The sequence below is a fragment of the Salmo salar genome, chromosome ssa01 (genome assembly GCF_905237065.1).
Source record: "Salmo salar chromosome ssa01, Ssal_v3.1, whole genome shotgun sequence".
In the NCBI taxonomy this organism is placed as follows: domain Eukaryota; kingdom Metazoa; phylum Chordata; class Actinopteri; order Salmoniformes; family Salmonidae; genus Salmo; species Salmo salar.
Window position 1 is genome coordinate 150775492 of NC_059442.1, and position 62213 is coordinate 150837704.

General features: G+C 42.5%; 4 protein-coding genes across 4 annotated transcripts; 1 reads left to right on the top strand and 3 right to left on the bottom strand.

Annotated features, from left to right (window-relative positions):
• Nucleotides 1-16705: 16705 nt before the first annotated feature.
• LOC106568289 (alpha-2A adrenergic receptor-like) lies at nucleotides 16706-21173 on the bottom strand. Its single transcript, XM_014138486.2, has one exon. The coding sequence runs from the start codon at nucleotides 19777-19779 to the stop codon at nucleotides 18205-18207; it is 1575 nt and encodes a 524-aa protein (XP_013993961.1). The 5' UTR covers nucleotides 19780-21173; the 3' UTR covers nucleotides 16706-18204.
• Nucleotides 21174-23056: 1883 nt separating this feature from the next.
• LOC106568297 (zinc finger CCHC domain-containing protein 9) lies at nucleotides 23057-36300 on the top strand. Its single transcript, XM_014138509.2, has 5 exons — nucleotides 23057-23120; nucleotides 34830-35091; nucleotides 35177-35269; nucleotides 35387-35455; nucleotides 35665-36300. The coding sequence occupies exons 2-5, from the start codon at nucleotides 35088-35090 to the stop codon at nucleotides 35775-35777; spliced, it is 279 nt and encodes a 92-aa protein (XP_013993984.1). The 5' UTR covers nucleotides 23057-23120; nucleotides 34830-35087; the 3' UTR covers nucleotides 35778-36300.
• On the bottom strand, nucleotides 32228-34121 carry LOC106568255 (astacin-like metalloprotease toxin 1). Its single transcript, XM_014138427.1, has 5 exons — nucleotides 34024-34121; nucleotides 33724-33896; nucleotides 32796-32877; nucleotides 32395-32516; nucleotides 32228-32283 (listed from the first exon to the last, which is right to left on the bottom strand). Exons 1-5 carry the CDS (start codon nucleotides 34119-34121, stop codon nucleotides 32279-32281), a joined length of 480 nt encoding a protein of 159 aa, XP_013993902.1. The 3' UTR covers nucleotides 32228-32278.
• A 749-nt stretch (nucleotides 36301-37049) lies between the features above and the next one.
• Nucleotides 37050-47511, bottom strand: LOC106568307 (acetyl-coenzyme A thioesterase). Its single transcript, XM_014138529.2, has 12 exons — nucleotides 46951-47511; nucleotides 46217-46286; nucleotides 46081-46141; nucleotides 45717-45960; nucleotides 43281-43458; nucleotides 43073-43192; nucleotides 42703-42973; nucleotides 41866-41949; nucleotides 40001-40134; nucleotides 39793-39921; nucleotides 39551-39677; nucleotides 37050-37492 (listed from the first exon to the last, which is right to left on the bottom strand). Exons 1-12 carry the CDS (start codon nucleotides 47276-47278, stop codon nucleotides 37352-37354), a joined length of 1887 nt encoding a protein of 628 aa, XP_013994004.2. The 5' UTR covers nucleotides 47279-47511; the 3' UTR covers nucleotides 37050-37351.
• Between the last annotated feature and the right edge of the window lie 14702 nt (nucleotides 47512-62213).

Here is a 62213-nt window from a genome sequence, read left to right on the forward strand (position 1 = left end):
TATGTGTTACCTAGTGTACACTTGCATCCAGGAGCCAGAGTGGTTGAGATAAGCAGGCCTGCAGAGATTGTGCCCCCAGACCTTGCAGTGTTTGAAGAACAAGACATTGAGGTGCATGTTCATCTGTCAGCCCATGAAGAGGTAGACCCAACCAGTCTTATGTACAGTCAAGTCCAGTATCTTCCGGTCTCTGTGGATGTGGACTTTGAGCACTTAATGAACCAACAGAGGAGTTAGTTAAAACTTCTTATGGATCAGTGGGACCCACCTCGACAACTTCCGGTGAAATTGCAGAGCACCAAATTCAAATTAAATTACTATAAATATTTAACTTTCATGAAATCACATCAAAATAAAGCTTAACTTGTTGTTAATCCAGCCGCCGTGTCAGATTTCAAAAAGGCTTTACGGCGAAAGAAAACCATGCGATTATCTGAGGACAGCACTCAGCACACAAAACATTACATTACAAACAGTTAGCAGCCAAGTAGATTAGTCATGAAAGTCAGAAATAGCAATAAAATGAATCACTTACCTTTGATGATCTTTGTATGGTTACACTCACAAGACTCCCAGTTACACAATAAATGTTTGTTTTGTTCGATAAAGTCCCTCTTTATATCCAAAAACCTCAATTTTGTTGGCGCGTTTTGTTCAGAAGGACAGGAAATGGTCAGAGAGGGCGCTTCCTGTTTGGAATCTTCTCAGGTTTTGGCCTGCCAAATGAGTTATGTTATACTCACAGACACCATTCAAACAGTTTTAGAAACTTTAGGGTGTTTTCTATCCAAATCAAACAATTATATGCATATTCTAGTTACTGGGCAGGAGTAGTAACCAGATTAAATCGGGTACGTTTTTTTATCCGGCCGTGCAAATACTGCCCCCTATCCCCAACAGGTTAACCAGCTCTGGGGACATCCCAGGGTCCACTAACTCAATGTTGTCGTTCTCCCTCATTTTTCAGAATAAAAGCCTGAACAATGTCTAAAGACTATTCACAACTAGTGGAAGCCATAGGGAACGCAATCTGGGTCATAACCATTTATATGGTGGATAGGCTTTCAATGGAAAAACACCCATTTCAAAATAATGGCACTTCCTGGATGGATTTTCCTCAGGTTTTCGCCTGCCATATCAGTTCTGTTATACTCACAGACATTATTTTAACAGTTTTGGAAACTTTAGAGTGTTTTCTATCCAAATCTACCAATTATATGCATATCCTAGCTTCTGGGCCTGAGTAACAGGCAGTTTACTTTGGGCATGCTTTTCATCCAAAATTCCGAATGCTGCCCCCTATCCTAAAACAGTTAATTCAGTTGCTCTGTGACGTGTTCTCTAATACAGACAACAATTTTGGCTACACAGACCAGGTCAAGCATCGGATATAGACAGGGGATGTAGAGCCAATCATGCAGCACCACTGATGCATCTCCCCTCAGGTTTACCAGGCAATCATCAAGAAGACCCACAGCCCATGTGAGCATCACCTGCAGTGATCATTAAGAAGGATGGCAGTGTAATGGAGAGGCTGAGTCGAGAAGCAGGTGCAACGTTTAATAAAACAACAAACATGAAACGACACACCATAACAGTAGCATCTACACAAACACAGGAACAATACCGACTGAGGAAAGAACCAAAGGGAGTGACAGATATAGGGGAGGTAATCAGGAAGGTGATGGAGTCCAGGTGAGTATCATGTTGATGTGCAGGTGTGCGTAAGGATTGATGCCAGGTGTGCATAGTGATTAATCCCAGGACCGCTGGTTAGTATACCGGCGACGTTGAACGCCGGAGGGGAGGAGCGGGAGTAGACGTGACAGGCAGTCTAAGGTTTGCTGTGACAATCGTGGATTGAACAGTGTCACATGCAAGGATGTATCTAATCAAATTAAATCTTATTTGTCACATGCACCGAATACAACAGGTGTAGTAGACCTTACAGTGATATTCTTACTTACAAGCCATTAACCAACAATGACGTTTTAAGAATATACCTAAAAAAGTAAGAGATAAGAATAAGCGTTCCACTGGGATGCTGGCCCAGGTTGACTCCAATGCTCCCCACAGTTGTGTCAAGTTGGCTGAATGTCCTTTGGGTGGAGGACCGTTCTTGATACACACATGAAACTGTTGAGTGTGAGAAGAAAAAAACAGCAGCATTGCAGTTCTTAACACACGGCCCTGGCACCTACTATAATACCCAGGTCAAAGGCACTTCAAAATGTTGTTTTTCCCATTCACCCTCTGAATGGCACACATACACAATCCATGTCTCAATTGTCTCAAGACTTAAAAATACTACTTTAACCTGTCTCCTCCCCTTCATCTACACTGATTGAAGTGGATTTAACAAGTGACACCAATAAGGGACCATAGATTCCTGGATTCACCTGGGTTTACCTGGTCAATATATGTCATGGAAAGAGCAGGTGTACTTAATGTACTCAATGTATATGTTCTATTGATATTAATGGTGATCTACAAAGAGTATGATATTATTAGCCCTGCCCATGATATTAAATTAGTGGACTGGCAAGACTCACTGTCTCTCTCTGCTCTCTCTCTCTCTTTGCTCCCTCTCTCTCTCTTTGCGCTCTTTGCTCTCTCTCCCTCTTTGCTCTCTCTTTGCTCTCTCTCCCTCTGCTCTCTCTCTCTTTCTCTATTTGCTCTCTCTATGCTCTCTCCATTTGCTCTCTCTTCTCTCTCCCTTTGCTCTCTCTCTCTCTGACTACCAAGAGCCCAGTAAAATGGAATGCCCTGAAGATCTTCATGACATCAGCCATGGGTGATAGTAATCTTTATTCTGCTCCAAACCATAATAATAATATTATGAATCAGATTCTCATATATTGACATTTGAGATTACCTGGAATCACATGCCTCATAATTCCTACAATAAAGCCACTTTTGACTTTGCAGCTGGCCCATCTAGCATACATCGCTTAGTTCTGCCTCCAGGGCAGGATTCATGACAATACACATCAACCTGCACGTTTCACTATAAATCACAAAAAAACACCTAGCTGTACCCTGGCAATGATAGGATCTGGTTTTCTCTGAGTTGCTGGGGGACTGAAGTGCCAGAGCTGAGCTAGCAGACGTGGTAAAGAAACACAGATAAGATCACGATGATGGAATAAGAAATGGGTGTTTTAAACTTAGTAGTCTGAAGATTCTGCATTTTATGATGGTGGAGAGGGCATGATGCTCTTTCCAACAGAAACAACCCGTGGTTATGAAATAGGGTTAAAGGGTTGCTGATAATTTTCTTGTACCGCAGGAAATGCAGATAAGCTTTGTGATATGCATTAACAGGAAATGCAGATAAGCTTTGTGATATGCATTAACAGGAAATGCAGATAAGCTTTGTGATATGCATAAATTCACAGACATCCCGCTCTAACCCACGGTTCATTTAACAGTAATGCACTTTTCATGTAGTCTAATTTTGTCCAGCTAATAACCTAACCACCGATCAAGCAACATATGGACTAAATGTTCAAATTCTGTTTCTGCAGGATTATTTTGCAGCGACAATACGGCTGGCGTTAAAGCAATGCTAGTGTCAAACGCAATTTTGTCATGTAAAAACTGGTGCACTGGCATTTTCCAGCTTTAACGCCAGATTCTTCAATTTACCCGTCTTATATCCAGTGTTGAGAAAAGTATCCAATTGTCATAATTGAGTAAAAGTAAAGATACTTTAATAGAAAATGACTCAAGTAAAAATGAAAGTAACCCAGTAAAATACTACTTGAGTAATAGTTTAAAAGTATGTGGTTTTAAATATCCATAAGTATCAAATGTATTTGCTAAAATATACTTAATCATAAAAAGTCAAAGAAAATTATTTCAAATTCCTTATATGAAGCAAAGCAGATGGCACGATTTTCTTTTTTTTTTAATTTTCAGATTGCCAGGGGCACACTCAAACTAAGCATTTGTGTTTAGGGAGTCCACCAGATCAGAGGCAGTAAGGATGACTGGGGGTGTTTTCTTGATAAATGCGTGAATTTGACCATTTTCTTTTCCTGTTATGCATTCAAAATGAGGGAGTGTAAAGTACATTATTTTCTTAGGAAGTAAAAGTAAATGTCAAAAATATAAATAGTCAAGTAAAGTAAAGTACAGATACCCGAAAGTAGTTCTTTAAAGTATTTGTACTTAAGTACTTTACACCACTGCTTATATCAGCTCGCTTGCGCTCAGAGGGGAGGGGTGGAAATATCTGAGGCGTGTCCTTAAAAACGTGATCCAAAGTGCTAATTTCAGGCAGCGCTGATAGGGATATTTGAGACCGACCAAACGCAGTTGGTTATTAAGGCATGAATTTTGATAGTGGAAACGCAGCCTATCCAGCTGTGACACACACTGCCCATATGTGCATGCACTTTTAGAAAAAGGTGTCCAAAAGGGTTCTTCATCTGTCCCCATAGAATAACTATTTTTGGTTCCAGGTAGAAGAACCCTTTTGAGTTCCATGTAGAACCTTCTGTAATAAGGGTTCTACGTGGAAACCCAAAAAGGTTTTTACCTGGAACGAAAAGGGTTCTTCAAAGGGTTCTAGATATCACCTTTTTTTCTAAGAGTGTGGAACAAGATGTGCTTTTCGTGCCTTTATACTTCATATTTAGAAACATAAAACAGTAATGTTTTTCCCCATTTCACTTTATAAAAACCAAGCATAGTCTATCCTCCTCTCAATGAAGGCTGTATTCTTTTTGTATTGCCCAATGTAATCAAGTAGGCCAGTCAAGACCATTGATAAAGTGTTTGGCTCGTGAGACCACTTGGAAATAAATCTTACTCACCAAAGCTTTCAGTTGTAAAATCTAAGTTGGAGAGGAGCAAAACAGTGAGCTGACATTCCCTTTTTACCTACATATTGTAGGCAGGCCTACGTTATTTTAGCCATGCTTTGGACGTGCGTAAAACTCCCTCCATGGTGTAGGCTACATGTGTCCATGCCCATCATGAAACGAGAAATGGAAAGATGAGAACCTCGGCAAATGCAGGTGAACCTCATATTTAGAAGATATTTTCCTGTAACAATTGTTTATTTTTCATTTAATTTAATTAACACAAAACCCATTAGAATGATTAACTGTCCTGCTTGGTGAGAACATCTGTGGCGCGCATGCAATGCAACATCTGGAGAAGTGTGAATGCGATCTGTAAGATGGTTTGAATATGTATACCAAACATTCTATTTGGGAGCAGTATAAGGGTGAGAGGACATCCTCCCTTTCTCTTCATATTGGATCGTTTTGTTTACAATTTTATTAGAATTATTCACTCTTTTTAGGCCTTATCAATAATTAATTTAATCTTGCTTATTATTGACAACGTTTGGCATGTCCATGCTCAGCCATAATGCAATTTACAGTAGGCCTAGCCCCTATATCAGTGTGAATGCTATGTATTTACTGATTAAAAATATAAACACAACATACAACAATTTCAACGATTTCACTGGGTTACAGTTCATATAACAAAATCAGTCAATTGAAATAAATTAATTAGGCCCTAATCTATGGATTTCATATGACTGGGCAGGGGCACAGCCATGGGTGGGCCTGCGAGGGCATAGGGAGCCAGGCCCACCCACTGGAGAGCCAGGCCCTGCCAATTACAATGAGTTTTTCCCATCAAAAGGGCTTTATTACAGAAATAAATACTCCTCAGTTTTAGCAGCTGTCCGGGCAGCTGGTCTCAGACGATCCCGCAGGTAAAGAAGCTGGATGTGGAGGTCTTGGGCTGGCATGGTTACATGGGTCTGCGGCTGGCATGGTTGCACATGGTCTCTAAAACGACGAGACATCTGTGGCATTGTGTTGTGTGACAAAACTGCACAGTTTAGAGTGGCCTTTTATTGTCCCCAACACAAGGTGCACCTGTGTAATGATCATGCTGTTTAATCAGCTTCTTGATATGCTACACCTGTCAGGTGGATGGATTATCTTGGCAAAGGAGAAATCCTCACTAACAGGGATGTAAACAAATCTGTGCACAACGTTTTTAGAAATAAGATTTTTGTGTGTATGGAACATTTCTGGGATCTTTTTTTTCAGCTCATGAAACATGGGACCAACACTTTACATGTTTATATTTTTGTTGAGTATATATACACACTACATGACCAAAAGTATGTGGACACCTGTTCGTCAAACATCTTATTCCAAAATCATGGGCATTAATATGGAGTTGGTCCCCCCTTTGCTGCTATAACAGCGTTCACTCTTCTGGGAAGGCTTTCCACTAAATGTTTCCACTAAAAGATTCACTGGAACTAACGGGCCTAACCCGAACCATAAACAACATCCCCAGACCATTATTCCTCCTCCACTAAAACTTCCTACTTGGCACTATGCATTCGGGCAGGTAGTGTTCTCCTGGCATCCGCCAAACCCAGATTCGTCCGTCGGACTGCCAGATGGTGAAGCGTGATTCATAACTCCAGAGAACGATGCTCCAGAGTCCAATGGATTGCAAGCTTTACACCACTCCAGCCGATGCTTGGCATTGCACATGAGGATCTTAGGCTTGTGTGCGGCTGCTGACTTTGCTTCCAATAGTAAGTGTTGCAACGCGCTTCAGCACTCGGCGGTCCCGTTCTGTGAGCTTGTGTGGTCTACCACTTCACGGCTTAGCCATTGTTGCTCCTATATGTTTCCACTTCTCAATAATAGCACTTACAGTTGACCGTGGTAGCTCTAGCACGGCATACATTCCACAAACTGACTTGCTGGAAAGGTGGCATCCTATGACGGTGCCACATTGAAAGTCACTGAGCTCGCCAGTAAGGCCAGTTCACTGTCAATGTTTGTCTATGGAGATTGCATGGCTGTGTGCTCAATTTTATACACCTGTCAGCAACAGGTGTGGCTGAAATAGCCAATTCTACTAATTTGAAGAGGTGTCCACATACTTTTGTATATATAATTGTTATGACGTTGGCCTGTGGGTACCTTTCTCCCTTCCCCTCTCTCTCTGACTCTACTGAAGGACTCTTGAATAGCCTTTGTTAAACATAGAGAGTCTGGGAACATCAAACAAGTGGGGGGAAAGGAACCATATTTCGGTAATAGAACCAGTTGAAAATATGCCTTGGTACTTAATGTATATGATGTCAGTTCGGTTGTCATCTGAGACATTATGACTGATGACAGGACGACATAAACTGTATCTGGGAAAGTCTACACATTCTAGTTATCAGATTCACATGGAATTGTTGTGCAATTAAAATGTTTGAATATGAAACTATTTGTGAAAAGATTAAATGTAATTTTAGCTTCCAAATGAGAGAATTGGGTTTTCATAAGGTTAGAGCTCTGCTCAATCAGTGGCCCGCCCCTGTGAAGGGACATGGGTTATAAACTATGAAACACACCCTTCTCTCCCTCCACTATATAAGCCCTTGACGAAAATGTAACCTTCTGTTCCAAGTACGCGAGGCCTGCAGCCTCTGCGTTAAAAGGGTGAATAACTTTCTGTTCCGGGTACATTAGGGCGATAGTCCGATGTCAGAAGGATTCAGATAATAACTACAGAACTAAGCCAACCTCAGCGTGAGCTTTGGTTGCGAATGGTATGAACTTTGAACTCTTATTCACTACAGAAGTGATACCTCCTAGCCGTTGAGTTAGCAGCGGCCGCTGTAAACGTGGGCTAGGAAAGGATGGACGACGTATCCAGTCTAACACACAATGACGATACTACAACGTATACCATTTACCACCAGAGACATTCTTCCGAGGACAGCAAGATCTCTGTTGGGTAACACGGCCAGCATCTACGACCAACCTACCGAAGCGCAGCTCAGAGTAAATATTTATTGCATTTCCCTTTTCCAAATGGGCGGTAATTTTAGAATGCATAAGATACTGTATTTACGATAGCAGAGCTTCTCCCTTTGTTCCTCAGTCTCCCCGCTCTTTCACTCAAACCCAACCCCCTTTCCTTTGTGTAACCAGCCGTCATGTCGGCTCCGTCCACCAGGGACGTTTTCTGTATGACATAATTTGCATTCTGTGTATATGTAATTCTGTGTGATTAGTTAGGTATATAGTAAATAAATAATTAAACACAATTTTGTATTGCTGATTCAACTTGTTAGCCAGGGTTCGTGAAGATAACCAAGAATTTACAACTTTCAGATGAGACTGAAATAAGGTGACGATTAATATTGACTGCTATTGATGTAAAATATTACTAGGTCTTTCAGAGTTTATTCGGAAGATAACAGCTCTATAAACACTCTTTCGTGGTGCCCCGACTTTCTAGTTAATTACATTTACATGATTAGCTTAATCAGGTAATATTAATTACAGAGAAAGGATTTTATAGAATAGCATGTCATATCACTTAATCCGGCATAGCCAAAGACATGACATAATGTATTTCCACATTGAAACCATGCAATTACTAAGAACAACGTGGACTGCAAACAGTTTCAAGTGAACATATTTTGCAAAGATCTACATTTTGTTAATGTGTTTCTATAAGCTGTTTAACAAACTGTAATGAACTAACATTGGAATTGGAGTTGATTCCAAGGCAATACATAAAATACCGTAAATACACAACTTGAAGCAACAGCATATTCAGCCATGGGGCTCGTTCTGATTGGCCAGTGAAGGGGCAAAGCCTCGACACACCCACAGCTTGTTTATTCTTCACAGCAACTGTGCTAATAATTGTGCTTGTGAAAATAGCAACAACATTTCTGACACACCCCTGAACCTACAGCACTACCGCCAAGCACTTAGATTGACCATTGTGTTAGGTTTGTTCAAATAGATCCCCACATCTGTATGGAAGTAGCTCCACTCATGAAAAACTAAAGATAGTCGTGCAATCTATGAATGTTCCCAAAAATATAGTGGGTATTAAACAAGACTATTACATTATTGAGAACATATAAACACTGAGTATACAAAACTCTGAGAACACCTGTTATTTCCATGACATAGTGACCCGGTGAATCCATGTGAAGTCTATGATGTTACATTTGAAACAACGCTGATTCAACCAGTTTGTGCCCAGTGGGAGAGTTGCTGTCTCAGTAGTAAATGTAATCAAACATAAGTTATCAAAACTCACTAAACTCTTTGGATTAATCATTCTCAGCAGTTAGCAATCACAGGGTTCATCATTAATTAATTCACTGCACTGAAAACATATCGCTCATGTACACACTCACACGTTATGTTCTTCTATCCACGTGGGGACCTAACATTAATTTCCATTCAAAATCCTATTTTCCCTAACACCTAAACCTAAACCCTTACCATAACACTAATCTTAACCCATAACTCTAACCGTACTTGTAACCCTAAATCTAAAACCTAAGCTTAAAATAGCCTTTGTCCTCATGTTTTACTATCTTTGTGGGAACTTTTGGGGATTTTAGGTCCCCACAAGCAGTGGTGTAAAGTACTTAAGTAAAAATACATGAAAGTACTACTTAAGTAGTTTTTGGGAGTATCTGTACTTTACTATTTATATTTTTGGCAACTTTTACTTTACTACATTTCTAAAGAAAATAATGTACTTTCTACTCCAAACATTTCCCTTGACACTCAAAAGTACCCGTTACATTTTGACAGGAAAATGGTTCAATTCACACACGTATCAAGAGAACATCCCTGGACATCACTACTGCCTCTGATCTGGCAGACTCACGAAAAACAAATGCTTCGTTTGTAAATTATGTCTGAGTATTGGAGTGTGCCCCTGGCTATCCATAAATAAAATATAAACAAGAAAATTGTGCTGTCTGGTGTGCTTAATATAAGGGAGTTGAAATTATTTATACTTTTACTTTTGATACGTAAGTACATTTTAGCAATTCCATTTACTTTTGATACTTAAGTATATTTAAAACCAAATACTCAAGTTGTATTTTACTGGGTGACTTTCACTTTTACTTGATTCATTTTCTATTAAGGTATCTTTACTTTTACTCAAGTATGACAATTGAGTACTTTTTCCACCACTGCCCACAAAGATAGAAGAACGAACTCACACACACACACACACACACACACACACACACACACACACACCTGGTTCTGCTTAGGCCAGTCTTAGTGGGAGTCTGTATCTGGGAAGTGCAGTCTAAAGAGGGTCAGCCACCTCAGAGATACATTAACCTGTAATACTCAATACAGTACTTACACTGAGCTACAGTACTGAGCTACCTCCTGTTCACTCAATACTACTGTTGCGGACTACTTGGTCTCTAACCTTACCTCTAACCTGAACTCTAACCTGACCTCTAAACTGGCCCTGCACTAGATGCTATAGTGGTCCATCCAGTAGTGTACTTTAACCTCTGCAAAGAGGTCAGGACCTTTATGGCAGAGGTGATAATGTGTTTACCCTATAACCACAGGGTTGCTGGTTCAAGCCCAGGTACTCCTCTTCCCCTATACACTAACAATACCTGCCTGCCTTGTCAGTAGAGCAAAGGAGCACTTTATAAGAAGCTCTGGTAAAAAATGATGTTACACCAGCTACTTTAAGACCTGAGGTTGGGTAATATTATGTGGGTTTCCCATAGAATTGGCAAGTAAGTCTAAGAAAGGATATACCTGCATTGCTTTGAATTAGGATGTCTATTTAATTGCACAGACTGTTGCAAATACTGTAGATTGAGATCGATCTATGTTGGAATTCAGAGGTATTGATAATTTGATACTCTTCCTGCATACTTGCATGCTTGCACAGGCACACACGTGTGTATGTAGAGGGCAGTCCCAGGCTCCCAGACCTTGTTTGATCCCCCATTAGTTTCCACGGTAATGTGGAGTGACATTTAAGTGTGTCACAGCGGACCCCCAAGCAGCACTTCCCCTTGATAACCATGGTAACAGGGTTATTTGCTTTAATCAAAGAGAATTTATTTAGAAACCCTAGCAGACCTGAGCCTTATCGCCTACTCTGGAGAACACCTTCAAGGACTGGAGGACAACAGGAATGAACATATGCAAGCATGCACACACACAAAGATGTTCCATTTCTGTGTTTTGTGCTCAGAGACACCACACAACTTTTGCGTCAATCTATAGAGACAGGGAACTATCACAACACAATAGAAACTTGAAACTGCAACGAGAAGACAAACAGAAAACTGAACAATAGAAATAAACAGGAATGTATTATTCATGTTCAAACAAATAAAAACACAGTCCTCAAAGTGAGCAGCATCACTGGGTCTAGTGCTGTTCTTGAGTGGACCACAAAGTGATCGAGTCTTCATTTTGACCTCATACTCTAAATGCGGCCTTGGATTGGGTCCCGAGTGATCTAGTCTCAGAGGGAATTTCAGGAGTGCATGGGGATTGAACCAGCAACCCTGTGATTTAAAGGTCCTAACCTCTTAGCAGTATGGAGTCTTCCATCTAATAGTCTTAGATAACAGTAGGCTATACAGAACGTTGTTGACTCCCATGGCGTGCATTTGTTATAACATAGAAGTGTGCTTGGGGACTTGGAGTTGTGTGTTATAGGACATTAAAAGAGCTCCATACCACTGCTGTGTTTAGAACATGACAGCAGCTACAGTGAGGGAAAAAAGTATTTGATCCCCTGCTGATTTTGTACGTTTGCCCACTGACAAAGAAATTATCAGTCTATAATTTTAATGGTAGGTTTATTTGAGCAGTGAGACAGAATAACAACAAAAAAATCCAGAAAAACTCATGTCAAAATTTTTTGAAATTGATTTGCATTTTAATGAGGGAAATAAGTATTTGACCCCTCTGCAAAACATGACTTAGTACTTGGTGGCAAAACCCTTGTTGGCAATCACAGAGGTCAGACGTTTCTGGTAGTTGGCCACCAGGTTTGCACACATCTCAGGAGGGATTTTGTCCCGCTCCTCTTTGCAGATCTTCTCCAAGTCATTAAGGTTTCGAGGCTGACGTTTGGCAACTCGAACCTTCAGCTCCCTCCACAGATTTTCTGAGGGAAGGAGGTTCTCACCCAAGATTTGACGGTACATGGCCCCGCCCATCGTCCCTTTGATGCGGTGAAGTTGTCCTGTCCCCTTAGCAGGAAAAACACCTCCAAAGCATAATGTTTCCACCTCCATGTTTGACGATGGGGATGGTGTTCTTGGGGTCATTGGCAGCATTCCTCCTCCTCCAAACGAGTTGATGCCCAAAAACTCCATTTTGGTCTCATCTGACTACAACACTTTCACCCAGTTGTCCTCTGAATCATTCAGATGTTCATTGACAAACTTCAGACGAGCATGTATATGTGCTTTCTTGAGCAGGGGGACCTTGCGGGCGCTGCAGGATTTCAGTTCTTCACGGCGTAGTGTGTTACCAATTGTTTTCTTGGTGACTATGGTCCCAGCTGCCTTGAGATCAATGACAAGATCCTCCCGTGTAGTTCTGGGCTGATTCCTCACCGTTCTCATCATCATTGCAACTCCACGAGGTGAGATCTTGGATGGAGCCCCAGGCCGAGGGAGATTGACAGTTCTTTTGTGTTTCTTCCATTTGCGAATAAATCGCACCAAATGTTGTCACCTTCTCACCAAGCTGCTTGGCGATGGTCTTGTAGCCCATTCCAGCCTTGTGTAGGTCTACAATCTTGTCCCTGACATCCTTGGAGAGCTCTTTGGTCTTGGCCATGGTGGAGAGTTTTGAATCTGATTGATTGATTGCTTCTATGGACAGGTGTCTTTTATACAGGTAACAAGCTGAGATTAGGAGCAGTCCCTTTAAGAGTGTGCTCCTAATCTCAGCTCGTTACCTGTATAAAAGACACCTGGGAGCCAGAAATCTTTCTGATTGAGAGGGGGTCAAATACTTATTTCCCTCATTAAAATGCAAATCAATTTATAACATTTTTGACATGCGTTTTTCTGGATTTTTTTGTTGTTATTCTGTCTCTCACTGTTCAAATAAACCTACCATTAAAATTATAGACTGATCATTTCTTTGTCAGTGGGAAAACGTACAAAATCAGCAGGGGATCAAATACTTTTTTCCCTCACTGTATGTATTACGTAACCTGGTTAATAAATAATGAAAACCCCATCCTGTAAGATACACACTTTTTAACTGGCAAGGCGATCATGGGATTGTGTCCAAACAGACATACACGGGCATGCCCACATGCACACATACAGTGTATACATTTACACATACATGTAACATTGAGTAGATCTTTGGCTTGTCCTATTAATCTGGCATCCACAAGTAAATGCCAAAAAAAGGAAACATTTGAGTAAATGAGGGATATAAAGTATGGGTGTGGAATTAACATCCCATCATGCTTCGGTCCATGTATAAAAATGTGTACCCAGTTTCCAATTATTTTGGCTACCATTGCTAGACGAGATCTCAGTGACTTTGAAACAGGGGTGATTGTTGGGGCACGTTTGGCAGAAGATTCAGTGGTGTAGACTGCTTAACTTGCTGATGTTTCACTATATGCCATGGCCGTCTCAGTCAATGGATCTCAATCCAATTGAACACTTATGGGAGATTCTAGAGTGGCGCTTGTGACAGTGTATTCCACCACCATCAGGACGCAGACACCAAATTGCTCGTGGAAGAATGGTGTCGCATCCTTCCAATAGAGTTCCAGACAATTGTAGAATCTACAGAATGGCAAGGCTCTTTGAAGCTGCTCTGGCGGCTCGTGGTGGCCTAACGCCCTATTCAAATGCTGGTGTTTCATTTACAGTGCATTCGGAAAGTATTCAGACCCCTTGACTTTTTGGATTATTCTAAAATGGATTATATTGTTTTTTCCCTCATCAATCTACACGCAAGACCCCCTAATGACAAAGCAAAAACAGGTTTTTAGTAATTTTTGCAAATGTATGAAAACACAAAACTGAAATATCACATTTACATAAGTATTCAGACCTTTACTCAGTACTTTGTTGAAGCCCCTTTGGCAGGGATTACAGCCTCGCGTCTTCTTGGTTATGACGCTACAAGCTTGGCACACCTGTATTTGGGGAGTTTCTCCCATTCTTTTCTGCAGATCCTCTCAAGCTCTGTCAGGTTGGATGGGGAGCGTGGCTGCACAGCTATTTTCAAGTCTCTCCAGAGATGTTTGATCGGGTTCAAGTCTGGGCTCTGGCTGGGCCATTCAGAGATGTGTCCCAAAGCCACTCCTGCATTGTCCTAGCTGTGTGCATAGGGTGGTTGTCCTGTTGGAAGGTGAACCTTTGACCCAGTGTGAGGTCCTGAGTGCTCTGGAGCAGGTTTTCATCAAGGATCTCTCAGTACTTTGCTCCATTTGTCTTTCCCTCGATCCTGACTGGTCACCCAATCCCTGCCGCTGAAAAACATCCCCACAGCATGATGCTGCCACCACCATGCTTCACTTTAGAGATGGAGCTAGGTTTTCTCCAGACGTGAAGCTTGGCATTAAGGCCAAAGAGTTCAATCTTGGTTTCATCAGACAAGATAATCCTGTTTCCCATGATCTGAGAGTCCTTTAGGTATCTTTTGGCAAACTCCAAGTGGGTTGTCATGTGCCTTTTACTGAGGAGTGGCTTCCATCTGGCCACCCTACCATAAAGACCTGATTGGTGGAGGGCTGCAGAGATGGTTGTCCTTCTGGAAGGTTCTCCCGTCTCCACAGAGGGACTCTGGACCTCTGTCAGAGTGACCATCGGGTTCTTGGTCACCTCCCTGACCAAGGACCTTCTCCCCCGATTGCTCAGTTTGGCTGGGCGGCCAGCTTTAGGAAGAGTCTTAGTAATTCCAAACTTCTTCCATTTAAGAATTATGGAGGCCACTGTGTTCTTGCGGACCTTCAATATTGCAGAAATGTTTTGGTACCCTTCCCCAGATCTGTGCCTCGACACAATCCTGTTTCGGAGCTCTACGGACAATTCCTTCAACCTTTTGGCTTGTTCAATTGTTCAACCTTATATAGACAGGTGTGTGACTTTGCAAATTATGTCCAATCAATTTAATTTACCGCAGGTGGACTCTAATCAAGTTGTACAAACATCTCAAGGATGATCAATAGAAACAGGATGCACCTGAGCTCAATTTCAAGCCTCATAGCAAAGGGTCTGAATTATTATGTAAATAAGGTATTTCTGTTTTGAATTTTTTTATCAATTTGCAAAAATGTCAAAAAAACTGTTTTCACTTTTTCATTATGGGATATTGTGTGTAGATTGATGAGGAAAACATTTAATATAATCAATTTTAGAATAAGGCTGTAACGTAACAAAATGTGGCAAAAGTCAAGGGGTCTGAATACTTTCCGAATGCATTGTATTTTGGCAGTTACCTGTAGGTCACTCTTTTTGATTTTCCCATGAATAATAATTTGGTGGATGCTTATAATTGTCCATTTTCACACATGCACAAGGGTGAAATAATATGTGTGAATTGGAAATGTGTTTTTTGCATATCCCAACTGTCCCTGAGACACCATCAGAAAGTGGAGTCACGGCAACAGTCTGCCATTATCAACAGCAAACCTGGTGCAATTAGGGTTAAGTGCCTTGGTCATGGGCACGTCGACAGATTTTTCACCTAGTTGGCTCAGGGATTCGAACTAACAACCTTTTGGTTACTGGCCCAACGTTTTAACTGCTAGGCGACCTGCCGTCAGTCAACACAATGTTTTTTCTAAATATGGTATACTGTACACTGAGTGTACAAAACATTAGGAACACCTTCCTAATATTGAGTTGCACCCCCTTTTACCCTCAGAACAGCCTCAATTCGTTAGGGCATGGACTCTACAAGGTGTCGAAATCATTCCACAGGGATGCTGGCCCATGTTGATTCCAATGCTTCCCACAGTTATTTCAAGTTGGCTGGATGTCCTTTGATTGGTGGACCATTCTTGATGTACACGGGAAACTGCGTTGCAGTTCTTAGCACACTTAAAGCGGTGCGCCTGGAACCTACTATCATACCCTGTTCAAAGGCACTTAAAACTTTTGTCTTGTCCATTCATCCTCTGAATGGCACACATACACAATCCATGTCTCAAGGCTTAAACATCCTTCTTTAACCTGTCTCCTCCCCTTCATCTACACTGATTGAAGTGGATTTAACAATAAGGGATCATAGCTTTCACCTGGATTCACCTGGTCAGTCTATGTCATGGAAAGAGCAGGTGTTCCTAATGTTTTGTACACTCAGTGTACACTTTAGATTTAGAATGTATTCAATGTTTTTACATTACACCAGCCTAAATAAATACATATATAAATAAATAAATAAATATATTATTATGTATTTGTTGGTTCACACAGAATTGTGTATTAATAGGCATGTACTCTGTAAACCTTGCATGCAAGCGCATGGAGAGAGATAGAGAGAGAGGTCTTGTGAGTTCCTCATGCTGTCATCTTTGTCCCATATATATAAAAAAAACATTAGTGATTTCCTCTGTTCCAGTAAAACCATTAGGCCACTACACTTCACACACACCAGTGTTTCCCCTATATTCATTTAGCAGCGGCAAAATGAATGTAGATGTATGCCCCAGGAAGACCCCATCTGCCACACCCACCCCCTTCCTGCAGACTATATCTAACCCAATGAATTACATTACTGAGGCCTTGGTCACATCAACAACCCATTCCATACACATTTCATATTTAACTTTTCATGTGTTTATATTGATTTCATACTTATATAAAAACATAACTGTTAATTTCTGATACTCAAAACAACACACCCTTAGAGCTGGTTGGTTCCTTTAAAAAGACATCCTCCGTAGTGTATGAGTTTATGACAGAGGCCGGACAGCTGGACGAACTGCCTTCACACAGTACAAGTTCTAGAACACAGAGAACTCTGGGAACACATTCTACTGCACATGCTCCTGCCCACTTTGTATCATTGCAGTGGACAGTACCAGGTGATCATGGACACACTCTCCCCACACTGTGTCCTTGTAGTTCATAGTGGCCAGTCACAAGGCTACAGGTAATGGCTGTGGATAGCAGTTACCCAGCCAGCCAATGGAATCAACAGAGTGTAACCTTCCTTTCCTTCTACATTTACATTTTAGTCATTTAGCAGACGCTCTTAACCAGAGCCACTTACAGAGGAACAACAAGAGCAGTGTGATACTGTCATTTGAGCAACATGTCCTCATGACTGATGGCCCCGTTTTGTGCCAATCGCTAAACAAGCTGTAAAGGTGTTTGCTTTTTCTCAGACAGATTGCATCACCTTCCTCCTCTTCCACTGCCCCTCAATGTGTACATCAGAGCACGTTCATCTATTACAGAATTCCAAAGTTCAGCATTTTTCTTATCAAATCGAACAAAATGTTCAACAAAGGACAGACTCAAAAGTTTGTCTGTGGTTCCCTGTACAGGTAAACTAAAATCTGTCTTTGCATTACATCCAGTAAGTCCCCTTGGTGTCTCTACACAGTACCTACTCTAGAAGAACGTCCCCTTGGTGTCTCTACACAGTATCTACTCTAGAATTAACGTCTCCTTGTTGTCTCTACACAGTGGCTGTGTCAGAATACCGATACTTATGTCCTAAATAGTAGGTCATTTGACTACGCTATAAAAGAAAGTTTAATAGAATGCAACATTTCAAAAATTTAGTATACTTCAATTAAAATGCCATGATGTAATGTTCAAATGTAGGCTAAAGGTGGTTTACGGTCAGTCTATTGACTGTCTGTAGAAAATTGTCATAGCGACAGCATGAGCATTCTATTGTCGTCCAACATCAAACTTGTTGTTTGTCGTTATGAAAAAGTATATACAAAAAAAGAAAATCAGCAGCCCGGTGCACCATATAGCATACCTTCTCTATTTTATCACCAATAAACCCAGCAGTTTAAAAAGGAATTCACTAAATGTCAAGCTAGCAAGCAAGGTAACTAAAAGCAATTTTATAAACAATGTTTTGATTCCTTACTAGCTGGTTAGCCAGTTCAAATAATGACCAGAATATAGCTGACAATGTCTTAAAGGTGTAATATGCAGAAATTGCTTCTCCATTTCCTAGTTGCTAAGATTCAAATAGTTTGCCTAATTTCAGTTTCAGTGGCAAAACAAGCAATGTAGAGAATCATGTACCATCTGTATCCACTCTAGAAGAATGTCCACTTCGTGTCCTTACACAGCATCCCCTCTACAAGAACATCTACTTGATGTCCTTACACAGTATCCACTCTACATGAACATCCACTTGATGTCCTTACATAGTGTCCACACTAGAGGAACGTCCCCTTGGTGTCCCTACAGAGGATCTTCTTGAAGGCCTTCCTGAAGTCCTGGTTGAAGATGGTGTATATGACGGGATTCAGACAGGAGTTGCAGTAGCCGATCCAGAAGAAGAACGTGAAGAGGGGAGCAGGGACCAAGCAGGTCTCAGGACAGATGGCCTTCAGCGAGTAGGAGAAGAAGAAAGGGAACCAACAGATGACAAACACTCCGATCACCACGGCCAGGACAAACGTGAAGCGCTTTTCTCGGTTTACCATGGCCTTGCGCCGAGACATGGGAGTGGCCTGTGGCTTCACCGGCCTATCAGAGGCCAGCACTGTACCGGTGGGTGTGGCTACAGTATTTTTGAACTCGTGAGAGGTCAGATAAGAAAGAGGTGCTCCTCCAGACTTTGATCCTCCATTATTCTTCATTGTCCCTTTCCCTCCCCCTCTCCCTCCATTTACTCCCCCTCTTCCTCCCTTTCCTCTTCCCCTCGTCTCTGCCTCGGAGCCAGAGCTGAAGCTGTCATCATTGGTGGTGTCTCTGTGTTTCTCCTCCTGTCTCTCACACCGTTTGTGGGTCTCCTCATGTTGGCTATCTGGAGAGTGGAGTGTGAGGGAGAGAGCTACTGTGGGTGAGGTAGGCTGGGGTGAGGTGGGGACAGGATTTGGTAAAGACGTCTGGGGTTGACTCTTGGCCTGGGTCTCACTCTGGGGAGGAGGAGACGAGGGGGAGGAGACAGGGAGACTCTGAGGTACGGCGTCCGTAGATTGTCTGTCTGCTTTCCCTCCCTCCCCTTTGTGGTTCTGTGGTTGGCTGAGAGGCTTGGGTTGGGGGATGATGACAGGTCCCGGTGCGGGAGGTGTGGGGTTGCTAGGAGGGTTGCTAGACGTGTTACCAGGGATTTTGTTAGGGTTGGGTTTCTCCCCTGGCAGACATCTTGTGTGTTGCTTGGCAATCTGGTAGATCCTGATGTAGACCCCGATCATGATGAGACACGGGGCGAAGAACGATCCAATGGTGGAGTAGAGAATATACCAGCGCTCTTTGTTCAGCTCACACACCTTCACCCCTCCCTTGCTCTTATCCAGGGAGAGGAGAGGAGGGAAGGAGATGACGGCCGAGAGAAGCCAGATGACCACAATGGCCGCCTTGATGCGTGCTGGCGTCCGTTGGATGCCATAGGACACGGGCCGGGAGATGGACAGGTAGCGGTCCAATGAGATGGCACACAGGTGGGCAATGGAGGACGTGCAGAAGAAGACGTCCAATGCCAGGTAGATCTCACACCACAGTGAGCAGAACGCCCAGTAACCCTGCAGCTCATTGGCCAGCGAGAAGGGGATGACGAGGGTAGCGACTAGGATGTCGGCTGCGGCCAGGGAGACAAGGAAAAGGTTCTGTGGGCCATGGAGTGAGCGTGAGGTCAGCACTGCGATGATGACCAAGATGTTGCCGACGATGGTGAGGATCATCATGAGGGTGATTGCTATTGCGAACAATGCAGTGGCCTCTGGGGAATAGGGTGCTGTCTGGTTGTAGGGCGCTGACAGGCATGTAACTTTTGGGGCCGCAGCCATGGCGACGCCAGCAGGAGCACATAGATTGGAGAAAATTCAGAAACTCACGGGGACCATGAAGTATGTTTGGAGTGAGTGAAGGTGAAAAAATGTATATATAGGTTTCTGTTATCTGCTACCTTAATCCCTTGAGGAAGACTCGTTGTCCAGTGAGAGTGCAGCAAAGAGGGGGGCTCTAACGCAGAAACAGAGACATGGCTGATGGGCTCAAGAGGCATCCCCTTAGAACTTTACGCACGAGATGATTGAATTAAAATGAGAAAAGAGAAAAAGCTTGTGCTGCTTTGTCAAATACACTGACAAGTTGTCCAGTGTAAAACAGATAATTTTACTCCTCCAGTCACGCACTCTTTTTTCATGTCTCTTTTCAACATTCAGGCTAGTAAAAATCCACGAAATGGTTATTGGATATTCAATGAAAGAAAAATAAATAATCATCTCATCCAATCATTCAATTAAATTACTAAATCTTTTTTAACTCACACACACACCGCTGATGCTTGGATAGTTATTCTTCTGGGGGAAATTATTAATTGCTTCAACAAATGCTGAAAAAATGTGTTATTCAAACATAATCCTTCGAACAGTAGTAGTCATTCAGGCAATCCATAGACCGTGCTCGATGTAAATTAAATTCACTGAAGTAAAACGTCCATAACTATACCATGAAATCGGAACACCCCGAATCCCACCAGCGTAATGATGTCAGCCATGGCCCAGAGACGCACGGGATTAAATGCCTTTTAAAAAGTTTATATTCGTAGAGTAACCATATAACGCATTAGCGACGACTTCAGTTTAAAGACGTAAAAAGTAATCCAACAATCTGCGTTCCTCAGCTTCCATCTGTCCAAAACGAGACCCGCACTGAGCTGTCATCATCAACAGATAAGGGATGGGTACGAGAAGACTTAAGCCACAAACCTATTCCTTCATTTTTCTTTCGTGGTGTTTGATAGGATAGATGCTTTATACTTCATTTGAGTGCTGTCAAAGTCGTTAAACCAAAAAGGGTAATGTCAACACTTCACTGATTACATGGTGATAATGTCATAATTATTATCACCATGATACTGATTAATTCCTCTATTGTTTTTTCCAGTTTTTGATTGTGCGCAACTCGACTAGGTCCACTTTCTATCCAACCCTTCAATAATGGTTAAATAACGGCCATGTGTTGCACATCCCGTCTGTTGTTTAGATCTTGTTCTGTTTTGTAGCGATAGTAGCAGGTTACTTTTCCTTTGACAAAGACCCACTAGCTCGGCCTCCTGTCCGTCCGACCGAGCCCGGTTAACGGCCCGGGTCGGGTAAATAACAGCGCCTCGCTCTCAGCCCCGGTAGTGACATCACGCAGCGTAAGGCAGCGGACCCTCTGACCGTCACAGAGACATACTAACCCAGTACACTCCACACACTACACACACACACGCCTACGATGCTAATTCAACTCATTCAAACTCTATTCAAAGTGCATTTCCATAAACTCCAACAGACACAACACACTACTACAAGCCAGCATCCAAACACATCGTCAAAACCAGTGCAAGAGACCGCCTGTTGAGGTGAATAGACGTGATAGCTGGCTGGTGTAACGGGCAGACAGAACCATTCGTTGTTTACTGGACCAGGACATGAGCAATTGACAACAAAGAGAAGGCACACACAAGGTCTTGCGTAAGGATAGTTTATATAACAAAGAGCAATGATATAGTGTAGTGCCGGGGACCTCTGTAAGCATGAAGCACGAAGACAATGACCATGGCAAATTTCCCCTAAGGGACAAAATAATGAATATACTTCAAAGTAAAATCATTTTTAAATACACATAAATTATGGGCCTAAAATATAAATCCCGAAAACATCTCTCCCTAAATAAACTCAAACGTAACCTTCTATAACGTACCCTCAGGCACCTGTTTTTATGCTGGTGCTCCTCTGCCTCTTAGTGGCGCAGCAGGCTCCTGCAGCCTCGGAGACCGCGTGGAAGACGGGATTCCAGCGGGATCTCATATACTATACGTAACATAGTAAAAGTAAAACCAGGACAACCAACTTAGTATGATATGTTAAGTTTCGTATAGTTACATAAGACAGATGGTTATTTAAGGCAAAACGAACGTTGGGTGGTTGGTCGGTTGGGGTGGGCGGTATAACGCGAACGTCTAGCAACCTAAAGGTTGCGAGTTCCAATTTCGTCACGGACAACTTTGGCATTTTATCAACTTTTCAACTACACTGAACAAAAATATGAACGCAACATGCAACAATTTCAAGATTTTACCGAGTTACGGTTTATATCGCTTTTGTGGCGCGATGGGTAACGATGCTTCGTGGGTGTCAGTTGTTGATATGTGCAAGGGTCCCTGGTTCGAGCCCGGGTTGGGGCGAAGAGAGGGACGGAACCTACACTGTTACACATGGTCTGCGGTTTTGTGGTCGTTTGGGCGTACTGCCAAAATTCTTTAAAATGACATTGGAGGCGGCTTATGGTAGAGGAATTAACATTACATTCTCTGGCAACAGCTCTGCTGGACATTCCTGTAGTCAGCATACCATGCTCCCTCAACTTGAGACATCTGTGGAATTATGTTGTGACACAAAATTGCTCATTTTTTAGGTGCCTTTTTTATTGTTCCCCACACAAGGTGCACCTGTGTAATGATCATGCTGTTTTATCAGCTTCTTGATATTCCACACCTGTCAGGTGGATGGATTATCTTGGCAAAGGAAAATTGCTCACTAACAGGGATGTAAACAAATTTGTGCACAAAATGTGAGAAAATAAGCTTTTTGTTGAAATGGAAAATTCCTAAGATCTTTTATTTCAGCTCATGAAACATGGGACCAACACTTTACATGTTGCTTTTATATTTTTGTTCTCTATATATTCCAGCTCCCAGTCACTTTTCAGCCATTTACATGCATATCTGCCTACACTAACATTCTTGCACACTCACACTAACACCCACCGCATACACTCAAATACACACACCACAGGATGTTGGTGGCACCTTAATTGGGGAGGACGGGCTTGTGGTAATGGCTGGAGCGTTATAGGTGGAATGGTATCAAATGCATCAATCACATCCAATTTCAGTGGTTCCTCCTTTAAAAGTTGTGAGTTTACACGGCTGGACTTAGAGGTACCCAGTGTCACGGCTTCATTGCTCCAGACCACCACAAGGGGGAGTTAGAGCACTCATTATACATTTGGGTCCCAAGGTTTTTATATGACCAATCATATCAAGTGGTTCCAATGACGAATTTGACGTGAGACACCTTCACTGGTGACTTTCTTCAGCAAAGATGCCTGACAAAACATTATGGGGGCTGCAAATGTAAGTAGTTATAACTTCAAAACGAGTCAAGCAAAACATGTACAATTGAGAGGAATATGTTAGTTAATGTAGAGACAAACGATTGTGCATATGTAACAGTGTAGAGCCCCAACCTGGGCTCGAACCAGGGACCCTTGCACACATCAACAACTGACACCCCACGAAGCATCGTTACCCATCGCGCCACAAAAGCCGCGGCCCTTGCAACGCAAGGGGCAACCCTACTTCAAGTCTCAGAGCGAGTAACGTCACCGATTGAAACGTTATTAGTGCGCACCACCGCTAACTAACTAGCCATTTCACATCGGTTACACATATTTTGTCATAAAGTTAATTTACGAAAATCGCTATTTAGCAAGTTTTTTTCAGTCATATCCAATACCAGGTTTATCAAACTTCATTCTTTGAATGATGCCTTGTCTGCATGTATGTATTACAATTATACACTTCAACAGTGTTTACCACTCCTGCTCCTGGGACATCAATGATTACACATTGTAACTATGCAATAGACTAGAAACATGATTTAAGTAAAGGCTGATTTGTAATTCATATATACAGAATAAAAGCAGTACATCCTGCCAGCACGCCCACAAGCATGCTGAATGAGGCATGGAAGAGAGCGAGGAACGAGAAGAGAGTAACAATCCAGGCTATTTGCTCTGAGACTGGCATAATAATGTAATGAAACAAGCAGGGAGCAGGTTTCGTACCCTCAACATTCTAGCGGAAAGTCCAGCACACTACCGACTGTGCCCAAATATATTAATTGGGGTTGGGGCCGATTGTGACTGAAAACACTTTATCAATTGGAACCTAACATGTGGAAAGGGAAAAAAAGTTTAATTATTCGTTTTTTACAAGCATAGCAGGATGGGCTATTAGCTGAAGAAAAGACTATTCAACCTTTACTAAAGAATTGTCTAATAGCCGAGCTAGGTGTAAAAAAATAACCCTCCCCAACTTGAGCTACGTGTGAACCCCCTCCCAAACTTGCAACAAATCATTTGTACCCATCTTTCCACATCTACCTACACACAGTTAATGTTCTGAAAAAAAAAAAATATATATATATATATTTTTTTTAAATAAATAAATATCTCAGCAAAAAAGAAACGTCCTCTCACTGTCAACTGCGTTTATGTTCAGCATAATTAACGTGTAAATATGTGTATGAACATAAAATTCAACAACTGAGACTAACTGAACACGTTTCACAGACATGTGACTAACAGAAATTGAATAATGTGTCCCTGAACAAAGGGGGGGGGGTCAAAATCAAATGTAACAGTCAGTATCTGGTGTGGCCACCAGCTGCATTAAGTACTGCAGTGCATCTCCTATTCATGGATTGCACCAGATTTGGCAGTTATTGCTGTGAGATGTTACCCCACTCTTCCACCAAGGCACCTGCAAGTTCCCGGACATTTTTTTGGGTGGGGAACGGCCATAGCCCTTACTAGGAGGTCAACCGATTATGATTTTTCACCGCCGATACCGATTATTGGAGGACCGAAAAAGCCGATGCCGATTAATCGGCCAATTTGTTTTTGTTATTTGTAATAATGACAATTACAACAATACTGAATGAACACTAACTTAATACATCAATAAAATCAATTTAGCCTCAAATAAATAATGAAACGTGTTCAATTTGGTTTAAATAATGCAAAAACAAAGTGTTGGAGAAGAAAGTAAAAGTGCAATATGTGCCATGTAAGAAAGCTAATGTTTAAGTGCCTTGCTCAGAACATGAGAACATATGAAAGCTGGTGGTTCCTTTTAACATGAGTCTTCAATATTCCCAGGTAAGAAGTTTTAGGTTGACGTTATTATAGGAATTATAGGACTATTTCTCTCTATACGATTTGTATTTCATATACCTTTGACTATTGGATGTTCTTATAGGCACTTTAGTATTGCCAGTGTAACAGTATAGCTTCCGTCCCTCTCCTCGCTCCTACCTGTGCTCGAACCAGGAACACATCGACAACAGCCACCCTCAAAGCAGCGTTACCCATGCAGAGCAAGGGGAACAACTACTCCAAGTCTGAGCGAGTGACGTTTGAAACGCTATTAGCGCGCACCCCGCTAACTAGCTAGTCATTTCACATCGGTTACACCAGCCTAATCTTGGGAGTTGATAGGCTTGAAGTCATAAACAGCGCAATGCTTGAAGCACAGCGAAGAGCTGCTGGCAAAACGCACGAAAGTGCTGTTTGAATGAATGCTTACGAGCCTGCTGGTGCCTACCATCGCTCAGTCAGACTGCTCTATCAAATCATAGACTTAATTATAATATAATAAACACACAGAAATACGAGCCTTAGGTCATTAATATGGTCGAATCCGAAAAGTATCATCTCGAAAACAAACCATTTTCCCTTTCAGTGAAATACGGAACCGTTCCGTATTTTATCTAACGGCTGGCATCCCTAAGTCTAAATATTCCTGTTACATTGCACAACCTTCAATGTTATGTCATAATTACGTAAAATTCTGGCAAATTAGTTCGCAACGAGCCAGGCAGCCCAAACTGTTGCATATACCCTGACTCTGCGTGCAATGAACGCAAGAGAAGTGACACAATTTCACCTGGTTAATATTGCCTGCTAACCTGGATTTATTTTAGCTAAATATGCAGGTTTAAAAATATATACTTCTGTGTATTGATTTTAAGAAAGGCATTGATGTTTATGGTTAGGTACAGTCGTGCAACGATTGTGCTTTTTTCGCAAATGCGCTTTTGTTAAATCATCCCCCGTTTGGCGAAGTCGGCTGTCTTTGTTAGGAAGAAATAGTCTTCACAGTTCGCAACGAGCCAGGTGGCCCAAACTGCTGCATATACCCTGACTCTGTTGCAAGAGAAGTGACACATTTTCCCTAGTTAAAAGAAATTCATGTTAGCAGGCAATATTAACTAAATATGCAGGGTTAAAAATACATACTTGTGTATTGATTTTAAGAAAGCCATTGATGCTTACGGTTGGAGCAACGTGTACCTAAGCAATTATATGCAACGCAGGACAGGCTAGATAAACTAGTAATATCATCAACCATGTGTAGTTAACCAGTGATTATGATAGATTGAGTGTTTTTTATAAGATAAGTTTAATGCTAGCTAGCAACTTACCTTGGCTTCTTAATGCATTCGCGTAACAGGCAGGCTCCTCGTGGAGTGCAATGTAAAGCAGGTGGTTAGAGCGTTGGACTAGTTAACCGTAAGGCTGCAAGATTGAATCCCCGAGCTGACATGGTAAAAATCTGTAGTTCTGCCCCTGAACAAGGCAGTTAACCCACCGTTCCTAGGACGTCATTGAAAATAAGTTAAGAACAGACTTGCCTAGTTAAATAAAAGGTGTAAAAATTATTTATTCAAAAAAAAAATTCAAAAAGAAATAAATAATTCGGCCAAATCGGCATCCAAAAATACCGATTTCCGATTGTTATTAAAACTTGAAATCGGCCCTAATTAAAAATCGTCCATTCCGATTAATCGGTCGACCTCTAGCCCTTACCCTCCGATCCAACAGGTCCCAGACGTGCTCAATGGGATTGAGATCCGGGCTCTTTGCTGGCCATGACAGAACACTGACATTCCTGTCTTGCAGGAAATCACGCACAGAACGAGCAGTATGGCTGGTGGCATTGTCATGTTGGAGGGTCATGTCAGGATGAGCCTGCAGGAAGAGTACCAAATGAGGGAGGAGGATGTCTTCCCTGTAACGCACAGCATTGAGATTGCCTGCAATGACAACAAGCCCAGTTCGATGATGCTGTGACACACCGCCCCAGACCATGACAGACCCTCCACCTCCAAATCGATCCCGCTCCAGAGTACAGGCCTCGGTGTAACGCTCATTCCTTCGACGATAAACGCGAATCCGACCATCACCCCTGGTGAGACAAAACCTTAACTCGTCAGTGAAGAGCACTTTTTGCCAGTCCTGTCTGGTCCAGCGACGGTGGGTTTGTGCCCGTAGGCGACGTTGTTGCCGGTGATGTTACTTTTTAAACAAAGCGATTATTATTATTATTATTATTATTATTATTAATTTTGAATTATATTAAAGCCCCTTAGGATCTGTGAGAATATCTAATGGAACATGGCCCTTATATATTAGAGTCCTCCAATCCTCTAATTTTAATTGGCGGAGAATCACGTCATTGAACTTTTTTTTTCTTCTCAATATACTGTAGGCCTACCATAGGCGACATGAGTCTCACTAGTGTTGAGTAACGTGCTGTTAAAAGTGGCATAGGTTTATTTGTTTAAAGAGCATATTGAAGTCAGAAGCAAAAGCCTACAATTATTTTAGCATCGTGTCACGCTGCTCTGAGACAAGCATGGCAATCAAAGAGATTGTTATTTTCACTTGATCTCCGTTTGGGTATTGGTTAGACAAGAATTAGAAAATTAGGGTGCAGAAATCTTATGCTCTTAGTATAACATTTATTTAACTAGGCAAGTCATTTACGAACAAATTCTTAGTTACAAAGACAGCCTACTCCTTCCTCTTGTCCTTCGGGGATTCTTTAGCTAAATAGCCCAGTACTGTACTGTCGACCGTCACGTTGTACAGCGACATATTTTCCATTCCATCCTATTTATTTTTTTTATTTTTATTTCACCAGATAGGCAAGTTGAGAACAAGTTCTCATTTACAATTGCAACCTGGCCAAGATAAAGCAAAGCAGTTTGACACATGCAACAACAAAGTCACACATGGAGTAAAACAAACATACAGTCAATAATAATAAAATAAGTCTATATACACTGCTCAAAAAAATAAGGGGAACACTTAAACAACACAATGTAACTCCAAGTCAATCACACTTCTGTGAAATCAAACTGTCCACTTAGGAAGCAACACTGATTGACAATACATTTCACAAGCTGTTGTGCAAATGGAATAGACAACAGGTGGAAATTATAGGCAATTAGCAAGACACCCCCAATAAAAGGAGTGGTTCTGCAGGTGGTAACCACAGACCACTTCTCAGTTCCTATGCTTCCTGGCTGATGTTTTGGTCACTTTTGAATGCTGGCGGTGCTTTCACTCTAGTGGTAGCATGAGACGGAGTCTACAACCCACACAAGGGGCTCAGGTAGTGCAGCTCATCCAGGATGGCACATCAATGCGAGCTGTGGCAAGAAGGTTTGCTGTGTCTGTCAGCGTAGTGTCCAGAGCATGGAGGCGCTACCAGGAGACAGGCCAGTACATCAGGAGACGTGGAGGAGGCTGTAGGAGGGCAACAACCCAGCAGCAGGACCGCTACCTCCGCCTTTGTGCAAGGAGGAGCAGGAGGAGCACTGCCAGAGCCCTGCAAAATGACCTCCAGCAGGCCACAAATGTGCATGTGTCTGCTCAAACGGTCAGAAACAGACTCCATGAGGGTGGTATGAGGGCCCGACGTCCACAGGTGGGGGTTGTGCTTACAGCCCAACACCGTGCAGGACGTTTGGCATTTGCCAGAGAACACCAAGATTGGCAAATTCGCCACTGGCGCCCTGTGCTCTTCACAGATGAAAGCAGGTTCACACTGAGCACGTGACAGACGTGACAGTCTGGAGACGCCGTGGAGAACGTTCTGCTGCCTGCAACATCCTCCAGCATGACCAGTTTGGCGGTGCATCAGTCATGGTGTGGGGTGGCATTTCTTTGGGGGGCCGCACAGCCCTCCATGTGCTCGCCAGAGGTAGCCTGACTGCCATTAGGTACCGAGATGAGATCCTCAGACCCCTTGTGGGACCATATGCTGGTGCGGTTGGCCCTGGGTTCCTCCTAATGCAAGACAATGCTAGACCTCATGTGGATGGAGTGTGTCAGCAGTTCCTGCAAGAGGAAGGCATTCATGCTATGGACTGGCCCGCCCGTTCCCCAGACCTGAATCCAATTGAGCACATCTGGGTCATCATGACTCACTCCATCCACCAACGCCACGCTGCACCACAGACTGTCCAGGAGTTGGCGGATGCTTTAGTCCAGGTCTGGGAGGAGATCCCTCAGGAGACCATCCACCACCTCATCTGGAGCATGCCCAGGCATTGTAGGGAGGTCATACAGGCACGTGGAGGCCACACACACACGACTGAGCCTAATTTTGACTTGTTTCACTACCTCCAGTGCCATTAAAGTCCAGACCTCATGATAGAGGTCCAGGATTGCGCGCTTCATCTAATGAATGAGTTACCTTCTCTGGTTTCAGGTGTTTTAAACCAATCATTTTGTCTGTGACGTGGCCCCATCGAGGCAGTAGAACCTGAAGGGAATTGTGAACAAACTAAATGTGTATTATCATTGTTTATTGATAGATAAGCCATAAACTTGAAGACAACAGATTGAGTTGTTTCTTTGGGCCCCCATCCCCCCAAGAGACTGACTTGAGAATCACAGTATAGACCTACCTGTGGCAGAGAAAGTCACATTTGTATAATTGTTGATGGGGTTTGTAGAGTTGTCCACTGAAACACAGAAGAAGAAAAATATTACTAAGCGGAACAGTCCAATAACATAGTTTTGCAGTACGTCTGGCCTACATTAAATAAAAAAACAGGACAGAGCCCTAGCGTTCAGCCTATCACCTAACGAAATGACTGGTCCCCAATGCAGGCCTGCCTACCTGTGGCAGGGAAAGTAGAATTTGAAGTAGTAGAATTTGGGAAATTGACGATGGGAACACTGCCCACTGAAATACACAAGGGAAACATAATACACGTGACATAATAATAACATGGTCAACCAATTGGCATCTGCAGCGAGATTGGCCTGGCCTACAGTAGCTCAAATGGAAAACACTCAAAAGTAGGACGTCACAACAACAAAATTACTGGTCCTACCTTGGACAAACCAGATGAGAATCAGAAACCAAACCATGTTGCAACGATGATTGTCCCCCAGGATTTGGGAGAAAAGAACCAAAGAAATGGCACAAACAAATTCATGCACTCGCTCTCATTCCAGTCAAAGAGTGGGCGGGGCAGCAATCACAAAGTAACAGGTGCTGGTGTGGTCACTTGCTTTTAAGTTCTCAAACTCAACAATATATGGCGCTAAGCGTCTCTCGACTCATTTTCCTGCCATTTCGACCTAAGGAAGAAGAAGAAGAAGAAGAAGAATGTGCCTTGCTGTTAAACAGTAAACACGTGGCAGTGATATGCCGTGTGCTAGTCGGACTAGGAAACTCTGAAATGTCAGACATGCGAACTGCTTATAGTTATTTATACACCACGCAGTGCTGGAAAAAGTACTCAATAGTCATACTTGAGTCAAAGTAAAGATACCTTAATAGACTCAAGTAAAAGTAACCCAGTAAAATACTACTTGAGTAAAAGTCGAAAAGTATCTGGTTTTAAATGTACTTAAGTACAGTGGTGGGAAAATTACTCAATTGTCATACTTGAGTAAAAGTAAATGTTATACATCAAATTCCTTATAAGGCCGCACGTTTAAAAAAAATGTTTTATGGCCTGACAGGGTACACTCAGATCAGGGGCAGTATGACAACTTGTTATATTGAGGTTAAATTTAAAAAAAATATATTGATAGGCGCTTGAATCGGACCATAATGCTGTCCTGCATGAACATTCTAAATAACAAGTACTTTTTGGTTTCAGGGAAAATGTATGGGCGTAAAAAGTACATATTTTCTTTAGAAATGTAGTGGCGTAAAAGTAAAAATGGTCAAAAATATAAATAGTAAAGTACAGATACCCCCAAAAATTACTTCAGTAGTACTTTCAATTATTTTGACTTAAGTACTTTGCCATCTTTTGTGCACACATTTGTTGACATTGCTGTTAGTGAGGATTTCTCCTTTGCCAAGACAAACCATCCACCTGACAGGTGTGGCATATCAAGAAGCTGAAATAGCATGATCATTACACAGGTGCACCCTATGCCGGGGACAATAAAAAGCCACTAAAATGCACAGATGTCTCAAGTTGAGGGAGTGTGCAATTGGCATGCTGACTGCAGGAAGGCCCACCAGAGCGGTTGCTAGAGAATTTAATGTTCATGTCTCTACCATAAGCTGCCTCAAACATCGTTTTAGAGAAGTAGTAACCACGCTGGCTACTATTTCTGTCTAATAATGCCCCTTGCGGGGACAAACTAATTCTGATTGGCTGGGCCTGGCTGCAAGTGGTTGAGCCCTCCAAGGCCCACCCCATGGCTGCACCCTTGCACTGTCATGTGAATTCCATAGATTAGGGACTAATGAATTCATTTTAATTGACTAACTTCCTTATATGGACTGTAACGCAGTAAATTCTTAGAAGTTACGTTTATATTGGCCTCCCGGGTGGCGCAGAGGTCTAAAGCACTGCATCTCCGTGCAAGAGGCGTCACCACAGTCCCTGGTTTGAATCCAGGCTGCATCCCATTCGGCTGTGATTGGGAGTCCCATAGGGCGGCTCACAATTGGCCCAGGGTCATCCGGGTTTGGCTGTCATTGTAAATAAGAATTTGTTCTTAACTGACTTGCCTAGTTAAAAAAAACTAATATGTTTAGTCTTCCTTGCTAAAAGGTGAGCCACTTTCATGCTACCGGTTATCCTGAGTTGAGCTCACCAAAGTTAACTCGCCAACTCCTCAAACCTGTTTCATAGTACACCCTCCTAGAGGGCGACATTCAGATTTGGGTGAATCTATGAGCCCTGCTGTTTAAGTCCTGAGTTACAGCGTCATCGTTTTTAAATAATTTGTTGCCTAGCTAGTCGGCCAAGTTTAATTAAGGTATAAATCCCCATTAATTTAAGTCGTTTCTCCTGGTACACTAGATCTACTTCCTCTCTGATCCCACCTTGGGATGTATGATGAGCATAGCTGAGAAGGTCCATTCTAGAATGAAATAGAACACTGCAAGCAACATCACACTGACGGGATTCTTTTCAGTCTAGGTCATTTTATTTATTGCCAAGACAAGTGCAGTGGTATAGGCCTAATTCAAGGCAGCAAGAGCACACAGGAGAACTAAAACCACCGCCTGCAGCCAGACACACGTATAATACATCAGGAAGCTTTAAGGGACTTGTCCAACTTATTCATTGTTGTGAAGAGAAGTTAGGATGTCAGTGCCATTTGTGTTGGAATCAGTCGACAGCAGTGGTGTTGGAATCTTCTTCCATGGTGTAATAAATGCTAAACTGTGCATTGTTATTCTGGGAAAGACGGGACAGGAACATGGTTAGAATACAGTGTGATAACGACTGCATTTACAAAGGCAACCCAATTCTGATATTTTTCCTGTCTGTGTGCGCACACGTCTTTACCACATTGATAGAGTTTGTTAAGGCGTGCTATGTCCAGGGGGCTCAGGTGATTTCTCTGTCCAATCTGGACTCCACTCTTCTTGGAGTCAATAGTGGGGTTCCGGTTTGATGAGAAGTAGTACCTGCCGGGAGAAAGCCAACAATGGGGTATTTGAGGAAATGCTACTTTAACACAAGGACTGCATCACAATGTCACCCTATTCCCAATATAGTGCACCTAGTTTGACCAGAGCCCAGGTCAAAAGTAGTGACTTAAATAGGGAGCCATTTGGGACGCACAGAGAAATGTTACTGGAGCTGGATACTGTACAACTCATCTTTACTTATTGCTAGCAGTTTAAAAACAAGGCGAGTAAAATTAAGACTTCATTGGGAATAAGGAGGAGAGGAGTGTGACTGACATTCCGTAGTGCATTATGGAGTCGTAGTCATAGGGCAGGTCCTGAGTGTCTCCTTCCTTCACCTTAAAGTTATCTTCTTTTCCTGGAAGTTAAGAGTTACAAGAGGCAGATGTGACTGGTGGACACTGCTGGGTGTGATTGCGATATAGGGGAATGAAAGTGGAAATCGAGACAAGTTGTTGATGGAAACCATTAAGGTGAACCTCTAGCAGGAGGAAACTCTACACCATTCAAGGCATGACTATTGCATCTTACCTAATGAAACCCATAGCGGGTGGCCTTCAAGTTCAAGAGCTTACATGTTATCCCAGGATACCCATTACGGGTGGCAACTGTAGATGACAATGTAGTGTTATTCATGTAAGGGGAATTTAACGAACAAGGTGGCTGCGTTCACACCAGGGGAAATTCGCAGGAGTTAACGAATTCAGTTAAATTCCACATAATTGGAAATTAGTCTATGCTGATGGTTACAGAACTGGTGCTGTGAGATTAGGATATCAGGATTCAAGGTTGCTATGATATTAGGCTATCAGGACCTGCTTAGACAAAGCAATTTTAACAGTAGAGAACAGGGTTGCAATGTATGGGGAAATTAATGGCTGCAGTATTGCCGTTATAATGAGTACATGATATATGAACGCCTGTATTCTTATTTTAAGCTAATGTTGTTCTGTATATTTTTGTTATGTAGTGTGTCATGTTGTCTGGACCCCAGGAAGAGCAGCACCTAATAAAATACTACATGTCAATAGCTATTCTATACGGTCTTCACTCCAGACCACAAAAAGCTGAACCAGGTGTGCTAGTGTTGGGCTGGTACAAAAGCCTGCACACTGCAGCTCTTCATGGGACAAGTTGACCAGCCCTGCCCCTGGTCCACATGCAATGCCCGTGAGGTGGTTTAGCATGTGTTGGTGTGAGTTACCTGAGACCACGTTGTCCCACTGTATGGTGACGAATTGGTCACGGTCTGGCTGTGTGTGCTCGTGGTGCAGGCCCAGGGCATGCATCAGCTCATGACACAGGTTCCCCACGTTACAGCCTCTACCGAAGTACAGAGGCTGGGCCCCGCCCTGAAAACCTACATACGACGCACAGCTAGAGTTAAGGGAAGAAAGAAAGGTGAGAGGGGATATGACAGGAAGAGAGAAAAATAAAGGAGAGGTTGTGAGTTAACTAAACTGCTGGGAAGGAGAGAGTGTTAATGTGACCATTTTGGACTCACCCTGTCCCAGAGATGAACTCTATGTAGTTCATCTCATTGGTGTATTCGTGGAAGAGGATACACGTCTGGTCTGAAATCATCTTGAACGCTGCTAGCATAGTTTCCTTTCTGTCCACTGTGGGGATCAGAGACAATTTACCATTAGACGGTGCATATCATTCTCACTGTATTAGAAAACATCTAGTGTTACAGTGTTCATCTCTCCTACTGTATTCGACACTCACCCAGATCATCATTGATCTTGTAGGGGATAGAAGAGACGCCTTCATTCTCAGGCCAAAGTAACTTCACAGCACTGGAGTTGCTTACCAAGACAATAATCAAAAGTGGCCGAGTTACAGTTTTGATAAATCTACAGCAAGACCTGAAAATGGTTGTTTAGGAATGATCAACAACCAATTTGACAGCTTGAATAATTTGGAGGAGAATTAAGTGGGCAAGTGTTGCACAATCCAGGTGTGGAAATTAAGCAAACTATTAGAGTTTTAGCAACCAAGAAAGGTGGAGCGATTTCTGCATAGTGCAACTTTAAGAAAAATATAATAAGAAAAACATTATTATTTCTCAAAAGTAGTGCACTGGGCCTTTACTAGTGGACCGATATAGCCATCCGTAGCGTGGGCAAAAAAAAAATCTAATCAGCAGGTTCGAGTCCCAGTCGGGGCTACACCAATAATTCATTACATTGTACTATAGGACATAGTGACACACAGCCTCTCCCATATCTTCATTCCTTCTTTCTTATCTCTCTCTCACCCTCTGTCTGTCTCTCTGTCTCCCCCTCTCCATCTGTGTTTTAACTGTAGGAAGCCTGGCTACGGATTGGCTGACTGTCCGGAGGCGGACAGAGACAGGAGATGGGAAGGGACATCTGCTACCACTGTGGATCCACTGAACACGAGATCTAAAGCTGCCATGCTAAAATAGACCCAGCCCTGGATGTGTGCCTCAATAAGCTGTCGTACTATCGTATGAGAAGGAAAAAGAGAGAAGGGGGGGCTTAAGAAGGGAGAGATATAAGAGGGGGAGAGTGTGTATCCATCAGTGTGTTGTTTGTTGTACCTATGTGTGAGTGTGTGTGTCTGAGACGAATGGTAGAATCGTGTGCTGTTTTGTTGCAGCTCCTGACTCATTTGTGATCTCCCTCTCTCAGGTGAATGCCCGTATGCCAAGAGTTTCATCTGTAGTAAGACTGGTCACATGTCCAGGTCCTACCCAGACAACCCCAAAGGACTATACACCGCAGGTGCAGTAGTCACACACACACACACACACACACACACTCTCACACTCTCACAGTACTAAACAATGCAAATACATCAAACAGACAATCCATAACATTGTCTCTTCTCCTTATCTGTAGAAGGATGTTGTCTTGTGTGTGGTTCAGTAGAACACTTCCAGAAGGATTGTCCTGAGCACCAGGCTGCATGTTAGTAACGTATTCTACATGAGACTATACAATATATTTCTCTCTGAATATCCCTCTCTTGTCAGTTCTATACAATATATTTCTATCTGTATGTCCTTCTTGTCTGTTCTATTTCATCTATTTCTATCTGAAAGTTCTGTACAGTTTCTGTCCTTAATGCACTCCAAGATGTTACTTGACTGACGTGTGTTTGTCCAATACCCCTGTAGCTAACCAAGTGACCTTGGGCTGGCTGTTCAATAACATGAGTGCTGACCATGAGGAAGTGCACGTGCCTGTGAAGAAACTCCCTCCCAAACAGGCCAAGTTAGTGGTCTTCTGACCTGCCAATCAACCCAAAGGACTCACCAGATTGGACAGGACTGACTAGCACAGAGCAGACTGCACATCCCAGGACTAACTCCATGAAGGTCACTGTTCTCGCTCAGAGCTTTAAAAAAACAACATCCACAGATCCATAGTCAGTGGAAATGGATAGCTTCTGAAAGAGTTCTCTGTATTCTCACACCGTGGACTCTGTGTATTTGGAATGTATATGATTCATATGGATGGGACTAAACTAGATTAGACTGGAGACTGTGGTGTGCTGTACACCAGCTAACAGGGGTGTGTTCTGTTCAATTTAAACATTTGCTATGTTCCGTAATGGCTTGTATAGTCCACAGTGTCTTCTGATCCCTCCTGTCTCAGCCTCCAGTATTTATGCTGCAGTAGTTTATGTGTCGGGGGGCTAGGGTCAGTCTGTTACATCTGGAGTATTTCTCTTGTCTTATCCGGTGTCCTGTGTGAATTTAAATATGCTCTCTCTAATTCTCTCTTTCTCTCGGAGGACCTGAGCCCTAGGACCATGCCTCAGGACTACCTGGCATGATGACTCCTTGCTGTCCCCAGTCCACCTGGCCATGCTGCTGCTCCAGTTTCAACTGTTCTGCCTGCGGCTATGGAACCCTGACCTGTTCAGCGGACGTGCTTGTTGCACCCTCGACAACTACTATGATTATTATTATTTGACCATGCTGGTCATTTATGAACATTTTAACATCTTGACCATGTTCTGTTATAATATCCACCCGGCACAGCCAGAAGAGGACTGGCCACCCCTCATAGCCTGGTTCCTCTCTAGGTTTCTTCCTAGGTTTTTGGCCTTTCCAGGGAGTTTTTCCTAGGGAGTTTTTCCTAGCCACCGTGCTTCTTTCACATGCATTGCTTGCTGTTTGGGGTTTTAGGCTGGGTTTCTGTACAGCACTTTGAGATATCAGCTGATGTACGAAGGGCTATATAAATAAATTTGATTTGATTTGTACTGAACGACACATTTCCCCAAAACGTTCTTGAGCAGCCCGAGTAGTGCCTTGGTCTGATCTCACAGGAGAAGGAGAGGTGTGTTGGATCTATGTGAATGATATGATAAGTTCAACTGATATTATGAATTTATTTTCTATATGATGAATTTCCTTTTAATAAAGGAGTTAAACAGTCCCTCTATCCTGTCTTGTATCTAAAGATGTGTTTATGTCTGCTAGCCCTCTTTATGTGTTTCCTGTTTAGTGATGTATTCTATCTCTTCCATCCCCAGCTGTCAAAGAGAAAAATCTAAGGTAAAACATATAGGTTTTATTTGTTATTTACAGAATAGGTTTTGTCATTATGAGTATCATTATGTTACTGTACATTACTCACATCAACATCTGAAATATTTATAGAAAAATTCATGAAATAAGACCTACACCACATACATGAGCTAAATTTGCTCTGAATTGTTACATAATCGCCACAAATACATTTTGGGTAACTGTAAATGTAACACCTGTATTAGCAGCCATGGACATTTCTGTATTGTTAGAATCTGTGCTGCTGTGTCAGTTCACCATCATAGACTCTTGCTTAGTGTGTGAGTCAGAAGAGGGTAGTGATGAGGTCTCTCTCCAGGAAGGTGGTACATGCGCTAGCCGTCTCCTCCATAGACTTGGACCAGCCTGCCAGGTTACCTGCTACATACGGCAAAACACCTGACGTCACCTGGTTGTAGTAACACACCTGGAACACAGAATAAGACATGCACACCTGGTGTTAACACATTTTATATGAATTGTGAGGTCTATGGAGGGCTAATGAAGACGTGATGAAAGCTAACAAGTTATTATACTGTGCTTATTAACCCTATTAGTCCCGAGACCTCAGCAAAAATCAGATTTCATTTAAATGACTTTCATTTATCTGCATGGCTTCCATTTATATTTAGCCTCACAATGAATTGTTTCACCATTTTCTTTTCAGGAAACTAGGGCTACAAGTAGAACCCAATTTGTAATAAACAGTTGCATTCATTAATTTTATTGACAAATGTCAATGAAAAATAAGATACGAAAAAAAAAAAAACAGCTAAAAAAATGTTAAGAATGCTGTAAGTACAGATGGTTTGCTCTGTGGGAAATGTATATCCTACTAGTGAGTGACAACTGTGTGGAGTTTGTGACAGCAACTATGTGAGCTTATTGCAGTATTATAGATACTAGGTGGTGTGGGTAGGCAGCAATACATCTGCCACGCTGATCCTCAACACTGGGGTGCGTGCTCAGTCCCCTCCTGTACTCCCTGTTCACCCACGACTGCATGGCCAGGCATGACTCCAACACCATCAATAAGTTTGCAGATGACACAACAGTGGTAGGCCTGATCACCGACAACAACGAGACAGCCTATAGGGACGAGGTCAGAGACCTGGCCGGGTGGTGCCAGAATAACAACCTATCCCTCAACGTAACCAAGACTAAGGAGATGATTGTGGACTACAGGAAAAGGAGGACCAAGCACGCCCCCATTCTCATCGACGGGGCTGTAGTGGAGCAGTTTGAGAGCTTCAAGTTCCTTGGTGTCCACATCAACAACAAACTAGAATGGTCCAAGCACACCAAGACAGTCGTGAAGAGGACACGACAAAGCCTATTCCCCCTCAGGAAACTAAAAAGATTTGGCATGAGTCCTCAGATCCTCAAAGGTTCTACAGCTGCAACATCGAGAGCATCCTGACTGGTTGCATCACTGCCTGGTATGGGAATTGCTTGGCCTCCGACCACAAGGCACTACAGAGGGGAGTGCGTACGGCCCAGTACATCACTGGGGCTAAGCTGCCTGCCATCCAGGACCACCGCCGCCCACCACCTGCCAACCCCTCTTTTACGCTACTGCTACTCTCTCTTTATCATATATGCATAGTCACTTTAACCATATCTACATGTACATACTACCTCAATCAGCCCGACTAACCGGTGCCTGTATATAGCCTCGCTACTGTATATAGCCTCGCTACTGTTATTGTTTTTCTGAGTGACACGTTCATTATAGTAATTTGTTTGACCTGCTGGCCGCAATGAATTCTACAGCAGGATTGATAAGCGCACCTCCAGCTCAGTGGCTCTGGAGACGTGCTCTCACCAAGAACTGTCTGTCACATATGCGCATAGGAAAATAGGCCATGCTGCAGGTAGCATAGAGAAGAAAAATACATGTTTAGAACTGATAATTGATCTCATGGTGCAAATATGAATGCAATTAATTGATTATGGAAGGTTATGATGGACACAGCTTTGTCGAACCAAAACATATACAGCCTCTGCTCAACAAACTCGAACTCGAGAATGAATCGTTTGGGGGGGTATCTGCAGTTCGCAAACGATATTGTGATAATCACCCGCACAGCAGTAAAACAGTTGCATGACACCAAGAATCATTCACAATCTAGTCCTATTGTGGCCGCAATTAGACCTTGTTTCAAAGGAATCAAGGAATAATCGTATATGTATGACTAGCAATCACATGTACATAGTTTAAATCACAATTTTGCAAGGCTGTCACAAATGACAGCGCCAATGAGCCTTTTCTGGTGAATGAGATGTGACTGAGAGGCTTGTGGAGTCATGACTCGAGGTTTCAGTTCATCGTTCGCCAGTAGGGGGTCTTGCATGCACTGGGTATTACTGAATCAAATGAACAAAATTAGTTTAAAGATTTGTTCTTTTAACTGAACGACTCAATAAGATCAAAGTCAGTAAAACGAGCCAAACTTCCCATCACTCGAGTGTGTGTCTGCCTCACCTTGCAGCTGTTGAGTCCCAGGCTGTGGATGAGGAAACCGGCACACTTGGCCTCGCTACGGAGGAAACCCTCCACAGGGGGAACTGTTGTCACAGTTACAGACCTCAGGGCCACCACATAGGGGTCACTGTAGAAGAAACACACATATAGTTACAGAAATCAGAATGATCACATAACCATCACCACTGTAGAAGACAGGAACACGCACACACACACAAACATTATTCTGAAGGAAACCTTACTCGTCATTGCAGGGCTGTCTCTTTGATAGCAGGAACACAAAGTCGCGGCTCTTGCCTCCATTGATAGGGGGGCATTTAATGTGATATACTGTCTCTTCCTCATCCGCCCTCTCCACCTCCTCACAGCTCCTACAGAAAGAAGGGGGTGTGAGAGATTAAAGGTTTAGTTAGTTTAATGAACATAAAGCTCTGTGTCGGTCATACTTACAGGTAGTGTTTGTCCCAAAGAGGTCGCAGCGTGAGGTCAGCCAGTAAGGTGAAGGCATGGAGGGCAGAGGTCATGACCTCCATCTGAACTTGGACACAAAGCAGCTCCACCTCCTCATGGACATACACAGCGACCTGGATACACAAACATACAACAGAGTAAGGACAACGTAAAAGAAAAATGGTGTCCAACTCCAAAAAGGACAGAGAATCTCCTTTTCATTTGTCATAAGAAACTAGCTCCCTGGTATACAGAAAATACCCAAGCTCTGAAGCAAGATTCCAGAAAATTGGAACGGAAATGGCGCCACACCAAACTGGAAGTCTTCCGACTAGCTTGGAAAGACAGTACCGTGCAGTATCGAAGAGCCCTCGCTGCTGCTCGATCATCCTATTTTTCCAACGAATTGAGGAAAACAAGAACAATCCGAAATGTATTTTTGATACTGTCGCAAAGCTAACTAAAAAGCAGCATTCCCCTAGAGAGGATGACTTTCACTTCAGCAGTAATAAATTCATGAACTTCTTTGAGGAAAAGATCATGATCATTAGAAAGCAAATTACGGACTCCTCTTTAAATCTGCATATTCCTCCAAAGCTCAGTTGTCCTGAGTCTGCACAACTCTGCCAGGACCTAGGATCAAGGGAGACACTCAAGTGTTTTAGTACTATATCTCTTGACACAATGAGGAAAATAATCATGGCCTCTAAACCTTCAAGCTGCATACTGGACCCTATTCCAACTAAACTACTGAAAGAGCTGCTTCCTGTGCTTGGCCCTCCTATGTTGAACATAATAAACGGCTCTCTATCCACCGGATGTGTACCAAACTCACTAAAAGTGGCAGTGGCAGTGCATCTGTCCTCGTGCTCCTAGACCTTAGTGCTGCTTTTGATACCATCGATCACCACATTCTTTTGGAGAGATTGGAAACCCAAATTGGTCTACACAGACAAGTTCTGGCCTGGTTTAGATCTTATCTGTCGGAAAGATATCAGTTTGTCTCTGTGAATGGTTTGTCCTCTGACAAATCAACTGTAAATGTCAGTGTTCCTCAAGGTTCCATTTAAGGACCACTATTGTTTTCATTATATATTTGACCTCTTGGGGATGTCATTCAAAAACATAAATGTTAATTTTCACTGCTATGCGGATGACACACAGCTGTACGTTTTGATGAAACATGGTGAAGCCCCAAAATTGCCCTCGCTGGAAGCCTGTGTTTCAGACACAAGGAAGGGGTTGGCTGCAAACTTTCTACTTTTAAACTCGGACAAAAAATTAGATGCTTGTTCTAGGTCCCAAGAAACAAAGAGATCTTCTGTTGAATCTGACAATTAATCTTGATGGTTGTACAGTCGTCTCAAATAAAACTGTGAAGGACCTCGGCGTTACTCTGGACCCTGATCTCTCTTTTGACGAACATATCAAGATTGTTTCAAGGACAGCTTTTTTCCATCTACGTAACATTGCAAAAATCAGACATTTTCGGTCCAAAATTGATGCAGAAAAATTCATCCACGCTTTTGTTACTTCTAGGTTAGACTACTGCAATGCTCTACTGTCTGGGTTGGTGATAACTATTATTTGACCATGCTGGTCATTTATGAACATCTTGGACATGTTCTGTTATAATCTCCACCCGGCACAGCCTCTCTAGGTTTCTTCCTAGGTTTTGGCCTTTCTATGGAGTTTTTCCTAGTCACCGTGCTTCTACACCTGCATTGTTTGCTTTTTGGGGTTTTAGGCTGGGTTTCTGTACAGCACTTTGATATATCAGCTGATGTAAGAAGGGCTATATAAATACATTTGATTTACAAAATTGCCATATAATGCCTCCGTTCATGCATTTGTGTGTTTCTTACTCTGTCACTGATGCTGCTGGCTTCCCAGTCTTGTTTCCCAGCCAGTACAGTCAGAGCTGCTACGTTGTTATAGCCCAGATACACCTGCAGGGGACGATAGGAGAGAGAGACAGTCAGCTGAGAAATAATGAGTGCATCTCAGCTTCAACCAACTTGTCTTCTGGCATGGCAGCTGTGGTAGAAAAAGTTCTCAATTGTCATACTTGACTAGAAGTAAAGATACCTTAATAGAAAATGAAAAATGAAAGTCACCCAGTAAAATACTACTTGAGTAAAAGTCTAAAAGTATTTGGTTTTAAATATACATAAGTATCAAAAGTAAAAGTATAAATGATTTCAAATTCCTTATATTAAGCAAACCAGAGTAATTTACAGATAGCCAGCGGCACACTCCAACATCCTTTACAAACAAAGCATTTGTGTTTAGTGAGTATGCCAGATCAGAGGCAGTAGGGATGACCAGGGATGTTCCCTTGATAAGTGTGTGAATTCAACCATTAATTCACGATCACTTTTAAAATACAATAATCCTGTGCTGCTCAGCATTCAAAATGTAACGAGTACTTTTGGGTGTTAGGAAAAATGTATGGAGTAAAAAGTACATTATGTTCTTTAGGAATGTAGTGAAGTAAAAGTAGTCAAAAATATAAATAGTCGTGTCAAGTACAAATACGCCCCAAAAATACTTAAGTAAAAATACTTTAAAGTACTACTTAAGTACTTTACACCACTGCATGGCAGCAATGTGGTTGAATGCAAGAACAGTCAGGTACCAAGGCTAGCTTAGCTAGAACAATGGGTGCTGGTAGTGTCATGTTCATTACATGGTTGTAGTACCTGGTTGCTTTTATCCCAGGGGACAGAGAGAGGAGCCTCCTCCTTACAGGATAGGATGTGCTTTCTAGCCATGCGTATTCTCTTCCTGACAATGGCAGACAGATATCTCCTCTCCCCGTCCTGGGTGGTGTATGTGACTTGGGGGAAGGCAGGTACGTCACCAGGTGTGTTAGCCAGCTGGTAGATGAGGAAGGCACTGTTGATGTGACGCGGTTTGTTCGCGGTCCACTCCTCACAGTTATAGGCCTCCACTCGGACACCTACCTCGATACTATACACACAGGCCCACACACATTTTAAATACTATGCCAATTACATTTCCATAGGATCCCATTATCTGAAAGGTAAGACAGATGACTAGACATGTTACCTGTTGTTAAATGTGTTGTTGACCACAGCCTTAAAGACCAGTCTGTCTCCTACAGAGGAAGGACCTCTGAAGCGGAACATGTCTACAGACCTCAGAGAGGGGAAGCAGCCACACAGACGACTGGAGAGAGAGAGACAGAGAGGGTTAGTAGGGTGTGTGTGTGTGCGTGCGTGCGTGCGTGCGTGCGTGCGTGCGTGCGCGTACCTACCTGGCTGCCACTGTGGCTGCGTTCTCCATCCAGGCCATGATCTGTCCTCCGAAGGTGTTGCCATGGTGATTAGCATGTGGAGGCAGTACCAGCTCGATGCTCTCTACACGCGTGAACTCTGTGGACACAGCAGACAGCGGGTCTCTCCTGCTACACACACCTGGAGAGGAATAGTTACCTGATGGGGAGGAACAGGTACAGACATGGGGAAAAAAGAGATGCAATGACACGTCTAGTACAACTAATCACCAACTCAGCCCTCAGACAGACATGTAAGTTGCTTCATCATGTGGCTCTGACAGAGAGCCTTACACATAGATAACCCACTGGGCACACTGCGTCATTTCAACATGGATATTTGGGTAATATTTGTTGAGACGTTGATCAATGAGATTACAACCTATATTCACCCACTCAAAAAGACAGCCAAAGGTTTGTTGAATTTCCAATGTGTTATCACTGCATTTTCAACCATTTAAAAGCGCAGCAAAGTTCAAATGGGAATAAAATGTCAGATATTTAGTTTATTTATTCAACAGATTAATGTGTTATCACTGTACTTCATCTAATAGCACAACCAAATGATCTGGATTCCAGTTGAGATTACATTAAAAAGTACATCATGGTGCAAGTGATCAACGCTGTTCGAGATATTGCGCAGATTATTACAGCAATTGTGAAGATCTCCACAGACCCGCTATCTTAAACTTGCATGAAATGTATGATTACATAAGATATGTATAGTCATAGTAACCTCAAAATGTGGCCATGCTACTAATTTTAAGGTTGAACGTTGCATAACTTTAGGCTATTTGCTGTATTACAAAAGTAGTATTGAATTGTGTTTGGTTGACAACGCAACCAAGTATCAACATTAAAAAGACATGTATCAACTGCTTGGATAGTTCCATCTGGTTGAGTTGGAGACATGAATCTAATATAACATTTATTTATTGTATTTTAAAAGTGATAGGGAATTATGTTTGGTTGTCAACACATATAGCGTCTGCTTGGATAGTTCCATCTGTGCCACTGACTTAGTCTGGCTTTATTTCCAGCTTGTCTACAAATGAATAATTAATTTGTTGGAGTCCCGTCTCCATCTCAACCAAAAATCTAAGTTAGAGAATAGGACTAAATCAAATCAAACTCTAAATGAGCTTCAAATATAGTTTGATTTGATTTAGTCCTATTCTGTAACTTAGATTTTTGGTTGAGATGGAGACGGGACTCCAACATATAAATTATTCATTTGTAGACAAACTGTGGTACAGATGGAACTATCCAAGCAGAAGATACATCTCCTTTCAATGTTGATATATGGTTGCATTGACAACAAAACACAATTCAATATCACTAAATATCATTACATTTTACATCAAGCTTGAAACCCTAGGCCTATTGTATTGTCTATTTTTAGTTGATTACTGGGTTCAATCAAACAATTCCTGTTGATGTCTTTGTAAATGCTATATAGGCTTAAATAGCATCATTGATGATTGATAAAGTGTGGTCACATTTCATTTGCTCTGTTACACCTACCCTTTGGAATGACTTTGATGGTAACAGTGAATCTATTTTGTTTTTAAGTGGATCTTTTAACAATCATTCTCACAATAGCACATTGGTAACAAATATAAGAGCTGGGCTTAGTTAATACCTTGGATGTGAGACCAACATAGCTGTAGATACATTTCCCAGTAGGAGGTGCTGCCCAGCCTATAGTTTTTTCTGGATAGTGGATATAACTTAGAAAATCTGACATTGTTTTAAAAGTACAAATTCAACATCATTTATACAAGGTTTTTGTATTTTGAAATGTGGTTACCATGATGACATAATCCTGTGGTTGAAATTTCACCCTAACAACAACAGTTTACATTGATTACTTTTTTTTAACACATTTTTTCCCACATCACAACGTTGATTCAACCAGTTTGTGCCCAGTGGGTACAGTGTATCTGAAAAACAATGTGTTGGCTCTTCTCTTTGTGTTGGTGTGTATGGATGCCTTTCTCTGTCCTCTTGCTGACTCTTCGTCCATTCCATCAGAGCACTGTACCAAACAAACTCTCTCTATCTCAGCTACAAAAGGTATTTATTTGTTTATATCCGCCCATTGAAAATGAGTTCAAGGGGCAATTATAGTTCCTCTCAGAACAAGATAACCTAAGTCAAGATAACGACACAGATTAGGACACAATATCCCAGGCTGACACACACACACACACACACACACACACACACACACACACACACACACACACACACACACACACACACACACACACACACACACACACACACACACACACACGCGCGCGCGCGAGAGAGAGAGAGAAATAGAGAGAGGGTTAGAGAGAGGTCTAGAAAGAGAGAGAGAAATACAGAGAGGGAGGTCTAGAGAGAGAGAGCGTGATAGACAGAGAGACTGACCGTTGGCTAGTGTGTGGTAGTCTTGTAGCAGGGTACTGAAGGTCTGTTCATTGTAAAGGCGAAGTCTTCGTCTCTCTGAGGCCAGAGAATGCTGCAGCTGCTCCTCTGCAGAACACAGATCCTCCACCAGCCGCAACAACACCTTCTGTGGTCCTGCTGGCTTTCCAACAAAGGTGGAGTAGGCCACACATACCAACCTCTCCACATGTTCCCTCACATCCTGCACTGACACACGGATTCCAACCTACACACACACACAAAATGGTTATATTATACATTAAAATATATATATATAATAATTGTACATGCGTGCGTAGTGTGTGTGTGTGTGTGTGTGTGTGTGTGTGTGTGTGTGTGGTCTTACCTCCATGCTAGTTGTGAAGGCTCTGTTGACTTTGGACTTGATGGTAATCACCTGACCAACCCTGCAAACAACATTAGAAATATTAAAAACGTTATATGCATTTGATTGATTGATTGACTGATTGATTGACGTGTACCTTCCAGTCTCCTCAAACTGGATGTCGTCCATGGATAGTGTCACACATGCCATCCCAGCATGACGCTCAGCTAAGGGACACACACACACACACAAACACACTGTTAACTCACATTGTCAATCTTTATATTTACAGTATCTATGTTTCATCTCTCCAACTGGGGCCGAACTACAATTACAGTAACATGCCAATCCTCAACATCCTCATGGGGATAACACAAATCTCTTTTTATATGTTATTGTGCACACACACACACACACACACACACACACACACACACACACACACACACACACACACACACACACACACACACACACACACGTAGGGGAATGTTAGTAGGTGAGGGGTCAGTGCACTGCTGTTACCCTGTCTGTCCAGCAATGGCCACTGAAGGTCAGCTCTGTCACACACACCCTACTTGGTGTGTGTGTGTGGGGGTGTGTGTGTGAGGTGGCAGACACTACCCCTGATGTCTAATCAGTTTCTATTCCTGAACTCTAACACTGTTCCTAGTCTCTATATTGTTACCATTTGCTCAGCATTTACACCAGAGGAAACTCTCCACCTGATATTTAGATACAGATGGGAATAGCAGTGTAAAGTTTCCATGAACTTTACATTGTGTCTACTTTTCTGTCTTCTTTGCATGGAAACAGACACAAAGACACACACGTACGCACAGCCACATGCGCACGCACACACACACACACACACACACAGTATATACTGACCAGCGAGGCAGGCGATTGTGTCCATCCATTTAAGTAGCTGCCCAGCACTCAGGTCTCCTTGGTGATCTGCATGGCATGGCTGTATAGACTGGCACATCTGGACATCCATAGGAGCAGGGGTTTGTCCACGACATGAGCCCAGGAGAGGAGCAGCCTGAGTAGACCGATGCCTCTGGATCTCTTGGTCCTTATGGGGCTCCACAGGGCATGACCCCCGGTGTACACCCAGGCTCGGAGCATATTGAGTGGGCAAAGGCACAGGACCCTTCAGATCCTGGAGGTAGTGGTTGTCCAGAGTGAAGCCATTCTGGAGGCTTTGGGTCATCATGACTCTATTGCTTCTCTGAGTAAGTGCCTAGAAAATCAGTATACCAGCCTATCTCAGTCCCTCAGTGAGAGCAAGTGAGTGAGATGGCAGTGTAACACCACTCTGTCCCTCCCTCCTTCATCTGTAAATCTTATCTGTGGTAAATCTTATCTGCTGCTCTAAGCCCTATGACGTAAACACACACACCGTTACACACTGTGGCAATGAGTTTCAATCATAGTTCTCGCTCAATTTCATGACACACTCCGACATTGGGGGTCTGGCAAGGGAGATGGAAAACTGGACAGGAAACTGTCACCAAACAGCGCCAAACTCAGTCATATGACATGACACACAATCCTCTACATTCCCGAGACTTGGCTGGTACACAGACGTGCGTGCGCACACACATACGTAACACACACTACAGATGGATTCTGACAGCCCGGTGCGCTGATATTATTGGTCTATTCCGGGGTCACGAGTACTATCTATCTGCAGACTGCAGTAACTACATGGGATGATTATAGCCTACCTTATCATGGAGTTTTAGGAGAAACAGAGAAAATTAAATCATACAGCTTGTTTTTAATTTTTTACATCCAACTTCGGATGCTAGCTAGCAAGCAGACCTCTTTGAAGATAGACCAAAGTATCAGCTATCACACCATGTAAAGGAACAACCTCCACATTTCTCTCATAAAATGCAACTAACTGTATTTATGTCAACTCCGTCAGACACCAAAAAGTCATAACATCTTTACAATTACTGTCCAACAAGTCTTTAAATGCCTTGATTATTTCATTCTAAAATTAGATTATTCAAATATGCAATACAATAAGGGGTCCTTATGGAATGGCTGACCTGCTCATTTCTGATTAATTTAGGATTTTAGACAAATCTGGTGGAGTAAACCAAATCTCCCAACACTTCTTTTAGGAATCAACATTTTGAGAAAAATATTATTTAAAGTCAAGTGGGGCTATTGCAAGAAACTACATATGATCATGTTTCTGTTAACATCCATTATTGACAGGTTTTAGAATTTTAAACCCTTTTTGGGAGAGTTTGAAATTAGTATCCTTTGCTCCGGACAAGGGTATTTCCATGCATAGAGCCGACATGGAAATGAATAATATCACCAGTATTTTGAGAATATCCCCCAAAAATATTTTCCCTCATAGATTCCCTTAAGTTAAAATGTTAAGCTCAAATAATGCAACAAAATATATATATTTTTTCAACTATAAACATTTTTCCCTGTCGGAAAAGGATTGTCCCAGCTTTCAAGAATCGCTGATCTAATTTCCTATTGGAAGTTATCTTTTTAAGTGGTGCTTCCTTCATTCATACAGACTTTTTATTCAAATTTGATACATTTATTAGCAGAGACCCTGTGATATGGAGTGTCATTCTAACTTGTAGGGGACATGGGGCCATCAGTTGGACATTGCTTACTGAGAATGATTAGATCACTATATATACACAAATGAGTTAATTCGGCTTTTTCAGCCACATCCGTTGCTGACAGGTGTATAAAATCTAGCACACAGCCATGCAATCTCCATAGGTAAACAGTGTAGAATGGCCTTACTGAAGAGCTCAGTGACTTTCAACGTGGCACTGTCATAGGATGTCACCTTTCCAACAAGTCAGTTTGTCAAATTTCTGCCCTGCTAGAGCTGCCCCAGTCAACTGTAAGTGTTGTTATTGTGAAGTGGAAACGTCTAGGATCAACAACGCGTAGTGGTAGGCCACATAAGCTCACAGAACAGGACCGCCGACTGCTGTAGTGCGTCTGTCCTCGTTTGCAACACTCACTACCGAGTTCCAAACTGCCTCTGGAAGCAGCATCAGCACAATAACTGTTCGTCGGGAGTGACCGAGCAGCCGCATACAAGCCTAAGATCACCATGTGCAATGCCAAGCGTCGGCTGGAGTGGTGTAATGCTCGCTGCCATTGGACTCTGGAGCAGTGGAAATGCGTTCTCTGGAGTGATGAATCACGCTTCACCATCTGGCAGTCTGATGGAGGAATCTGGGTTTGGCGGATGCCAGGAGAACGCTACCTGCCCCAATGCATAGTGCCAACTGTAAAGTTTGGTGGAGGAGGATTGGTGGAGGATTCATGGTTTGGGCCCCTTAGTTCCAGTGAAGGGAAATCTTAACGCAACAGCATTCAATGACATTCTAGACGATTCTGTGCTTCCAACTTTGTGGCAACAGTTTGGGGAAGGCCCTTCACTATTTCAGTATGACAATGCCCCGGTGCACAAAGCCAGGTCCATACAGAAATGGTTTGTCGAGATCGGTATGGAAGAAATTGACTGGCCTGCACAGAGCCCTGACCTCCACCCCATCGAACACCTTTGGGATGAATTGGAACGCCGACTGCGAGCCAGGGCTAATCGCCCAACATCAGTGCCCGACCTCACTAATGCTTAGCAATGTTCCAACATCTAGTGGAAAGCCTTGACAGAAGAGTGGAGGCTGTTATAGTCATGTAGTGTATCTTCAATCTGCTGTTTGATCAGGAACTGGGTCAAGTGGGCAGGTTACCTCACTGGGCACACACTGGTTGAATCAACATAGTTTCCAAGTCATTTACACTGAAATTACGTTGAAACAACGTGGACTAGATGTTGAATAGAGTATGTGCCCAGCGGGACAAAAGGTGCTCTTTGCTATCATCCAGGCTCCCGATCAAGATAGCAATAAAACAAACACTAGCTGTGGAATGACAAAGTCTGTGTTGTTAAATTATCTAGGCAAATGAATACATGAAGGAATTCAATTAATTCACTCATCCTGAAAGATATATTAGTGAAACCACCTGTTGGGGACATTATCTTGAAGGATCGTGGAACTCCGTCAGTATAGCAGAAGGGGCAGTGTGTAACCGCCAAATCTGATTTGCGGAGGGGGAATGAGACAACAGCCAACGAGATCCCGGAGACTTGGTAATAAACGTGTTTTGTTTTGAGATTGCTCTTTTAGTTTGTTAAACTTTCTCAGAAACATTGAAAACCTTGAACAGAATGGGCCTATTGCAACCATCGATGACTACCAGGTTATCGCCAGCTGATCTCTCCTTAATAAACAATCACAGAAAATCACCCGCACAGCTGATCTCATTTGCAACCTTTATTGTTGGCCATCATATTACCGTTTCCTAAAGCTGATGTCTGTGTTAACTTTTAAGTTCTGTTTTCAACCAAAATCTCTGTTATAAAAAAACTTGTTTGCCCCTCCCACAGCAGATCACTTGATGTCAAACAAGCTTGAAAGCGTACCGCTTTTTGGAGAAAAAAACGATATTGCCTTCTCACTTCCAGGATTGTTGAACGTTGGTCAAACATTTTAAGGTTTACAATCTAGCCAGTTAGCTACATCAATGCAGAACCGCAATATTGCGACAAGAATACACAAAGCATGCATGCTAGCTAGCTACACTGAACAAAAATATAAATGCAATATGTAAAGTGTTGGTCCCAGGTTTCATGAGCTGAAATAAAACAAACCAGAAAGTTTCCATATTAACAAAAATATAATTTCTCTCAAATTGTGTGCACAAATTTGTTTACATCCCTGTTAGTGAGCAGTTCTCCTTTTCCAAGATAATGTATCCACCTGACAGGTGTGGCATATCAAGGAGCTGATTAAACAGCATGATCATTACACAGGTGCGCCTTATGCTGCGGACAATAAAAGGCCACTCTAAAAAGTGCAGTTCTGTCACCTAACACATCTCAAGTTTTGAAGGAGTGTGCAATTGGCATGCTGACTGCAGAAATGTCCACCAGAGCTGTTACCAGAGAATTAAATGTTCCTTTCTGAACCATAAGCCGCCTCCAATGTTGTTTTAGAGAATTTAGCAGTACGTCCAACTTTCCTCACTACCTCAGACTACGTGTAACCACGCCAGCCCAGGACCTCCCCATCTGGCTTCTTCACCTGCGGGATCATCTGGGTCCAGCCACCCAGACAACTGATGAAACTGTGGGTTTGCACAACTGAAGAATTTCTGCAAAAACTGTCAGAAACCGTCTCTGGGAAGCTCATCTGTGTGCTCGTTCTCCTCACCAAGGTCTTGACCTGACTAGTTCAGCGTCGTGGGCAAATGCTCACCTTCGATGGCCACTGGCACGCTGGAGAAGCGTGCTCTTCTCGGATGAATCCCGGTTTCAACTGTACCGGGCACATGGCAGACAGAAACCGTTTCAGGGAAAGTCATCTGCGTGCTCGTCGTCCTTACCAGGGTCTTGACCTGACTGTAGTTCGGCGTGTATGGCGTCGTGTAGGCGAGCGGTTTGCTGATGTCAATGCTGTGATTAGAGTGCCCCATGGTGCCTGTGGGGTTATGGTATGGGCCGGCATAGGCTACTGACAATGAACACAATTGCATTTTATCGATGGAAATTTGAATGCACAGAGATGTTTCAGCATGATAATGCACGGCCCCATGTCGCAAGGATCTGTACGCAATTCCTGGAAACTGAAATGAAAATGTCCCAGTTCTTCCATGGCCTGCATACTCATCAGACATGTCACCCATTCCGCATATTTGGAATACTCTGGATCGACATGTAAGACAGTGTGTTCCAGTTCCTGCCAATATCCAGAAAGTTCACACAGCTATTAAAGAGGAGTGGGCAACATTCCACAGACCACAATCAACAGCCTGATCAACTCTATGCGAAGTGTGTTGTGCAGCATGAGGCAATGAGTGGTCACACCAGATAGTGTGACCACCATATCTGTGAGCAACAGATGCATATCCGTATTCCCAGTCATGTGAAATCCATAGATTAGGGCCTAATTCATTTATATAAATTTACTGATTTCCTTTTATGAACTGTAAACTCAGTAAAATCTTAGAAATTGTTGCAAGTGTCGCACCCCTCCTAGGGACGGCATGGAAGAGCACCAGTAAGCCAGTGACTCAGCCCCTGTAATAGGGTTAGAGGCAGAGAATCCCAGTGGAGAGAGAGGAACCGGCCAGGCAGAGACAGCAAGGGCGGTTCGTTGCTCCAGTGCCTTTCCGTTCACCTTCACACCCCTGGGCCAGACTACACTCAATCATAGGACCTACTGAAGAGATGAGTCTTCAATAAAGACTTAAAGGTTGAGACCGAGTCTGCGTCTCTCACATGGGTAGGCAGACCATTCCATAAAAATTGAGCTCTATAGGAGAAAGCCCTGCCTCCAGCTGTTTGCTTAGAAATTCTAGGGACAGTTAGGAGGCCTGCGTCTTGTGACCGTAGCGTACGTGTAGGTATGTACGGCAGGACCAAATCGGAAAGATGGGTAGGAGCAAGCCCGTGTAATGCCTTGTAGGTGAGCAGTAAAACCTTGAAATCAGCCCTTGCCTTAACAGGAAGTAATATAATCCATTTTTTGGTTCTAGTCAAGATTCTAGCAGCCGTGTTTAGCACTAGCTGAAGTTTATTTAGTGCTTTATCCAGGTAGCCGGAAAGTAGAGCATTGCAGTAGTCTAACCTAGAAGTGACAAAAGCATGGATGAATTTTTCTGCATAATTTTTGGACAGAAAGTTTCAGATTTTTGCAATGTTACGTAGATGGAAAAAAGCTGTCCTTGAAACAGTCTTGATATGTTCGTCAAAAGAGAGATCAGGGTCCAGAGTAACGCCGAGGTCCTTCACAGTTTTATTTGAGACGACTGTACAACCATCAAGATTAATTGTCAGATTCAACAGAAGATCTCTGTTTCTCGGGACCAAGAACAAGCATCTCATTTTTTGTCCGAGTTTAAAAGTAGAACATTTGCAGCCATCCACTTACTTATGTCTGAAACACAGTTTCATCGAAATGTACAGCTGTGTCATCCGCATAGCAGTGAAAGTTAACATTATGTTTCCGAATGACATAACCAAGAGGTAAAATATATAGTGAAAGCAATAGTGGTCCTTAAACGGAACCTTGAGGAACACCGAAAGTTACATTTGATTTGTCAGAGGACAAACCATCCACAGAGACAAACTGATATCTTTCCGACAGATAAGATCTAAACCAGGCAAGAACTTGTCCGTGTAGACCAATTTGGGTTTCCAATCTCTCCAAAAGAATGTGGTGATCGATGGTATCAAAAGCAGCACTAAGGTCTAGGAGCACGAGGACAGATGCAGAGCCTCGGTCTGACGCCATTAAAAGGTAATTTACCATCTTCACAAGTGCAGTATCAATGCTATGATGTGGTCTAAAACCAGACTGAAGGCAGTGAGTTGCTGCGCAACAGCTTTTTCAAAACATTTTGAGAGGAATGGGAGATTCGATATAGGCCGATAGTTTTTATATTTTCTGTGTCAAGGTTTGGATTTTTCAAGAGACGCTTTATTACTGCCACTTTTAGTGAGTTTGGTACACATCCGGTGGATAGAGAGCCGTTTATTATGTTCAACATAGGAGGGCAAAGCACAGGAAGCAGCTCTTTCAGTAGTTTAGTTGGAATAGGGTCCAGTATGCAGCTTGAAGGTTTAGAGGCCATGATTATTTTCCTCATTGTGTCAAGAGATATAGTACTAAAACACTTGAGTGTCTCCCTTGATCCTAGGTCCTGGCGGAGTTGTGCAGACTCTGGAGGAATACGTAGATTCAACTTCTCTAGGGTAGGGGGCAGTATTTTGATGTCCGGATGAAAGGCGTGCTCAAAATAAACTGCCTGTTACTCAGGCTCAGAAGGTAGGATATGCATATTATTAGTAGATCTGGATAGAAAACACTCTGAAGTTTCTAAAACTGTTTGACTGATGTCTGTGAGTATAACATAACTCATATGGCAGGCAAAAACCTGAGAAAAATCCAACCAGGAAGTGTGGAAATCTGAGGGTTGTAGTTTTTCAAGTGATTCCCTATCCAGTATACAGTGACTTAGGGTTCATTTTGCACTTCCTAAGGCTTCCACTAGATGTCAACAGTCTTAAAGAACGTTGTTCATGCTTCTCCTGTGAATATGGAGCGAACAAGAGGGCCTGGAAGTTGATGAGTGAGAAAATGACATGAGCTCAGATGCACGCGCTCACGTGAGAGTTAGCTGTGTTCCTTTTCTTTTCTGAAGACATTGGAATTGTCCAGTTGGAATATTACTGAAGATTTATGTTAAAAACGTCCTAAAGATTGATGCTATACATCGTTTGACATATTTCTACGAACGTAAATATAACAAAAGGAGGTATTTGGACATAAATGATGGACTTTATCGAACAAAAGAAACATTTATTGTGGACCTGGGATTCCTGGGAGTGCATTCTGATGAAGATCATCAAAGGTAAGTGAATATTTATAATATTATTTCTGAGTTTTGTTGACTCCACAAAATGGCGGGTTTGGTTTCGTGTCTGAACGCTGTACTCAGATTATTGCAAAATTTGCTTTCGCCGTAAAGCTTTTTTGAAATCTGACACAGCGGTTGCATTAAGGAGAAGTGTATCTATAATTCCTTAAGTAACTGTTGAATATTTTATCAACATTTATGATGAGTATTTCTGTAAATTTATGTGCTCATTCACCGGAAGTTTTGGGAGGCAAAACATTTCTGAACAATACACGCCAATGTAAAATGGGGGTTTTGGATATAAATATGAACTTTATCGAGCAAAACATACATGTATTGTGTAACATGAAGTCCTATGAGTGCCAACTGATGAAGATCATCAAAGGTTAGTGATTCATTTTAGCTGTATTTCTGGTTTTTGTGACGCCTCTCCTTGCTTGGAAAATGGCTGTGTGGTTTTTCTTGTTTAGGTGCTGTCCTAACATAATCTAATGTTATGCTTTCGCCGTAAAGCCTTTTTGAAATCGGACAATGTGGTTGGATTAACGAGAAGTGTATCTTTATTAAAATGGGATATAATAGTTGTATGTTTGAGAAATTTGAATTATGAGATTTTTGTTGTTTTGAATTTGCCGCCCTGCTATTTCACTGGCTGTTGAATAGTGTGTCCCGCAGGTGGGACGCTAGCACCCCACATACCCCAGAGAGGTTAAAGAGGAGTCCGTAATTTGCTTTCTAACGATCATGATCTTTTCCTCAAAGAAGTTCATGAATTTATCACTGCTGAAGTGAAAGCCATCCTCTCTTGGGGAATGCTGCTTTTTAGTTAGCTTGGCGACAGTATCAATTTTTTGTTGTTGGGATTGTTCTTATTTGGATTGGATTGTTCTTATTTTCCTCAATTAAGTCCCTCATCTCCTCCTGTACACCATCTCTCTCATATCTCCCTCATCTCCTCCTGTACCCCATCTCTCTCATCCTCATCTCCTCCTGTACCCCATCTCTCTCGTCCTCTCCCTCATTTCCTCCTGTACCCCATCTCTCTCATCCTCATCTCCTCCTGTACCCCAACTCTCTCATCTCCCTCATCTCCTCCTGTAGCCCAACTCTCTCATCTCCTCCTGTACACCAACTCTCTCATCTCCTCCTGTACCCCAACTTTCATATCTCTCTCATCCTCTCCCTAATCTCCTCCTGTACCCCATCTCTCTCATCCTCATCTCCTTCTGTACCCCATCTCTCTCTCATCTCTCCCCCATATCCTCTCCAGAGATGAGTAGCTGTTTTCTGAATTAGGAAAGGTTAGTGTGCTTTTTTTAAGACTGCCTGGATGGGCCACCCCTAAACTGGTTCCTCTCTAGGTTTGTTCCCTCTAGGGAGTTTTTCCTGACAACTGTGCTAGGCTGGGTAACTGACTGTAAAGCACTTTCTGACAGCTGCTAATGTAAAAAGGGTTTAATAAAATACATTTAACTGATACAAGGGTTCTGAGGATGGCTACCTGAGGAAGACTGCACTGGGGACCGGGGGACCGGCAGAACCAGAGACCAGGACCAGCAAGGAACCCGTTCAGACCAGCACCAGAAGTTCTCCCCTCTCTATGATGATGATGAAGATGGTGGATCAGTGTGTTGTATATAGGAGGGCAGCAGTAAAGGTGTTGTTCAGTATGAACACCACATCCCCTACTCCTGCAGCTACTTGACTCCTGTCCTCTACTTCAGAGCCTCAGCCCTTGGTATGTAGCCACTGGCTGATTTACAAGAGACAGTTTTTTTTCTCATCCAGTCTTTCTCTTCCCCCCATCTTTCCGTCTCTCTGTGAAGATTCTGCTTTGATGAATCTCTCTAAGGGTAGGAGGGTGTGTTTAGAGGAGATATGGGACAGTGTTCATTCTAACTACAGATGTAGACCACAGAATGGACCCTGGGATATCATCACAGAACAGGTTGGTACCACTCTCCTCCCTCTCTCTACACATATCTCTTCATCCCTCTCTTTATCTTCCCCCCCCCCATCTACCTTTCACTCACTCAACACTTCTTTGGTTACCTTTTTCTCCCGACTCTCTCATTTGCTAGGCCAGTCGTTCTTTGTGCTCCAACCCTGCAGGACAGAAGTATTTATGAAGCCTGTAGGTCAAGCTGCCCTGGAGGAACAGCTATGAGTCAGAGACTCAACCCACATTATATCTGAGAGAATAATAATAATAATAATAATTAGAAGGGGGCTTATATTTGGACTATTTCACAAGTGTGTATTAATATGCATTCATCCACCTCTGGCCTGCTGGCCCCCCTACCTCTGAGGAAGCACAGTTCCCGCTCAGCCCAGTCAAAACTGTTCGCTGCTCTGGCACCCCAATGGTGGAACAAGCTCCCTCACGACGCCAGGACAGCGGAGTCAATCACCACCTTCCGGAGACACCTGAAACCCCACCTCTTTAAGGAATACCTAGGATAGGATAAAGTAATCCTTCTAACCCCCCCCCCTTAAAAGATTTAGATGCACTATTGTAAAATGGTTTTTCCACTGGATATCATAAGGTGAATGCACCAATTTGTAAGTCGCTCTGGATAAGAGCGTCTGCTAAATGACTTAAATGTAAATGTAAATGCATGTGTGAATTGGAGATGTGTTTTTTTGTATATCCAATTCCCCCTGAGACACCCAGAGAGACTTACAGTAGTGAATGCATACATTTTTATTTTTTTCATACTAGCCCCCTGTGGGAATCAAACCCACAACCCTGGCGTTGCAAACACCATGCTCTACCAACTGAGCCACAAGGAAGACTTCAAAGGTAAGTGATTAATTGTATTGCTATTTCTGACTTTCGTGGCTAATCTACTTGGCTGCTAACTGTTTGTAATGTTTTGTGTGCTGAGGGCTGTCCTCAGATAAATCGCATGGTTTGCTTTCGCCGTAAAGCCTTTTTGAAATCTGACACGGCGGCTGGATTAACAACAAGTTAAGCTTTATTTTGATGTATCGCACTTGTGATTTCATGAAAGTTAAATATTTATAGTAATTTAATTTTAATTTGGCGCTCTGCAATTTCACCGGAAGTTGTCGAGGTCGGATGCTAGCGTCCCACTTTAAGTGCCTTGCTCAAGGTCAGAGACAGATTTTTCACCTTGTTGGCTCGGGATTCAAACTAGCGACCTTTTGGTTTCTAGCCCAACGCTCTAACGGCTAAGTGACCTGCCGCTGAGTATTACACCTGTATATTTTATTGTGTGTGACCTTTTCCCTCTACCTCTCTCTGTACAGACAGGTGAAGTACATAGTGAGCTGGCTCAGTATGGTGGGTCCTATAGCGGGACTAGACATTCCTTTCAGCTACTGTAAACAGGTATCTGCTGCACACCACACACTCCCTCCACAGCCCCCTGCCCTAGGGACACAGACAGACTGAGTGGACCTCTCACAAACAAGCGTCACATCTAGCGTAGACAACACGTGACACGAAAGTGAATTTCCACTGGAACCACATTTTTCTACAGCTTGGGAGAGGCGTGTTGATGAGGCCTGTCAAGTGGGCAGAAGAGGAGAGTGAGGAGGGTCATGGCTAGAAGGGATACAGCTTTTGTCAAAATAACATCAAGTTTAATTGTTTTGCATTTCAACTCTAACCCTTTTCTTAACCTTAACCCAATTATCCTAACCTGCTACGTTAATTATCCTAATCTGCTACAAAAAGTCAAATCTGACAAAAACTGTATCCAATCTGGTCAAAACCAGTGAGAGAGACCGATGCCCAGCAGATCTGTAGAGAACCAGTGTGTGACGCACTGCTGACACCTACTGGTGAGAAAGAAACATTACAATGTTTCAGCCACGTCAGAACTGCTCGGATCAGCCGGGTGATGGATTAAAGGAGCGGGATCCCGAAGACAAGTAGATTGGGACAGGGTCCACTATGTGCATGAGCGCTGATATCTGTGAAAAGGAAACGGACACCTTTCCTTCTGTCAGAGACAGAGCAGACCTGGTCATAGGAGACTAGACAACCATGGAGCAATCAAAGAGATATTTCATCATTTCTATGAAAGCAACTCTATCCTCGTCAAATTTGTTTTGGAATAACACAAATAAAGTATATCGTATCCCTGTCTGGGGGACTGAAGATGAAATCAGCCATTACAGATGTGTTTCCCATGTCCTCTAACCTTTAACTATAAATACTCCTCTCATTATCACCTAACATGGCCAACAATCATTTTGTAACTTTGACATTTCTTGGGAATAAAGTTGTCGTCAAACATATTGTCTCCATTGACTGAGAGCCTGGACCTGTTTCTCATAGAATAACATTGACGATTTGCATTGATTTAGAAATTGTTGCATGTATATATATATATGTTGTAACACCAATGTTGGCTGTGTATAATGGCAACTCTCCCATCTCAGTCCTGAAATAACACAACATGTATGATTGTATCTAGTGAAGCTACATGCCAATGAACACAGTAGGGCATTTTATAGCTAATGCAAAGATGGTGATATTGTATGTTTAAGAAGGAGCAGAAGTCAGTCATCAGGTAAATACAGAGTACGTCAGCCACTCTTGTGGTAATGACTACGGGGCCCTTAGTCACACACAATCTGTCCACTCTGCCCCTAACACAGAAATGCTAATATAAATGTCCCAGTGGAGCTCTGACAATGTTAGATTAGTGTGTGTAATCAGTTATCCATGTTTTAAAAGAATGCATTTTTGTATTTGTATTTATTATGGATCCCCATTAGCTGTTGCCAAGGCAGCAGTTACTATTCCTGGGGTCCAGCAAAAATTAAGGCAGTAATATACATTATAATACAATTTTTAAACATTCTAATATATTTTACAACAGATTTCACAATATATTAAGTGTGTGCCCTCCAGCCACTACAACACACAATCCAGGTGTACATGTGTATGTATAGTTTGTATGGTGTGTGTGATTGTGACTCGTCACAGTCCTCGCTGTTCCATAAGATGTATTTTTATCAGTTGGTTTTTTTTAATCTGATTTTATTGCTTGTGTGAGTTACTTGATGTGGAATAGAGTTCAATGTAGCCATGGTTCTATTTAGTACTGTGTGCCTCCCATAGTCTGTTCTGGACATCGGTGACATGTCTTGTGGGGTATGCATAGGTGTCCAAGCTGTGTGCTAGTAGGTTAAACAGAAAGCTCAGTGCATTCAACATGTCAATACTTCTTACAAAAACAAGTAGTGATTAAGTCAATCTCTCCTCTCCTTTGAGCCATGAGAGATTGACATGCATATTATTCATGTTAGCGTTATATGAACATTTAAGGGCAGGAGTTGCTCAATGCCAACCCTGGATGAACAACAACTGGAACCACATGGCTGTTTCTGACACACACAAAGTATGAACTTAGCGAGAGGTCCTGGTGATTTCAGAGCACTGATTCCCCAATCAACGGCAGAGAGAGAAAATAAACAGTAGATTTTGTGACTGAGCCGTAGCTGATTTTGAGCCTGGGAAACAGTGAATAGAATGGATGAGCACCAGTGAACTGTAGTTACTGTACTACAGGCTGTACGTATGCACTACTATATACCCATACACTGCAGATTTACTTCTGCATATATGACCCACTGGGTTCACCTGTGGAAATCATGTAACTCAAGACAGTGTTAGCCCACCGAGCTACAGCCTACAGACACTAGGCTAAGTAAGCCAAGCACACAGCTTCTCACATACAGAGTGAAACAATTCTCTCAGTCTCGCTCTCCTTCCTGCTTTTATAACCTGATTAGATTTTCCATTGATAACAAAGTAAGCTTTAGCTTCAATGAATGCTATAATCTTCTGACAATATTTTCATTTTCTCAAAGACTTGTTTCCTTTAATAAAGTGCTGTGATAATGACATTGACATCTCTCTCTCTCTCCCTCTGTCCCTTCCTCTCTTTATGAAACAGCAGAGAATCCGTTTCCTGGTTCCACTCCAACCTCTTTACTGTGGGAAACAAACTACTGGGATGATAACATTGCTAGCACGCTGAGACACAGAAGACACAGTGTGTGTGTGTGTGTGTGTGTGTGTGTGTGTGTGTTAGTCCCATTGAAGCCAGAAAAGAGTCCCATGACACTGATGATGTCAGAGTTCTCATACAGGAAACTCTCTCCGCTTTTCTTATTTGGTCCCTCTTTCTTTTTATCCCCCTATTTCTTTGTCATTCTCTTGGTCACAACATACACACAAACACGGTGGTATACAGGAGGTTGGGAGTCACGCTGGTCGTGCTAACATACACCCCCCTCTGATCCAAAAACAAAACTAAAAATTCACATCTGGTCTCATCATCAGGTGAAAGATAATGGAGAGAAGTATTCAACATTTTAAAATGAATAGATTTGGTAGGTCGTTGTCATTATGTTGACCCGCCCACATTATAACTGGAAGTGTAAAGTCTAACATAGCCTATTAGCTAGAAAAGTAACTCCAAACACATTTTCGCTAAGAGCAGCTGTTTAGCTGGTTAAACACAGGTTAGCCATGTGTTGGCCAAAATGTATGTCCAAGTCATGAAAGCTTAGAGGCAGCCAGTGGCATTCGTGGGTGCTTTTCAAAGCCTATGTCAGATACTCCAATGAGTGTAATCTGCTCAATATTAGGAGTTGAGAAATAAAGTTCACATCATTAGTGTATGTAAATTAGAAAGAGATTCCCCTCTTTTATACTGTAGGTATGTAATTCAAAATGTGTTTCTTCTGTTATTGCTATCAATTTTCATAATAACATTGACCACTTGTTTATATATATATATAGACCCTCTTCTGCATTGCATTGAAGAAATGATGTAATAGCCTAAACACATTCTAACACACATCATGACACTCAGTGCTTCAAGCCGAGCTCTCTCTCTCACACACACACACACACACACACTTATCGGTCCATCAAACATGCAAACAACTAGCTTGGCCATTCCATAGCATGCTGCTCTGCCACACTAATTGGTGTTGTAAATTAATGAGCTAAATAAAAACTACATGAACAGTTCGACCCGGTTCAGAACTTTATAATTCTGGTCTGAACACTGGAACGGAAATGAATACATAGGGGTTCTGCTCAGAACGATTGGAAAATACGTTTTGGTTCAACAGACAGACAGGACAGGACAGACAGCTGACAATGACCTTTCTGTGGACGGAAGTTACGTTTATTACACATCTTCATTTCACTCCTTTAGTTTCTTCTTTCCCTATCATCATCTCTATCATCATCTCTCCTAATCCTATTCTCTCACTACCTTTCTCTGAGTCTCTCGAATTTATGTCTGAATACATCAGAACCAGCTTTGTACTAAAACACACACACACAGTGTTTTGTATTGCTATCCTTGTGGGGACAAAGAATTGATTCCCATCCAAAATCCTATTTTCCCTAACCTAACTTTAACCAAAAACCCCTAATCTTAAAACTATACCTAGACCTAACTCCTAACCTTAATTCTAACCATAACCCTAATTGTAACCCTAACCCACCATCCTTGGTACCCAAAAGGATGGTTAAATAAAAACACACATAATACAATCACTATGAGGTTAAAGTGCAGACTGTCAACTTTCATTTGAGGGTATTTTTATCCATATCGGGTGAAAAGTTCAGAAAATTACAGCACTTTATGTATACTGAACAAAAA

Coding starts and splice junctions, on each gene's coding strand:
- LOC106568307 (XM_014138529.2), bottom strand. CDS start 47,278: ATGATGACCCAAAGCCTCCAGAATGGCTTCACTCTGGACAACCACTAC. Junction 45,961..46,080: donor CCTTCACAACTAGCATGGAG/GTAAGACCACAC, acceptor GTGTGTGTGTAG/GTTGGAATCCGTGTGTCAGT. Junction 40,135..41,865: donor CCAGCAGCATCAGTGACAGA/GTAAGAAACACA, acceptor TTGTGTATCCAG/GTCGCTGTGTATGTCCATGA.
- LOC106568255 (XM_014138427.1), bottom strand. CDS start 34,121: ATGCTAGCAGCGTTCAAGATGATTTCAGACCAGACGTGTATCCTCTTC. Junction 32,878..33,723: donor GTGGGACAACGTGGTCTCAG/GTAACTCACACC, acceptor CTTAACTTCCAG/GAAAAGAAGATAACTTTAAG. Junction 32,517..32,795: donor TCCATAATGCACTACGGAAT/GTCAGTCACACT, acceptor TTCTCCCGGCAG/GTACTACTTCTCATCAAACC.
- LOC106568289 (XM_014138486.2), bottom strand. CDS start 19,779: ATGGCTGCGGCCCCAAAAGTTACATGCCTGTCAGCGCCCTACAACCAG.
- LOC106568297 (XM_014138509.2), top strand. Junction 35,270..35,386: donor CAAAGGACTATACACCGCAG/GTGCAGTAGTCA, acceptor CCTTATCTGTAG/AAGGATGTTGTCTTGTGTGT. Junction 35,456..35,664: donor TCCTGAGCACCAGGCTGCAT/GTTAGTAACGTA, acceptor ATACCCCTGTAG/CTAACCAAGTGACCTTGGGC.